The sequence below is a fragment of the Macaca nemestrina genome, chromosome 9 (assembly GCF_043159975.1).
Source record: "Macaca nemestrina isolate mMacNem1 chromosome 9, mMacNem.hap1, whole genome shotgun sequence".
NCBI lineage: Eukaryota > Metazoa > Chordata > Mammalia > Primates > Cercopithecidae > Macaca > Macaca nemestrina.
The window spans coordinates 96,205,680-96,270,271 of record NC_092133.1 but is presented as its reverse complement, the minus strand read 5'-3'; the positions used below and the strand labels follow the sequence as shown (position 1 = coordinate 96,270,271).

Genomic DNA, 64,592 nt, shown 5'->3' with positions numbered 1-64,592 from the left:
TCTGGGCCTGAAGGCGGTGAAGGTGGCAGATATGTCAGCATCCTGTGTGGTGGGGACAAGGACAACCCCACAGCACCTAGTGGTATGTTATGAGATTTAGGGGGCACACCCAACTCCTCCTCTACTACTCCCCTAAGTCCTAAGTCCTCACTCTCTTATTCTGCCCTAGGAGGCTTCTCCAACCACCCTGCTCTGTGCCCCATTGTGACTCTGGCCAGGGCCTCAGACCCTCCACCCAGTCCAGTCCTCGCAGTGGGCCTCCCAGGCCTGTCCTGCTGTGCCAATGCTGAGGCCGACTTTGGGCTACTGGTCCAGGCCCTGCCCAGTCCTGTGACTACACGTCCCTAACCGCCACCACAGGCTTGGTGGGCCACAAACCTCCTCCTGAACACAGCCCATAGCCCATGGCTTTGCCCACGGTCCCCTCCCAGCTTGCCCGCTCCAGCTCCCCTGAGTTCAAAGCCAGCCCACACCTTCCCATGCGCTGGACACCCTCCCCGGCGCTGGTGCAGGAGGCTGAGTAGGGCAGGCAAGGTCTCCGCCTGCAGCCACACCAACCCAGTGGCTACCCTCCCAGCAGGGCTGGGCAGAGCATCGGGAGGACTGCCCGGATCCGGAAGGGCATATGCTGGATTCCAGGCGAGGAGCTGCTGTGCTAGGCCCCCAGGCGTGCTCAGGTGGGAGTAGCTATGGGCCATGGGCTGCGGGGGCAGCTAACAAAACAATACCATTAAAAATGGGCAAAGGACAGAAATAGAGACATACAAATGGCTAAGATGTATATGAGAAAATGTTCAACATCATTGATCAGGGAAATGCAAATCAAAACCACAGCGAGATATTATCTCACCTCACTTAGAATGGGTATTATTAATAAAACAAAAAATAACAGATGCTGATGAGAATGCAGAGAAATGGAAACTCTGCTACACTGTCAGTAGGAATGCAAATCAGTACAAGCATGATGGAAACAAGTATAGAGAATTCTAAAAACACCGAGAGCTATTGTATGGTCCAGCAATCTCACTGGGCGGGGGGTGGGGGTATGTGGGGGAGGGGTATTCTTCCAAAGGAAAAAGTTCAGTGTAACAAAGGGTAACTTGCATGCTTGTGTTTATCACAGCATTATTCACAATAGCAAAGATACTGAGTCAATGCAAGTATTCAACTGATGAATGGATAAGTAAGATGTACTAAATATACACAGTAGAATACTATTTGGCATAACAAATAATGAAATCATGTCATTTTCAGAAATAAGGGTAGATCTGGAAGTCATTGAGTAAAATAAGCCAGGCACAGAAGGACAAATACCGCAGGTTCTCACTCACATGTAGGAGCCAAAAAAAGCTTGATCTCATGGACCCAGAGAATGCGATGGCAGTACCAGAGGCCGGGAAGACGGGGTGTGGAAGGGAAAATGAAGAGAAGTTGGCTATTGGGTACAGACCTGCAGTTAGAAGAAATAAGCTGTAATGTTTGACAGCAGACTATGGTGACTAAATAACAATATTATGTGTAAATATTCGAAGTAACCAGAATACACATTTTATGCATGTAACAAGCATTTGTATTAAGGAAGGAGACCACTACTACTCCTGCTGCCCTCCTCCCCCCACCTTGCCTAGTTCAAAGACAGGAGAAAAGAGAGAGAGAAACAAAAGTAAGATAAATAGCCAGACAACCTTGGCACCACCACCCAGTCCTAGGAGTTAAACAAAGTAATAATAATAACATCAACCCCTGGCCTAAACTACTTGTGTTATCTGTAAATTCCAGACACTGTATGAAAAAAGCATTGTAAAACTTTTTGTTCTGTTAGCTGATGCATGTAGCCCCCAGTCACATTTCCCATGCTTGCTCGATTTATCACGACCCTTTCACGTGGACCCCTTAGAGTTGTAAGCCCTAAAAAGGGCTAGGAATTTCTTTTTTGGGGAGCTCGGCTCTTAAGACGCGAGTCTGCCGATGCTCCTGGCCGAATAAAAAACCTCTTCCTTCTTTAATCCGGTGTCTGAGGAATTTTGTCTGCGGCTCGTCCTGCTACAGTATGTACCCTACAAAGAGGTAAAATATTATGCGTCAATAAGATGGAGAGGTTATGCCCCAGCCTCGAGAGAGGGGCTCCTTGGATCCGCACAGCACATCCTGCCCACCTGCATCCTCTGCCCCACTGTGCTGGTCATATCTGGGCCTTCATGCCCCGGTCCCCAAGGCAGGTGGTGCTGACTCAGGTAACCACACTGTGGATCTGGCTGTTGGTGGCCCAGAGGGTGGGTGCTAGAAGCTTCCTGCTCTTCTTGTTCCACTGGGACCAGGTGGAGCCAGGCAGTGACAGGGTACCATCCTCTTGACCAGATCCTGGAACACAGGAGTGTCACCTGGCCCCTCCTCATCCCAACTTAGTGCCCAAAGTACCCCTGGGCCCGGCATGGCTGGGCTGGAACTCGGGGATGCAGCTCAAGCCTTGTGGCATCTCTGGGTTCTCTGTCCACTGAGGGTGCCCTGGGACCCAAAGCTGCCGGGAAGAGATTGGCTTATCCTCATGCCTGGCACCCCAGACTGTCCTTCCTGGTCCATTGCCCTGGTCACATTCCCCAGGGCAGCTTAGGGCTTTGTTTAGGGATTTACCGTAGTCAAGTGCCTAATAAGTGCTGAGACCTGCAAGGCCATGTGGGCAGATGGGAGGTGCTCTTCGGTGAGCACCCCCAGCAGCCAGCAGGGCAGTCCCCCACCCAGGCGTCTCGTGCTCCGCTTGTTTGACTGTTACAGCACTTCATGTCAGGGACAGCACCTCCCGTCCCTCCTGTCAGGAAGGACACAGACAGCAGGTGCCTGGGGGCAAGGCATTTGCCAGGTAACTCAGGCTGCGAGTGCTGGAGCCGGGATTTGAACCCGGATCATGGCACTCTGTATGGGGCAATGGAAGATATGGGGATGTCCATGCAGGAAGGAAGGGCAGCGCGGTCCCACTGAGCCCAACTGGAGGAAACTGCTCAGCCTGCAGCTGGGGGGAGAGACCAGGAGGTCAGGCTTCCCCTTGCTTCCTGGTTCGGGATCACAGAGGGACAAGGAAATTTAGTGTGTGTGTCTTTTTTCTTTTTGTTTCATTCAAAATTTAGTTTATTATCAAGCAAGAGGAGCTTATGCAGCAGGAGGGTTGAGGTGCCACTGCCCTGGTCCAGCTCAGACGCCAGCACCAGGGAGGCGGGAACAGTGTCGTGTTCCCAGGATCTGCACAGGGGGGTGACTTTCTGCATCTCCCCATCCGTGGGAGGTGCTCCTCCAAGCCTCCTCTTGCCAGCCTGGACACAGCAGCCTGCACCTTGACCCTATTGCATGCCAGTGGAGCAGAGCCCCCCAGGCCAGAAGCCCCACAGCTGTTGGCTCTGGCTTGGACACCAGGCAGGGGGCACCGGGGCAGGAGGTGGCCGCGATCCGTGACCGCAAGTGCCCCCTCGCTGATGGCCTCGTGTTCTGTGTGCCGACCAAAGAGGAGCAAGTGTGGAAGGCACCTCAGGCAGGCACTGGGCTCGGTGGGCGTCTTGTGCTCCGCGATTTTGAGGCCATTTGCAGCCAGCTCCCTCAGCCCGAGTTCCGAGCTGCAGCCGCTGCCACGCACAACAGCACCGCCAGGAGTGTCTTGGGGGCTTTCTTCATAGGAGGCTGTCAGCATCCTCAGGTTCCAGGCGCTCAGGCCCAGTCCTGCTTCAAGAGGCTTTTTTCCCCCACCAGAGGCTTCTCAATGGCCTGAAAGCTCCGCTGACTCGGCGAAGTTTGCTGGGAACACAAGGCTGTCAGTGACATTCGTGGCGCCAAGACTTAACCATGTGGGTTGCACGGATCCGCCACTGTCTGTGCCACGTGCACTGGCGCCACCTGAGATGCACGCGCACGCCGCACGCGCACGCCGCACGCGCACGCCGCACGCGCACGCCGCACGCGCACGCCGCACGCGCACGCCGCACGCGCACGCCGCACGCGCACGCCGCACGCGCGAAACGGTTTGGCTGGCCTGTAACGGTTTGGCTGGCCTGTAACGGCTTGCACGCGTACGCCACACGCGCTTAACAGCTTGGCTGGTTTGTAACGGCTTGCACACGCACGCCGCACGCACGTAACTGGCTGACCTGTAGCGGTTTGCACGCGCACGCCACACGCCTAACGGCTTGGCTGGTTTGTAACGGCTTGTACACGCACGCCACACGCGCGTAACTGGTAACTGGCTGGCCTGTAACGGCTTGCACGCGCACGGCACACGCGCGTAGCGGCTTGGCTTGGCTTTGCGTTCTTTGCTTGGCTTGGCGTCGGTCGCTTGGCCTTCTGTTCCTCCTGGGACCTCCTTGGATTGACGTTTTCTCCTTTGGGTTGACCTTTCCTCCCTAGTTCCTTTGCTGGGCTTGACCTTTTCTCTGCTGGGTTTGGCATTCCCTTGGGTGGGCTGGGTGTTTTATTGTGGGGGGGGGGGTGGCCCTTCCTGGGGTGGGCGTGGGTTTTCCCTGGGTGGGGTGGGCTGGGCTCCCCTGCTGGGGTTGGCAGGTTTTGGCTGGGATTGATCTTTCTCTTCAAACAGATCGGAAACCCGGAGTTACCTGCTAGTTGGTGAAACTGGTTGGTAGACGGGATCTGCTGTTAAAAGCAGATGGTGGCTGAAGTCGGTTCCATGCCGGCTGGGTCCTCTGTGAAGAAGCCATTTGGTTTCAGGAGGAAGATGGGCAAGTGGGGCTGCCACTGCCTCCCCTGCTGCAGGGGGAGCGGAAAGAGCAACCTGGGCGCTTCTGCAGACCAGGACGACTCCGCTAGGAAGACACGCAAGAGCAAGATGGCCAAGTGGTGCTGCCACTGCCTCCCCTGCTGCAGGGGGAGCAGGAAGAGCAACGTGGGCGCTTCTGGAGACCAGGATGACTCTGCTATGAAGACACTCAGGAGCAAGATGGCCAAGTGGTGCTGCCACTGCCTCCCCTGCCGCAGGGGGAGCAGCAAGAGCAACCTGGGCGCTTCTGGAGACCAGGATGACTCCGCTGTGAAGACAGTCAGGAGCAGCAAGAGCAACATAGGCGCTTGGGAAGAATACGACGATAGCGCCTTCATGGAGCCGAGGTACCACGTCCGTCGAGAAGATCTGGACAAGCTCCACAGAGCTGCCTGGTGGGGTAAAGTCCCCAGAAAGGATCTCATCGTCATGCTCAGGGACACTGACGTGAACAAGACGGACAAGCAAAAGAGGTAACCAGGCCTGGGCTGGGAGGAGGAGGGACGTGGGGGGATGATGGGGACATACCCTCCTGGTGGGGGAGGAGGGGGACCTGGCTTTCTTGTCTCCGCAGGCCCCATACCACCCTGGGTGTGGAAACCTCAGCGAGGTCAGAGGTCAGGGCACAGGTCCCTTCGTGAGCCGCAACACAAAACAAAACTTGAGCTGATTTCCAATCCAATTATAATTTCCCTCACAGAACACTAATAAATGGTTTTAAAGTGATTTAACTCGAAAAATTAAGTTGATGCAGCGGATTATTTTTAATGTACACATTTTAAAGCAATGTTCTATGTATTATAGAAAAGTGTATATTGAGAACTAAGAACGAAGCCCCATAACATATCAACTTCAAGGCTAAATATTCTTCAAATAAAATCCAGTATGGATTTTTTATCAATGTACCCTATGTAAATATGTTCTTTACTGAGGAACCTTAGAAGGAAACTGAAATGGCAAGAAGGTTTGTGTGCTTGAAAAGGAAGATTGAATTTTCTGAAGATGTGAGCTTTTTCTGTTTATCACTTTTACCTAAGCCAAATAAAAATAGGAAAGTTTTAGAGTTTTTACACATGCTGTCTTTTATTATTGTGATAAATTATTTTTTTTGTAACAGAATGGAAAAAGACTTGCTTTTCCAGATATCAAAATGTGCATGTGCTATTTCCACAAATTGTTTACTAACAGCCGAAAAGATCAATGAGTAGAACAGAATAGGAAATCCAGAAATACCCAAATATATGTAAGAATTTAGCACTTGATAATGGTGATATTTTGTATTATTTAAAAAAGGTGGATTGTTCATAATTCATTTTTGGAGAAAACTAGCTAGATTTTTATGTCACAAAAATAAGAGTATAGATTAAAAATTTTAAATATACAAAAGGAGAAACATACCAGAAGAAAACACAAATGCCTATTTATATATGCAGATATATATATATATCTGTGTATATATATATATATATTTTTTTTTTTTTTTGACAGAGTCTCACTCTGTTGGCCAGGCTGGAGTGTAGTGGTGTGATCTTGGCTCACTGCAATCTCTGCCTGTTAAGTTCAAGCAATTCTCTGCTTCAGCCTACTAAGTAGCTGGGATTAAAGGTGCCTGCCACCATGCCTGGCTAATTTTTTTTTTATTTTTAGTAGAGATGGGGTTTCACCATCTTGGCCAGGCTGGTCTTGAATTTCTGTCCTTGTGATCCATGCACCTTGGCCTCCCAAAGTGCTGGGATTACAGGCGTGAGTCACTGTGCCCGGCCTATATATGCAGATGTAATAATAAAATAAGCATTCTAAAATTGGGCATAGTACTTTTTAGCGTATCTACCAGTGACCTACGTACGTAGGAAAACAGTGTTCCTGGTAGGAGAAGGAATTTAAGTTAGAGGAATGAAATACTGTTTTCTACTTAAGTTAGAAGAGGAGTGAAAGGCCGGGTGCAGTGGTTCACGCCTGTTATCCCAGCACTTTAGGAGGCTGAGGCAGGCGGATCACAAAGTCAGGAGTTTGAGACCAGCTTGGCCGGTGTGGTGAAACCCCATCTCTACTAAAAATACAGAAAATTAGCTGGGCATGGTGGCATGCACCTGTAATCCCAGCTACTCAGGAGGCTGAGGCAAGAGAATTGCTTGAACCAGGGAGGTGGAGGTTGCAGTGAGTCGAGATCACACCACTATACTCCAGCCTGGGCGATGGAGTGAGAGTCCATCTCAAAAAAAAAAAAAAAAAAAAAAAAAGGAATGAAATACTGTTTTTTATCCACTAAGTTTGTGAGGATGAAGAACAGTGGTACATATATAGTTGTTCAAAGTTTAAGTTGCTGCAGCTTTTCAAACACACACTTTAGTGGTAAGAACCACATTTTTTAAATGTATATGCTTTTTACTGATCAATTCCATTATACTGAAATATCTTTACGAAACAGATAGGATCACGAGGTCAGGAGATCGAGACCATCCTGGCTAACACGGTGAAACCCCGTCTCTACTAAAAAATACAAAAAACTAGCCGGGCGAGGTGGCGGGTGCCTGTAGTCCCAGCTACTCAGGAGGCTGAGACAGGATAATGGCCCGAACCCGGGAGGCGGAGCTTGCAGTGAGCTGAGATCCGGCCACTGCACTCCAGCCTGGGCGACAGAGCGAGACTCCGTCTCAAAAAAAAAAACCAAAAAAAACCAGCAGTGTATTTAGAAGAATTCATAGATTTTATGAACAAATTTCGGTGCATCCATAGGATGGAATAATAAGTAACTATTGAGGGCGTCAGTAGATACAGAGATATGTTGACATGCAAAGATGTACTTTGCTATATCAAGTGAGAAAAAAATCAGTTTGTTACACATATACACAAATATAATCTGCTCTTGTGTTAGCTGAAAATATGTAGAAAATATAATCAAACTTATTTCTGGGGATTTGTAAGTGAATTTTTTTCCTTTCTCTTATCTGTGATTTCTGCAATGAACATCTGAAGTTTAGTTAAGATTCATTAGTAATGAAATAATCCTTGGGAAGAGAAGGAATATGCTGCTTGCATAGATACAACTAATTTCTCACATTCTATTATTTATTTTTATTTCTGTGGATGGCTGTCTTCTGTGAACTTTTATCCTCTTCAGAAGTAGAGAGATTCTGTTTACCTGTTCCTGTAGATTTTATTGTATATACATTTTATTATATAGTTATCTTTTCATTATATATAGGTTAACATGTGTAAAAAGTGTGATTCATTTTAGTTGAGTTATGTACTTATGAAAATTAAAATAGCAAATATAAATGATTATTACTGTTGCAGATGTATTCTCCTACTCTACAGCAGTTTCCTTTAAAAATATTGAACTCCCAAGCTGCGTTTATCCATTCTTTCAGTCCATTTAGTCATCAGACATAAGCCAGACACCTATTATGTGGCAGGCGTATTCTACTATCTCTCAGGAACCTTCCATCTTTGAAAACTTCACGTTTACCTGCTGGGCATGAGCAAGCTGAGAGATTTAAAGTTGGAGCATTAGGACTTAATCTCAATTGAAGCTTTTCCTCCCTCCTTTCAAACAAAAACATTTCTGAAGGTAGAAAATAGTAAAAGATAACCTTTAATTGCCTTTTTGAACATTTATAAGTCTTGGATAAAGACTGTTTTAGTTGTTTTAAGAACTAAAATGTGGTAGATAAACAGCAGGGACTACTATGCAGTCATAAAAGAAAGAACGAGAGCATGTTCTTTGCAGGGACATGATGGTGTTGAAAGCCATTATTCTCAGCAAACTAACATAGGAAGAGAAAACCAAATACTGCGTGTTCTTACTTATAGGTGGGAGCTAAATGATAACACACAGATACCTAGAGGGAAGGAACACGCACTGGGGCCTATCGGAGGTGGAGGGTGGGAGGAGGGAAAGAAGCAGGAAATAGAGTGAACGGGTACTGGGCTTAACGCCTGGGTAATGAAATCATCTGTCCAACCAACCCCCTTGGCGCACGTTTACCTGTGTAACAAACCGGCACATCTGCACCTGTACCCCTGAATGTAAACGTTGAAAAAAGCTCCACAAATAGTTTCATAAATCCATTTTAAAAAGAGGAAATTTATAACAGTCTTAAATCCTAATAGGAAAGATTGGAAATATCTGATGTACATACATTGTATAAATCTAAGTATTGAAACAAATGAGCCCATGGTGTTTATTTGAATTTCCAGGTTTTCTTTGGCTTAAAGTTTTTTGAAAACCAAAGTAAGAATTAGTTTATTTTAGAAATTTGTTTTTGTTTTCACCTCAGCCCTCTTATTCCATAGTTTTTTTAAGAACTAAAATTTATCTAAATGCTGGTCATCTGACTGGAACTGCCCCAGGCCTGTTATAACATATTCTACTTAATGTAAGGCACCAGGGGTTATATGATGCCCCATTATTTTATGTCTCAATAAGAGAATTATTTAAATGCCGCCAATTATAGTAAATCATGAATTATAAGTGGTATTTCAGTGGAGACAACATGGAGACGATGATCATCTTAGAATCACTGAAATACAACGTTACCTGTAGTCTTTAAAACATACCTGAAAATGTAGGTATAATTGTATCATCTCACTTAATTCAAATGTCTTTAGGGTATTAGTAAAAATTATAATATCTAACAATTATTGAGCTGTTCTTTGTGTTAGGAACTATTCTATATCTTTTGCGTAGAGTCTCATTTAAGCATTACAGTGGTTTCCTGTGAGAAAGCTACTATTTTCATTCCCATTTTATTGATGAGGAAACTGAGACACCAAAAGGCTAAGCAACAGCTGGGAAGCGACAGAGCTTCAAGTAGGGTTCCAGTCCCAGCTGAATGTCATCCAAGGGCTGTGCTGTTTCTATTCAAATAGGCTGCTCTTTCATTAATACAGCGAGTAATGAGAGGTAATAAATAGTGTGCTTTCTTCATGGGAAAAGTAAATGTTTGTTTTGAAGGCAGAGTAACAGCAGGCTATTCAGTGTTTGTAATTACACGAATCATTGATGTGCCTGTAGCTAGTGCACTAACAATTTCCTAAAAAGTCTTCTCACTCTCCTAGGACTGCTCTACATCTGGCCTCTGCCAATGGGAATTCAGAAGTAGTAAAACTCCTGCTGGACAGACAATGTCAACTTAATGTCCTTGACAACAAAAACAGGACAGCTCTGACAAAGGTATGTGGTAGCCGACTATATCAGTGTGAGATGGGTTTGATTTCAATACATAGCACAAAAATGAGTTTTCTCCTTTAAATGTAACTAGTTGGTGAAAGCTGTGGAATGTTACTTTGAATTCCTAGCATTTATAATTTGTTTTTGGTCTAACACTGACAGGCCGTACAATGCCAAGAAGATGAATGTGCATTAATGTTGCTAGAACATGGCACTGATCCAAATATTCCAGATGAGTATGGAAATACTGCTCTACACTATGCTATCTACAATGAAGATAAATTAATGGCCAAAGCACTGCTTTTACATGGTGCTGCTATTGAATCAAAAAACAAGGTATTAGATCTACCAGTTTTCTTTTCAAAATACTGAAATGCATTCATTTTAACAGTGACCTGTGTAAGGGCCAGTTTTCCATATTTGGAAGCTCAAGCATAACCTGAATGAAAATATTTTGAAATGACTTAATTATCTAAGATTTTATTTTAAATATTGTTACTTTCAAAGAAGCATTTGAGGGTACAGTTTTTTTTAATGCACTTGTGGTAAATACTTTTTTGAAAACACTGAATTGGTAAAAGGTAATACTTATTATTTTTCATTTTTTCCCTCCTAGGTTTTTTTTTTTCCCTAATGAATGTAAAATTGCAAAATTTTCCCTGAAATAGGTTTTACATGAAAACTCCAAGAACACTTAAACATGTTTCAGTGAATAGAAATCCTGCTGCTTTGGCAAGTTCCTAAAAAACAGTAATAGATATGAGGTGATGTACCTCTCAGTGGCAAGGCTTAAGATATTTCTGATTGCTCATGAGGCAGAAGTGGAAAGGGAAAAAGAGCAATCAGAAATATCAAGGCCAGTCTGGAAATTAGGTAATAGAGGGAAAAGACCATGAAGAGGTTGTGTGCATATGCGTGTATGTGTCTGTGTGTGTGTGTGTGTGTCTGTGTATTGTTCATTTATTTGTTTCCTTTGTATGGTGAGACAAGGTTCAATTTTAGAGAATGACAGTTTTCATTTTGGGAGAGGGAGTTAGTGAGTTGTGAACTGCCTAGAGATCAATTTTAGGAGGCCTCTGAAGAACCAGATTGGCAGTAAATAGGTGGTCATGTAATGGGAAACCCTTGAGCAGAGGGAATAACAAGTAATTAACTGACTTAGTACCCTATTCTGGTAGAAATGGCCAGTTAGAGTCTCAACTCTGCTTTCAAATCTAGCATGTCTGGATGGGAAGGTGGGAGATAAGGAGCTTTAAGTAACAAGATCAAGTTGGATTTTGAGTTTACTAGACCTTGTTCTTCTCTTACCAGGGAAAATTATGTGGTGTTTTCAGCAAATGAGTCTGTCTCCTACTCTTTCCTCTTTTTGGCCAAATCTTCAAATGAGAAAGAGAATTGGTCACGTGGGTGAGAAATGAGACTGAATTAACTGTCTGTTGTACTAGCTTCCAGCTAGAAATTTGCATCCCAGTAACCTCAGGAAAATTTTTAAATAATCAATAAGTCTAGGCTTTTTCCTGAAGATTTTGATAGAGTAAGTCCAGTAAAGCCTAGATATGTATGTTTAAAAATGTTTCCTTGAAGCCAGGCATGGTGGTGCATGGCTGTAGTCCCAGCTGCTAGGGAGGCTGAGGGGGGAGGATTGCTTGAGCTCAGGAGTTCGAGTCTAGCCTGGTTAACATAATGAGACCCTGTCTCTAACATCAACAATAACAACAACAACAATTTTCTCAAAATCTGGATACACACCTGCTTAAGAACCACTGAATACATAAATGTAATATGTAAATTCTTATATCTCAGAAACTTAAGATATCTGTAGAAGAGTTGGAGTTGGATATGTGCTGATTTCTTTAAATCTTTCCTATCCAATTACATTAATCTGACTTTTTTTTTTTTTTTTTTTTTTTTTTTTTTTTTTTGGAGATGTGGTCTCACTCTGTTTCCCAGTCTGGAGTGCAGTGGTGCAATCACAGCTCACTGCAGCCCTGACCTTCCTAAGCTCAGATGGTCCTCCAACCTCAGTTTTTGTATTTCTCTTCTTTTTTTAGTAGAGATGAGGTTTTTGCCATGTTTCTCAGGCTGGTCTTAAACTCCTGGGTTCAAGTGATTCACCTGCCTCAGCCTCCCAAAATGCTAGGATTACGGGTGTGAGCCACCATTCCTGGCCTAGTCTGACTTTTATCTCTGTGGTGAGACATTAAAATGAATATTATTGGCTTAATATTCATCAGCTTACAGAGTAATACCCTTTCCTTCCTACCGTCAGTTATTCGCTGCCATTCAGAAGGTCTTTAGAAATGTGCAGTGAGTAGTCTTGGAGTCAGTAGAGGATGATCCTCTCGGGATTTTGTGTCTCTTTGTTGTCATTCAAGTACTTAGGTCAGTCAGTCGTTGTTAAGAGCAGAGTTTTCTCAATTAGAATTGTAGCAAATTGTAAACTTTTTTTTTGTCAATTGAAGCTGTATTATGGACTATCCAGTGTGTCTCATAAGTATGTAGAGCTTTGGCATAATCAACATGGCAGTTTTAAACACTAGAAACCATGGAGTTATTAAGAATACAGATAGGAATTCTGTTAATTTAGTTTCAGTAGTCCTATGAACTGATTATCTATTAACAATCTGGAAAAATTAAATACAGATAGATTTTAAATAAATAAATGTTGGGAAATTTTTTCAAATGGGCAGTATGAGTATTAATAGCAATTTTTATTGCATGTTGGAGCTTGAACTTTTGGTAAAACATGTGAAATGAAAGAAATATTTTACATGCAAATTATTGCTTTATACACAACAATTTTTCTTAGGGTGGAGGATATAGAGATAAAAGATACAGCCCCTGCCCTCAAGAAGCTCTTTGTTTAGATGGGAAAAATATTATCATCCAATAATGGCTTGCCAAATGCTGGGTTAGAAGCAAAGAGTCTTGGAAGCAGTGAATGTTGAAAGTGAGTTTTTGAGATGATCAGAGTTAATGTGGTGAGGCAGAGAGGGGTGTTCCCAAGGGAGGGAGCAGCACGTGGGAAAGCACAGAAGATTGAGAAGGAAGCAGCTACATTTTACTTACTTTGTATGCGTGTAAGTCCGTAGGATCTTATATAAAGTTTCTGCTTCAGTTGAGGAATGTGTACTTTTTTGAATTACATTCTTTTTTGCTTTATATTGTTTTACAGCATGACCTCACACCGCTGTTACTTGGCGTACATGAACAAAAACAGCAAGTGGTGAAATTTTTAATCAAGAAAAAAGCTAATTTAAATGCATTTGATAGATATGGAAGGTATAGTTATTTCTTTCAATCTGTGTGTTGTTAACTAGATGGATAGCAGTCACTCAAGTCATAAATGTTAAATTAATAAGATTAATGTATACTTATTGGGACAGTGATCAGTATCAACACAAATCAGTCAGGTAGAAAAACAATTATTTGGACTGGGCAACATAAAGAACAGTTTTTGTAGGATTCATCTTCTCTTATTGTATTGACTGATGTTCTTTGTTGTATGATGTTTTGGTTACATGATCTTATGTTAGCTAGAGGGATTTCGTATTAATTTTATGAAGTGTGAACTTTAACTTTCAGTTTACTTTATGACTCAGTATTGAACTTCTTAACTCTTTCTACCAGTTTTTAACCTCTGTGTCTTACATGCTTTTCCACTAAATATGCTATATTAAACATAAGTAGGGGTTGAAAATTCTTTTGTCTTTTCAATGACTCTGCTTTAAGTTGCTTTCTTTGAAGAATATTAATGTTAGCTTATCCCTACATGACAATTAATTGCTATTCCCACATACTGTGGGTTCAACAGCTTTCTTCCTTTTTTATTTCCAGTGTATTTTGATGTTTTTATTTTTAATTGGTATGGAAAGAGGGAGTGAAGATAGTTTTAAGTGGATACACTTTTCCTTTCATGAAGGCAAGCTGTAGGTGGGTGATAAAGAGAAAAGAGCTAGGCTTTGGATTCACACAAGACGGAATTTAATTCCTAGCTTTCTTACCTGCTAGGTGTGTGACCTTGGGAATGTTACTTACCACCAAATGTATTGTCATATATGAAAAGCAGGAGAATATATGCTTCAAAGTTGACTGTGCATAAGTAAGAGAGATATATATGGCACTTAATTCAGTGCCTAGTACATGCTTATTGGCATCATTAACTGACACTCCTGTGACTACTATTCTTACTATTATTATTATTACTGCTTTCAGCATGCAGAGAGCTCTTGTTTATGTTACCCTCTAGCTAATTTTCTATTACAGCGTATCAGTCTAGGGAAGCTGTGATGAAATCTTCACTTAAATCTTTGTCCACTTCAGATAAGTGGCCCTAACATTGTTTCTTGCCCATCAAAGGACTTTAAATTAGTAGCTTCTACTATGCAATGCCCCAGTGAGATAAGAGGTTTCCTTTTTGTCCCTTTCTTTTAACCTTGGTGTTATTTTACAAAGATGAACACTTGAGCACCCAAGATGCTATGTCTTTTGGTGCATGTAAATGTTTGATTCTGCACGGAGAGACAAGATGTTAAATTGGTAAAATATATCAAATTAGCTTTAAAAATAACTTTATTGCAGTTCCTAAGGGAGAAATTATCTCTGTCATTTTAGAACCGCTCTCATACTTGCTGTATGTTGTGGATCAGCAAGTCTAGTCAGCCTTCTACTTGAGCAAAATATTGATGTATCTTCTCAAGATCTATCTGGACAGACGGCCAGAGAGTATGCTGTTTCTAGTCATCATAATGTGTAAGTGTTTACATTAAAAGGGGAGTTAATGCTAAATTGAGGTTTAAAATAATTATAACAATTGCGTTTTACGTATCAGGTGAGATGTCATAGTTCGGTTCAGGTAGTTTTAGAATGGCAGTGAGTTAGTACCCTGCATCAGCCAGAAATCAGAAAAAAAGCAAGACAAGTTAGAAGCACCAGTGGGTGGAGGATTCTTTATCTCAGGACTTTTAAGACCTTTATCCTTAGAGATCCTAACATTGTTCATTTCATCCAAGTATAACACCTATGCATGGGATAAAAAATGGTGTCACATCTTTGATTTTTCTGATTAGTTATTTGGGTCTTGAAATGTCCAGTTTAGCAGAAAGTCTTGTACTGTCCTCTGGGGACTATCTCCTACATACTCCATGAATTTTTCAGGAACCGAAGGGGTTCACTAAATCCAAGGAAGACAGTCCCTTTTATCAAGTCAGAAGGAGGAGGCAAAAAAGGACATTCCAGTCATTCTGTTGTTTCCATTGTGTCTGTGGCTGCATTGTTGCCACTCAAACTGGTCCTGCTGCCTGGTAATGGTTGACCTTTGACACCAAGATACCGTTACTGATTCAGATCCCTCAAGCCTTCCTGACAATTCATGTGGTGACTTTGAAGTTACAGCGTATTTTAGTTCCCATACCTATGCTTATATTCTCAGCCATTGTTCCCAAAGCACCAGCACCCTGCTCTGGCTGCTGGGCATCCTGACTTTATCCGCAGACAAAGTGAGCAGATTGACCCTTCCCCCCATATTCAGAACCTAATGTGGAACTCACATCTTAGCCAAGAATTAGCTGAGACCTTCATGGTCAGAGATCCTTTGAGGCAGTTGTTGGTCTTTTCTCTAGCAGATATCAGGTGGGCTTGTTCTGAAGGGTCAGAGGGGTTCAAATAACGTGGCAGAAAGAGATCAGTGTTTGTTTCTTCTTCTTTGCTACCAGATCTGTGCTGTGAGGCACCTTTATATCCTGTATAGAACCTTAGGCAGGAGAAAGTCCTACATGAACCTTCCCCTAGCAGGGACTCCCAGTTGTGGTTGGCCCCTTGAGTGATCTGTTTTACATGATAATGAAAATCGTCCAAGCTACTCCTATCTCTAGCTCAAGATTTTAAAATGTTTTGAAATTCTACCTCACAGGAAGCCATTGAAGAGAATTCTCAGAATCTCTTCAATGGTTAGTTGGACTTAACAGAGCCAAGCCTCGTCCATGACTCATCAGTAATCATGTGTAAAAGTAGGGCTTTGTGCTTGCTTCGGCGGCACATATCCTAAAATTAGAACAATACAGAGAAAATTAGCATGGCTTCTGCATAAGGAGGCAGCACAAATTTTTGAAGCATTCCATATTCTGTGCAGTCACTGGAAGGTCATTTGACTATTTGCTGACTAGCTGTAAGGAAACACTGTGAAGCAAAGCAAAAGATGGGTGCCACCAAAATACTGAAATTGTGATTTGCGCTGCAAAAATAGTCATGTAAGATGGTCTATGAGATGACTTAGAGCTGAATAACATGTTCGGTGCAAAATTATATTGTTAGCATGTATGTCGAAAACTAGAAAATGTCAACTTGCAACTTCTTCATAGAAACTAAAAAAAATAAAAGAGTTTTGGTCTCCCCTGCCAGCTGGCATTGAACATCAATATAAAGCGTTATCCTAACAAACATCTGGCTCAGAGTTGGAGTCTGTAGAGAAGGATCATTGGTCCAAGCCAAGTCTTAACATCCATTAGTTTTTCTGCCCTTGGTGTGATTGGCCAACTCCATAATAGTGGACAATCACATTAGCTACTTTAATGAGATATTTATGAATAAATTTAGTTGCAAACTATGACATAGTTGAGATGCCCTGAATTATAAGCCATAAGGAATAGGACAACTGAAAAGCAAAATTAGGACTTAATAACATTTTCTGAAAACTACATTTGCGTATTAGAACCTACGAACAAAATACACATTGGGTTTTATTTGGGATTCCAAGATAATTTTAGTCATAAAGTTTAGGAACAGATTATTCCATAGCTTTACTATTTCTCTGAGCATTTAAAAAATATCTTGTTAAATCTTTATAACAACCTAGTGAAATATGAAATAAGGCAGCAAAGTCCTCACTTTGTTGAAGAAGGCATTGAGCCTAAGAGAAGCAAATTGTCCAAGAACAAATAGCTGTTCATTATGGAGCTAGGACTTACGCAGAGCTGAGATGCTTTCTATTATGTCATGATAATGTAAGCTAATTTACTGGGTCACAATGCCCTTGATTTCTGAGCATTTCACCTTACATTGTTTTCTTCTTTAATTAGAAGCTTAAAGAGAAGTTTGTAGAATGTACTCACAAGTGAATGGGATAATACTGTTAAGTTCTGATATTATGATATTAGAAATACTCTAAGAATTTTACATTTGGTAAGTATTTTTTATATCAGTATTAAAATAGTAATTTGGTTTATTGCATTTTATACATAGAATTTGCCAGTTATTTTCTGACTACAAAGAAAAACGGATGCTAAAAATCTCTTCTGAAAATAGCAATCCAGGTAAGACTTGTGATAGTGAATTACTTTAGGTCAGTTGTCCCCAACCTTTTTGGCACCAGGGATTGGTTTTGTGGAAGACAATCTTTCCATGGGCTGAGGGAAGGTGGGAGTGGTTTCAGGATTATTCAATCATGTGACTTTATTGTGCTACTTTATATTATTATTACATTGTAATATACAATGAAATAATTATACAACTTAGCATCATGTAGAATCCGTGGAAGCTCTGAGCTTATTTTTCTGCAACTAGATGGTCTCATCTGGGGGCAAAGTGAGACAGTGACAGATCATCAGGCATTAGATTTTCATACGAAGCACACAGCGTAGATCCCTCATACGGGCAGTTCACAACAGGGTTCATGCTCCAATGAGTATCTAATTCTCTGACTGGTCTGACTGGAGGCAGAGTTCAGGCGTTAATATGAGCCTTGGGATGTGGCTGTAAACACAGGCGAAGCTTCCCTGGCTTGCCTGCTGCTCACCTCCTCCTGTGTGGTGTGGCTCATAATAGTCCATGGACTGGTCCCAGTCTGTGGCCTGGGAGTTGTGGACTCCTGCTCTGGGTGGTCCTACCATAGATAAAAAAGTAAAGTAAGGAATTTTTGATCACAAGAATGCTAAGCACAAGTCATGTTACACATGCTTGTCCCAACAAGGTTTCACTATTACTGACTTCATTCCTCCTCATTTGAAGTTGGAAAGAGATACATTTACTTTGTTGGAACAAGATGTGTTCTACCTGCTAGTTAATTGTCATGGTAACAGTAATTTTGTTAGAACAAGATGCTCTGCTATCATTTGCCAAAAGATTGCCATAATAAATATACAAATTGCCCCACTCTAGGCTCAGTAGATTATAATAAAAGTAGAAAAATGTTTCACAATAACAAAAATGCTAGTATGCTACTGGGTTGTGGACACCTGATACATTGTATAATCCAAACTGTAGGAGGACACCTTTAGCTATCTATTTATCACAGAGCTTCTGTAAGGTAGGTTTCATAAGTTGCGGGAGACAAAGGTGGAACAGATGTAGTTTTGATCTTTAAGGTGCTCATGATAGAGCTGTCTCCATTTCTGTGCTTTTTCAACAGAATTTTCAAAGAACACATTTCTATCTATGTTTTCACTTGTCCACTTAACAAATAACTATCAAATATCTTTTAGATACTAACCATTTTTGTAATGCTACAGAACACAAACAAAAATACAGACAGGATCTTGTTATTATCATTGTCGTTTTTATTATTTTACTACTTTGTTCGGTGCTTGCTGTGTGCTAGATGCCCACTGGAAGCTTATAATTATGATTTATTATATATTGATTATGTGCCAGACATATGTGATGAGGAATAAAAGTTTTGGAAAAAAAACAGGTGTGATTTAAGGTAAACATACAGAGTGAGAAGAATTTTTCTAGGTAAAGAAGCAGAAGAATAATGTTTGGCAGAAGGAACATGGAACGAGTTGGTGTGTTTGCCAGAAGGAACGTCTAATGAGATTGCCTGTTTGGCAGAAAGAGCAGCAAGTGCAAAAGACAAGATGCTTGAGTGAACTTTTCAGGGTTTCTGAGCAGTTCACTTTTGCTAGTACCAAAAGTGTGAGATACCAGAGGTTGGGAATGAGGTGAATACTTAGCTAAGGCAAATTTATGGTAGACGTTTTAATACTGTAGAAATGAGTAGGTCTTATCCTGTGGGCCATAGGAAATTTACCAGATAGAATGGTTTGGACTGCAAATACTGATGAGCAGTGGCTAAAACAGTAGGAACCAGAGTTGTTTTGGTTGTTCGGTGATATATTAGGTATCCCACTTGTTCCTCTTTCAGCTGTGCTGTTGGCAGTGTTTTATTCATGTCTCCTTTCAGGGTTGGCTAATCGCAGCAGCTCCAAACATCTTGTTCTCACAGCACAACATCGCAAGAGCTGCTTTTCTTCACATGTGTCTTTTAAACAGGGAGAAAACTTAGAAGCATGCAAGGGGCTTCCTGTAACATTTCATTGGCTGGGTCACATCACATGCTCATTCCCAAACCAGGCACTGGGAAGGCAAATATGTGATTAGCTTAGAATAAACATTTCTGTTTCTGAGGCTGAGGAGGGGGATTGAGATAATAAATATCCCAATAGACTTGTGTTTCTTCTGCAAGAAAGAATAAGACATGGCTATTGCAAGGGAGACCACAGTGTTTGCTGCAGAGGCTCATTGGAGACATTTGAGCAGGGGAATTGCAATATTAAATTTTAGTACTAAGGCCTTCTGGTCATGGTGTAAAACGAGTTAGCAAGCTTTTTCTGTAAAGGACCAGGTGGGTAATATTTGAGGTTGTGTGGTCTCTATCATATCTACTTACCCTGCTGTTGTTTGCTGTTGTAGTGTGAAAGCCACGATGATTCTATGTAAGCAAAGAGGCATGACTGAGCTCCTATAAAACTTTATTTACAAAGCCATAGGCAGATTAGATTTGGCCTGTGGCCTATAGTTTGCTGGAATTGATGGAAGGGAACCAGGTAAAGAAACCAGGAGACAAAGGAAGCTTTTGCAGTAGTGAACTATAGTTTCCTTGTCACACATCCTTGGACTAGTATCAGTGTATTAGAAGGTTTTCACCCATCCATGGTGAAATAAATAAAGTTCAGAATCTCAGTTACTCATTTTAATATGTTGGCCTTTTTTTGGTGTTATGCTTTTTTCATTTGTTTTGCTTAATTTTTTTCATGTAAAAAACGCATTAATAGTTGGCATTTTCTTTTAAATAAAAACCATTTTGTAAATGTTTATGTTCCCAGTGGTAGTGGGAGTATAAAGCAGAGGCAGAAAAGAGGTATAGTCAATATGATTTAGTGATAATTGAGTGAGAAAGGTTTGGGGCACAGAGAGAAATGTCAGATAATTTCCAGCTTTCCCGGTTGTACACTAGTATTTAACCTGAATGTGAGGCTTTCATAATCTGCCTTCTGCCCCACTCTCCATCTTTAGCCCTTTTCCCTGTGTGCCCTTTCTCTGGCATTGATGACCTGCTGGTAATGCTCTGCTCACTCATCCTTCTATTGCAGGCAAATCCTTTCCCTCTTTTAGGCCTCGCTCCTGCCCTTGCTGCTGCATGGCATGCTGTCATCTTTTCCTGCCTCTACCCTTTTAATCTGGCTAGCCTCAATATTTCAGTCTCTGCTTAGGCATGTGTTCTAGAAAAGCCATCCCTGACATGCCTTATTTTCATTCTTTGTAAACCCTAATGCCTAGCATGTATGTAGCAGGACTCAGTAAGAAATTTCTGAGTAAAATGTGAGTAAGACGATGTGCAGGATTGTCCTCTGCAGTCTTGGAGCAGAGGGGACAGACACGTGGAGGAATAATGCACAGCTCAGGTGGTAAAGATGCAGTAGAAAAATCATTGAAGTACTAAGGCAGCCTCAGGGAGGGAGGTACCTGTTTATTTGGGGAAAGACATGCAGAATCAAGGAAGACTTGACACAGCATTGTTTTAAGAGATGAAAAGAAGGCTGAGTGTGGTGGCTCATGCCTGTAATCCCAGCATTTTGGGGGGCTGGAGCGGGTAGATCACAAGGTCAGAAGATCAGGACCATCCTGGCCAATGGTGAAACCCCATCTCTACTACAAATACGAAAATTAGCTAGGTATGGTGGTGCATGCCTGTAATCCTGGCTTGACAGGAGAATCACTTGTACCAGGGAGTCGGAGGTTGCAGTGAGCTGAGAATGCACCATTGCACTCCAGCCTGGTGACAGAGTAAAACCCCAGCTAAAAAAAAAAAAAAGAAAGAAAGAAATTTGTCAGAATCCTGGAGGGAAACATTTTAGATGTTAGGAAGACATTGTACACTAATAAAGGTGTCAGTCAGTAGTAATTTTGGAAATCATTTATAAGGTACTATTGTTACAAAAAACAGGAGGCAGGAGAGACCCTGTGGGTGAAACAGGAGGATTTCATTTAGGTACACATCAGCTCAGCAGATTTGCATCCAAAAGCTGAGCCCTGAACAAAGGGAGGGCTTGGCTTATATAGGCAAGCTTCCAGAAGCAGAATAAAGGCAATTAATCATATAGTGACAGTTTTGCAACCTCAGCATAGCCTGTGACCTTGCAGCTGCTTTGAAGGAAAACAGAAAGTTGCAAAATATATGCATTTATAAAAATAGCTATGAGTAAATGCTAAGGGGAAGGGGAGACGGGAAAGGAATTTGTTTTCTTAACCTTGCTCTGGGATGTCTGGAGCCCATACCTGTGGGCTCTGGCTTCTCAGACAGGGTCACCCCGACCTTTCCTGGGTCCTGCCTGTTGCTATCCTTAGAGTCAGAGTAGCTAAGTGCAGGAAAACTAAATTTTCTTTTCATTACATTTACTGCTTCACTGTTAGGAAGTGGAGAACAACATACCATGTCACCTTATACGTTTCTACTGTATTTTAAAGTTGTGTTTCTGGTGGTTTTGTTCATTTCTGTTGGGTGGATGAATTTGTGAGTGAATCACATCAGGTGTCTCCCCAAGTGGTTTGTTGAAGTTTTGGATAATTATTTCCTAAGTAACTATTTCATGAAAGACTAAACCCTGAATTTATGAAATTGTCTTAAATCTATTTTTATAAAGACAATAGTTTTTAACTGTTCTAAGTGGTTCATTTTAACTGAATACATGGATTTCTCAACAGAACAAGACTTAAAGCTGACGTCAGAGGAAGAGTCACAAAGGCTTAAAGGCAGTGAAAATAGCCAGCCAGAGGCATGGAAACTTTTAAATTTAAATTTTTGATTTAATGTTGTTTTCTTTGCTTTAATAATATTAGATAGTCCAAATGAAATTACCTTTCGGGCTAGGTTTTGAGAATCAATAGATTCTTTTTTTAAGAATTTAAAAATAGATTCTTAAAATTTATTTTAATAAATTCAGCAATCTCATTAACAGAAGAATCAATGGATTCTAATTGACATTTGATATTTAACTTCAAAAACATAACCACTGTGAAATTTAAAATACTCTAATTTTGCAGTATTCTTATTTAAAATATTCTTATCTGCCTTTTTGATTAGCTTATAGCTAATCTTTCCTTTTGGAATAGAGGCAAAAACAAATTCCAGAACTTTGTTCTTTTATTTTTAAAACACCCTAACATGATAAAGTAACATCAATTATTGGATTATATTATTAAGCAGTAGAATTATGAACAATGTAATCCTGATGGTCCCTGAGCTGGATTCATGGTTAAGGAGCAATCATGGCCAGTGATTGAAAATCTGCAGTTTTCTATTGTCAGTCACTGATACCAAGGTTAAAGATATATTCTGCCTTGTGGTCTCTCATTGACCTCAGCGTTTCTGTTCAGGGAGGGAATCAGGTTCATAAAAGCAACCCAACTGCCTATTCCAAGAATCACATCTTGCAGAATGGGAGCTTTGGTGTTGCTGCACAAACACAGTAACATTCGAACTTACTTCAGTTGCAGAAAATCAGTACAGATTATCAAACAATTTTATCCACTGTCATTAGTACACATTATAGAACTGGACTTAAGCACATAATCTATATTCATAACACTCTCATATTACAGCATATAATTTCAATTAAAATTTAAGAATTTGCATTTCTTTCTGTTTGGTGTTTATTTCAACTCCTAATAATTTAAAGCGTGCATACAGTTCAGTTAGGAATCTTTTAAAAAAAGGACTTCAGTGCAATGTAGGGGCTAGTGATAGTTAGGGTTTCGTGAGGTAAACCCTTTTCAAGTGAGGAAGCCTTTGAAACACTACAAATCATCTGCTAATTCATTTTTGGTAGATCTAACACGTAACAAATTAAGTTTAGTCCAAACAAATGGTGAAAAGTTAAGTTTGCTGGTTCATGTTTTTCTTCTCCCTTTATCTAAGGTGAATTATTTTTCACATGTTAGAAGCCAGTGATGTGGCAGTAGCTACATGTAGATTAAAAAGTTAATTCTTAATTTTAATTATTTAATTATTTTAACAGTTAAATTTTAAGTTTAATTATTTTCTTATTTTTCATTGTCCATACTTGATTACTGAAGAATAAAATTACTTTAAAAACATAAATTCCGAAAGAGGAGACATCACGGAAATACAGCAAGCAGATTAACCTTCTGTTTTTGCATTTGCAGAAAATGTCTGAAGAACCAGAAATAAATAAGGATTGTGATAGAGAGGTATACCTTTATATTCAGATGTTTCTGTTGAATTAGATTTTTATGTTACGTTGTTTAACAAAGTGTAGTAAGTTTAGGCATACATGATCCTATCGTGTAAGTAGCATAAATCACCAGTGAAAAATTTAATATTTAACTCAGAAAGAATTCTGTATACTGAGTTTTAAAGAGATGCAAACCCTAGAGATGTTCTTTCATTATTATGGAATAATCCTGAATGGTGCCTTAAAATGCTAAGTAATGCCACTTTAGGAGCTTTGGATCAGTCATTTTATCTTTCTTGGTTTTAGTCTGATTATCAATAGATAATGTGGCTAAAGAGGACAGTTTCTTATTCTGTGTATTTTCCAGCTGGAAAATTGTATGGCTATTGAATGTGAAATCTGGGGAGCATCTCATTTTCTGGAATTCCACGCTTGTGCCTCAGCAGCTTCACTCTGCTCCTTGTGTTGTGGTGAACTTTGGTTCCCATGTTTCAGTGAGCACCATCATGTTTTCGATATCCCAGGAACCAAATGAAAAAGGAATGATCAAAGGCAGTGGGAGAAGAATATCTTAGTGCAGAAAAGAGCAATCTTCCTTTCTACTCCTGAAGCCCCACAGTGTTTCATCCTCTAAATCTGACCGTTGAATGTAAAATCTAGGTGGTAAAGACAGGAGACACAATTTGTGTCTTTGTCTTTTTATGTGTGTGTTCCCACGAGTCAAATGGGGTAAATACATATATAAGATTCTGAAGAGTGGTTGGGAATAAAAGCATAAAATGAGGGAGGGCCCTTTTTGAATTTTGGAAAATTCTGTTTTATTCAGTAAAACAGAAATCAAGCAAACGTTTCAAAAATTTTACTGAGATACTAATGATAATTACATCATAAAATTATATGCTACTAGTTCTGTATATATGATTAAATTTAAATGTGAAATATTTTTAATGACTAAAATAATGATAAACTGTTCAAGTGATAAAATCAATTGAAAAGATCCTTTCTATTCAATAAAGCGATAACCATCCTTAATATCAAACTTCCACTCAAGGTTGAAGAAGAAGTGAAGAAGCACAGAAGTAATCATGTGGGATTACCAGAAAACCTGACTGATGGTGCTGCTGCTGGCAATGGTGATGATGGATTAATTCCACAAAGAAAGAGCAGAACACCTGAAAGTCAGCAATTTCCTGACACTGAGAATGAAGAGTGTCACAGGTAAGCCTCTGGCAACATTTAACAGGAGACAACCATGTGCTGTCAAACTAATCTTAATTTGGGCTAATATTCATGATGAACACATTTTATACTTTTACTATGATATTCAGCCTTGCCTGGTAATCAGAAAAATGAAAATCAGCAAACAATGAGTTACCATTTTTTCCGGTCATTAATTTATTTGAAAAATAACCAGTATTGGCAAATGTGAGGGAAAAGGCATTTTCTTTTCTTTTTAGTGAACTTTTATTTTAGCTTCTTGGGTACATGTGCAGGTTCGTTATATGGGTAAACTGTATCATGGAGGTTTCAGCTACATAAGAAGCAAAATACCCAAAAGGTAGTTTTTTGGTCCTCTCCCTCCTGCCATGCTCCATCCTCAAGTAGGCCCCAGTGTCTGTTATTCTCCTGTTTGTGTCCATGAGTTCTCATTGTTTAGTTCCCACTAATGAGTAAGAATATATGGCATTTGATTTTGTGTTCCTACATTAGTTTGCTTAGGATAGTGGCCTCCAGCTCCATCCGTGTTGCTGCAAAGGAAATGGTTTTGTTGAAAAAGACATTTCATACACTGTTAGTATACATTTTGAGCATTAATTTAGTGGCATATTCACACACACATATATAACATAGTAAGGATATATAATACATGTAAAGGATGTTTGTATAGATATGTTACATATATACTTACCTATATATTTATTACAGCATTATTATATCAAAAAGTTGGAGCTAGTCTAATTCCTTATCAATAGGAAATAGCTCAGTTTCCATACCCCCAAAATAAGGTAGTATAAACCATTTTTTTTAAGATGAGGTTAGATCTAGAGAGTACTGATTATTTCACAATTAAAATGTATTTAAAGCATTTAGTTTGATGACACATCTTAAGAATTCTTGTTAGAATTCTTGTAATATCTGCTGTGTTGCAAATGGAAGCTACATGCTACATTGACACTGTACTTTGTTAGCCACAAGATTGCTAGTGACTAAATTTGTGTTGTCAGTGGCCTGAGTGCTGAAATATTGGACCCTCAATCTGAATATTGCCAAGGGATTATACGTGGGGATCTAGATTTAATATAAACATTTCAGTGTATTGGGTAAAAATTTTATTAAAATACATCAAAGGATCTTTTATCTACTGAACCAGGAGTTGTCCAGCTTTTTCTGCAAATAGCCAGTTAGTAAATATTTTAGGCTTTGTGGACTATATATATTTATTTTCTTGAGACAGGGTCTTGCTCTGTTGCCCAGGCTGGAGTGCAGTTGTGTGATCACGGCTCACTGCAGCCTTGACTTTCTGGGCTCTAGCGATCTTCCCCTCTCAGCCTCTCTACTAGCTGGGGCCACGGGTGTGCAACGTCACACCCAGCTAATTGACTCCATGGACTGTAGAGTCAGTAAGCCTGGCTGCGTTGCAAGATACTTGACTTATAAAAACCGGCAGTGGGCTGGATTTGGCCCACAGGTGCTTATTTTCCAACCCTTGTGCTAAAAGGAAGGTGCTGCTAATGCAGTGACTCTTATTTGTAAAAGTCCCCTGCGTGTGACATTATCCTCCCTTTGAGAAAAGGATATATTTCAGTATTCACCTCACCGTATTTTTCAACAGTGGCTTCATAAAATTTTTAAAATAAAAATAAGATTATTTTCTGCATTTCTCCCACTTTATTCCTGTTAGTAGAACTCAGTATTTTACCGTGATCAATGAGTTTGTATATTTGATGAGTATCAACTCTCCTAGAATTGGCTGAATTTTTTTTTTTTTTTTTTTTTTTTTGAGACGGTGTCTCGCTCTGTCACCCAGGCTGGAGTGCTGTGGCCGGATCTCAGCTCACTGCAAGCTCCGCCTCCCGGGTTCACGCCATTCTCCTGCCTCAGCCTCCTGAGTAGCTGGGACTACAGGCGCCCGCCACCTCACCCGGCTAGTTTTTTTGTATTTTTTAGTAGAGACAGGATTTCACCGTGTTAGCCAGGATGGTCTCGATCTCCTGACCTTGTGATCCGCCCGTCTCGGCCTCCCAAAGTGCTGGGATTACAGGCTTGAGCCACCGCGCCCGGCCGAATTGGCTGATTTTTATCAAGCAAGAAATACTCTCCCTGAAACCTTCAGTATTTCTTGGTCTTTATGTATCAGCATGAACAAAATGATAATCAGCTTATGTAATCTAGAAATGTTCAAGGGACCTTTAATATCTCAGTCTGGCATTTTTTAATGCCATATGTATATAATTTTTATAAACTTTAAAATACATAATTGTTATATAAAATTTGAAAACTCCACCTGCTATATACAATTTGAAAACTGCTATTGCTTGTCTATCACTTTTTCATGACTGTGGAAGAAAATTACATCATTCTCAGTCATGACTGTGTTAAGTATGATGTCCTTAAAAGAACTGTCTACACTCACGAATTCAGGTTTTCTTTCTGTTCACTCTTGATCTCAATGCCAGTAAGTCTTCGGTGTCAGCACTCCTCCAAAGTTGTTTTTCTCAAGGTTATCACTACTTTTTTCTGTAACTAAATCTAGGCATTTTTTCTTACACCTCATTTAATCTGTCAGCAATATTTGAGCCAGTGAAGGACATCTCCTCCCTAACGGCGTCTTCACTAGGCTTTCAGGACCTCACCCCCTCAGGTTTTTCCTCCTGCCTTTCTAGTCCATTCATCGTGGTCTGTTTTGCTTGCTCTTCCTCATCTTTCTCCTTTTGGACATTGTTGTTTCCCAGAGCTCAGTCCTCAATCTTCTTTCTCATAACTTTTTTATTTTTTTAAGACAGAGTTTCGCTCTGTCACCCAGGCTGGAGTTCAGTGGCATGATCTTGGCTCACTGCAACCTTTGCCTCCTGGGTTCCAGTGCTTCTCCTGCCTCAGCCTCCTGAGTAGCTGGGATTACAAGTGCACGCCACCATGCCCGGCTAATTTTTGTATTTTTAGTAGAGACAGGGTTTCCCCATGTTGGCCAGGCTGGTCTTAAACTCCTGACCTCAGGTGATCTGTCTGTCTGTGTTGGGATTACAGGTGTGAGCCACCATGCCTTGCCCCTCATGACTTTTTCTACTGTGTATATGCTAGTGATTCCAAATGTATGTCTCCAGCTCAGGTCTCTCTCCTTAATTCCAGATCTCTATATCAGCCCGCCTACTTGACATCTCTATTTGATTAGCTGTTGGGTATCATACACTTGTGAGATGCAAAACTGGGCTCCTGATGCCTTCCAGAAATCTACAGCTCATGTAGTCTTTCCTCCTCTGGTTAAGGGCAACTCTTCCAGTCGCTCTGCCAAAAACCTTGGTGTCATTCTTGACTCATCTTTCTCTCTCTCTGACACCTCACATCTAATCTCTCAGTAAATGCCAGGCCTACCTGAAGAATGTATCCCGAAGCCAGTCATATCTTGCACATCTGAGCCACCATCATCTGCAGTCTAGATGAGTGTCGTAGACTGGGAATTGATAGTCCTGGTTTTTAAAAACTTCCCCTTTCATCAATTCTTAACTTAGTGGATGGATTTAAAACATAAGTCAAATTGTGTCATTCCTCTGCCCCAGCCCTTCTGATTGCCTCCCATTTCACTCTTCGAGTATGTGACAGAGTTCCTCCTAATAACCAAAAGGCAGTAAACCATCTGGCATGTTACCTCTCCTGCTTGAACTTCTGTTCCTTACCTCTTTGCTCTGCTTCAGCCACACTGAGCTTCTTGCTATTCCTTACCTATCCCTACTGCTTAGACTCTAGGCACACCTCTGTCTGCCCTTAGAAGTTCCCTGTGTCTGGATATTCGTCTAGCTTTCCATCTCTTCAGTTCTTTACTTAAAATCCCCTTTCTAAGAAGAAAAGGGGTAAAAGAAACACATTAAGGAATAACCACTTTCTGAGGAAGAACCGTGTACCAGCACAATTCCTAGTCCAGAGAAAAATGAAGGAAAAGGAAAAAAAGAGAGAGAACGATGACTAGCAGAAAGGAATTACAATTGTATCACCAGGACACATCATGCTTAAGATTCAGCTGGGAGCCTACCAGGGATGCTGTCTAACATAATCAAGGGAAGGTTCAGTGCAACAGTGGTTTATCATCTCTAACTTTAAACCTGTTTGTATCTTGACATCAACTCTGTTAACATCATCACTTTCTAGAGTCTTTGATATACAAATACAATATTCTTTGTATTAAAGAAAAATCCTCTTTCTCAGCAGGGGCTTTTCTGGCCTCCCAACTTTCCCACCGCCCTCCTCGTCAAACACATAAACATTTCATTTTCCTGCTTTAGTTTTTCTCCTCTAACGTACTGTGTATTTTGCCTTACCTGTCTGTTGTATTGTGTGTTTATCTCACTCTCATGAATAGGGGTTTTATTGTTCATTACCATATCCTCACTTCCTAGAAAAAGGCCTAACATATGAGACGTAGCTACCTAATAAATAGTTATTGGACAAACGAGTGGAGTTTATCCTGGATATGTTGCTTGAGTCTCACTTAAAAAGTGTTCGACAAGGTTCATTTTAACAATTTTGCCAGGTGATTATATGCATTTTTAAAATTCTTTTGGCACTTTATAATACGCTACATTGTTTATATTAATATTTTTTCGCTTAGGGAGAAAAGCCCAATATTGTGGTTATTCACTATTCTTTTACTGTTAATCATGATAATTGCAATTATGGTAAAATGAGTGAGAGGAATTGCAAACTTTACTGGTATTTTATTTATTTAGAGACAGAGTCTTGCTCTGTCACCCAGGCTGCAGTGCAGTGGCGTGACCTCGGCTCGCTGCAACCTCCGCCTCCTGGGCTCAAGCAATTCTCCTGCCTCAGCCAACTGAGGAGCTGGGATTACAGGTGCGCGCAACTATGCCCGACTAATTTTCGTATTTTTAGTGGAGAGGGAGTTTCACCCTGTTTGTCAGGCTGGTCTTGAACTCCTGACCTCAGGCAATCCACCCGCCTCGGCCTCCCAAGGTGCTGGGATTACAGGCGTGAGCCACCACGCCCGACCACTAGTATTTTATATTAAAAACTATTAGAGTGGTAAATTTAATGGACCACAAATTCTTTCCAAGGGATTATGGACCTTTGGTATTTGAAATAAAAAGTCAGAGTTGGAATTTTTTGCTTCCTCTAGTAAGACGTATACTGGTCAGGCACTGTCTATTCTGATGGAGCAGCTCTTGCTGCTGGGCTGTCTTTCAGAAGCAAGCTGCTCACATGGATATGGGTTGGTGAGCAAGGCCAGTGGTCATTGGTGGATTGACTAGATTTTGAACTGGCTCTGGGTGGCTTCTTGTTACCATGGCTACAGGTCAATTCTTTCCTAAGTTGAGTCAACTTTAACCAGAAATTTTCTGTTCAAAAGTTGCCTTCCATTAACTATGTTCAAAATGAAACTTTTTAATATTCCAGAATTGTAGACTTAGAGTTTTGGTTATGATGGATTGGTTAATAGTAGCTCTCAGGATGATTTTTTTTGATACATCATCTTAACCAGAAGAATTCTGTGTATAATTTATTTCTTGAAAATAATTGTTTTGTTTTTGTTTTTGGTATTTTTAGAAGCTTTTGCTCAAGTCCTAACATAATCTCTAGTAGGAGATTTTAGTCTCCTTGTCAGTTCATGTATGTATATGGTAGTGATATTCTCTCTTTTTAAATTCCTTTTCTTTTCTTGTTCACTTTCTTCTCTGTACAGTAATCATGATATTGTTATACATTTTTATCTCATTAAAAAGTAGTTACAATTTTCTGCTGGCAAATCCAGCTTTTTATATATTTTGACTGAATAAGTTAAAAGTGAAGAAAATTTACTAGATCATTTTATTTTCAAATAAAATCATAACTAATAAAAATTACCATTTTTGAATTATAAATAATGACATTTAGATATTTTAAAAGTAAGGATACACCCCCCAGTAGTTTAGCTTTGTGTTTCCATGCAAATCTCATGTCAAATTGTAATTCCCAGGTGTTGAGAGAAAAGAGCAGGTGGGAGGTGATTGGATCATGGGGTCAGTTGCTTCCATGCTGTTCTTGTGATAGTGAGTGAGTTCTCAGAAGAGCTGATGGTTTCTTAAGGGGCTCTTTCCCCTTCACTTCTCTCTCTCCTGCGGCCTTATGAAGAAGGTGCCTGCTTCCCCTTCATCTTCTGCTATGGTTAAGTTTCCTGAGGCCCCCCCAGCCATGCCTAACTGTGAATCAATTAAACCTATTTCCTTTATGAATGACCCAGTCTCAGGTATGTATGTGTATGAATTACCCAGTCTTGGGTATGTATGTATGTATACGGTGTGTGTATATACACACAGACATATATATGATATATATATGTGATGTGAGATATATATATATATCCATTTTCTTTATTCCACTTATCAGTTGACGAACACTGGTTGATTCCGTATCTTTGCATATTGTGGATTGTGCTGCAGTAAACATATGTATGCGGGTATCTTTTTGAGAGTACGATTTCTTTTGTGTAGATATCCAGAAATGAGAATTCTGGATAAAATGGTAGGATCTACTTTTAGTTCTTTGAGAACTCTCCATACTGTTTTCCATAGATTTGTACGAATTTGTATTCCCACCAGCAGTGTATAACTGTTCTCTTTTCACCACATCCACACCAACATCTGTTGTTTTATGATTTCTAAAAGTGGCCATTGTGGCTGCAGTGAGGTGATATCTCAGTGTTGTTTTATTGTACATTTCCCTGATGATTAGAGATATTTAGCATGTTTTTATATGCTTGTTTACCATTTGTACATCTTCTTTTGAGAAATGTCTATTCATGTAATTTGGCCACTTTTTAATGGAATTCTTTGTATTTTTCCTGTTGATTTGTTTGAGTTTCTTGTAGGTTGTAGATATTAGTCCTTGGTTAGATTCATAATTTTCACATATTTTTTCCCATTGTATAGGTTGTTGGTTTACTCTGATGATTATTTCTTTTGCTGTGATGAAGCTTTTTAGTTTAATTAGGTCTTATTTATTTTCATTTTTGTTGCTTTTGCTTTTTGGGTCTTCATCATAAATTCTTTGCCTAGGCCAATATTTTCGGGTCTTAGGTTTAGGCCCTTAATCCATCTTGAATTTATTCTTGTACATGGTGAGAGATAGAGATCCAGTTTCATTCTTCAACATGTGGCTATCTTTTTTCCCCAGCTCCATTTGTTGAATAACGTGTACTTTCTCCAGTGTATGTTTTTGTATCCTTGCTCAGAGATCATTTGGTTGTAGTGACTTTATTTCTGAGTTGTCTATTCTGTTCCATTGATCTAGGTATATACTTTTATACTAGTGCCACGCTGTTTTTGTTACTGTGGCCTTAGAGTATAATTTGAAGTCAGGTCATGTGATGCCAACATATTTGTTCCTTTTGCTTGGTATGTCTGTTGCTATTCAGGCTCTTTTGTGGTCCTTCATAAATGTCAGCATTTTAAAATAACTTTGTGAAGAATGACGTTGGTACTTTGCTAGAAATTGTATGGAATGTGTAGACGGCTTTGGGCACTATGGTCATTTTCACGATATCAGTTCTTTGAGTCCATTAACATAGGATGGATCTTCATTTGTTTGCATCATCTATTATTTTCTTCAGTGGTGTTTTCCAGTTATCTTTATAGAGATCACTCACCTTTTTCATTAAGTATATTCCTAGGTATTTCACACTTTTTTGCAGCCTTTGTAAAAGGGATTGGATTCTTGATAAGGACTCTCAGCTTGGTCGTAGTTGGTGTATAGTGGTGCTACTGATTGGTATTCATTTAATTTGTAACTTCTGAGACTTTACTGATTCATTTATCAAATCTCCCATTACCGCCCAAGCTCCTACTCCTGTTGGATCAGCGGTGGCATTAGATTGTCATAGGAGTGTGACTCGAACCCTGTTGTAAGCTGCTCATGCAGGGGATTCAGGTTGTTCACTTCTTATGAGAATCTAATGCCTTATGATCTGTCACCGTCTCCTGTCACCCCCAGATGGGACCATGTAGTTGCAGGAAAACAAGCTGAGGCTCCCACTCATTCTGCATTTTGGTGAGTTATATAATTATTTCATTATGTATGAATAATAATAGAAATAAAGTGCACAATGAATGTAATGTGCTTGAATCATCCTGGAACCATCCCCCACCTCAGGTTCCTGGAAACATTATCTTCCACAAAACCAGTCCCTGGTGCCAACATGGTTGGGGCAGCTGGGTTAACAGATGTGAGACCCCTTTGCCTTGTCTAGGATTCATGTGCAGATATACATCGTGTGAATGACGTCTGATGGCGCCATCGTGCCCTGTAGATCATTTTAGGGACACCTCCAGTATTTCATGAAAATTAAAATTTCTTCTAGTGATGAACAAAATGATACTCAGAAGCAAGTTTCTGAAGAACGGAACACTGGAATATCACAAGATGAGATTCTGATTAATAAACAAGAGCAGATAGAAGTGACTGAAAAGAAAATGAATTCTGAGGTATTTTCTTTAGTTATTTTCAAATTTTTCATATGTGTATATATTTAAAACATGATATATTTTGGAAATATAAAGGATTTTTAAGTCATATATATGTGTGTATATATTCTATATATCCTTTGTCATATATCTACATATGTACATATAGGATAAAGCTATGTTCTGAATTCAACTCCATTTGCCTGCAGCAGTCGAGCAATGGCCTCAATCCAAAGGAGAAGCTTTTGATATTTTTCATCAGAATTGATGATCTTTCCAATATCAAAAATAAGTTTCGCTAGTAAAAAGAAATTGTCTAGTTTTTGGACATTGGTTTATTTTTTGAAAATATTAATAGAGAAGTGAATTGATTATTTTCACTGATAGGAAAGTTGGAAATGTATAGCTGGGTCAGAGGCCACATTGTGGATGTCATTATCCTTGCTTTTGCAGAGAGGAACAGTTTGCTCCAAGAAGTTTCTCATTTCAATGCAAAGAGCTTTGAAAACAATGACATGCCATGATACACATTTAGTGATAATTTATTGATAAGTATTTTGTTCCTAGAGAAATAGTTCAGTGTATTTCCCCTATTTCACACTTACTGCTGTTTCAAACATTGTAAAGAGGAAAGAAAAGTTATTGCAATGGCAAATAATCTCGTGATTTCTAAGAAAATCTCTCTAAGTTCTATCTTATTTACCATTCGTATTTTGAAATAAAAGGCTTCTTTTGTATTTATGTATTTACACCATAGAAGTAACTGTGATTTTGTGGAGGATCACTAGAAGTAGCATCAGGAGACCTGGGGAAAATCCTGCATCTTGTATATATTTTTTGACCTCTCCTTTTAAGAATCGTGATCTTAAATGAGTTCAGTGTTGCATGTAGAAGTCCAATGCTTAGATGCAGACGTGTACAGGGTAGAAGGGTACAGTGCTTAGATGCAGATGTGTACATTGTGGAAGGGTACAATGCTTAGATTTAACCGTTATGAATAAATGTCACTCTTATAACTGAGTATAAAAATATTAGAAATGTAGAATATCAGTAAAATGTTCTTCAGTAAAAGGAACTTAAAGAATTTAACCTCTGGGTTTTTTTGTAACTCAGAGAAAGGCTTTATAAATTCTGAGATTCTTTAAAATCCTCTAGTGATTTATTTTTCATAGTCTTTAAATAAATACTTAAACTTTTGGGAATTTACACTCTATCAGGTTTGAAATTTTGTCCAATTTTTTTTTTTCCAGTTAAATGTCCACTGTGGGGATTCTTTCATTATACAAATACACATGTTATTTTTTAATTTCAGAAGAAATCATGATATGTCATTCTATTGAGTGCTAATTAAAAGTTCCCTTTGTTTATTTAGCTTTCTCCTTGTCTTAAGAAAGAAAAAGATCTCTTGCATGAAAATAGTACGTTGCAGGAAGAAATTGCCATGCTAAGACTGGAGCTAGACATGATGAAACATCAGAGCCAGCTAAGAGAAGAGAAATATTTGGAGGAAATTGAAAGCGTGAAAAAAGAGAATGATGATCTTTTAAAGGCTATGCAGTTGAATGAGCTCACCATGGATGATGATACCGCCGTGCTTGTCATTGACAACGGTTCCGGCATGTGCAAGGCTGGATTTGCGGGCAACGATGCCCCCCGGGCTGTCTTCCCTTCCATCGTGGGGCGCCCCAGGCACCAGGGCATAATGGGGGGCATGGGTCAGAAGGAGTCCTATGTGGGCAACGAAGCCCAGAGCAAGAGAGGCATCCTGACCCTGAAGTACCCCATGGAGCACGGCATCATCACCAACTGGGGCGACATGGAGAAGATCTGGCACCACACCTTCTACAACGAGCTGCGTGTGGCTCCCGAGGAGCACCCCATCCTGCTGACCGAGGCCCCCCTCAACCCCAAGGCCAACCGCGAGAAGATGACCCAGATCATGTTTGAGACCTTCAACACCCCAGCCATGTACGTGGCCATCCAGGCAGCGCTGTCCCTGTACACCTCTGGCCGTACCACTGGCATCGTGATGGACTCCGGTGACGGGGTCACCCACAGTGTTCCCATCTATGAGGGGAATGCCCTCCCCCATGCCACCCTGCGGGTAGACCTGGCTGGCCGGAACCTGACTGACCACCTCATGAAGATCCTCATGGAGCGTGGCTACAGCTTCACCACCACCGCTGAGCGGGAAATCGTGCGTGACATCAAGGAGAAGCTGTGCTATGTCGCCCTGGACTTTGAGCAGGAGATGGCCACAGCGGCCTCCAGCTCCTCCCTAGAGAAGAGCTACGAGCTGCCCGATGGCCAGGTCATCACCATCGGCAATGAGCGGTTCCGCTGCCCCGAGGCGCTCTTCCAGCCTTCCTTCCTGGGCATGGAATCCTGTGGCATCCACGAAACTACCTTCAACTCCATCATGAAGTCTGACGTGGACATCCGCAAAGACCTGTACAGCAACACAGTGCTGTCTGGCGGCACCACCATGTACCCTGGCATGGCCGACCGGATGCAGAAGGAGATCACCGCCCTGGCGCCCAGCACAATAAAGATCAAGATCATTGCTCCACCAGAGCGCAAGTACTCCGTGTGGGTCGGTGGCTCCATCCTGGCCTCGCTGTCCACCTTCCGGCAGATGTGGATCACCAAGCAGGAGTATGATGAGTCAGGCCCCTCCATTGTCCACCGCAAATGCTTCTAGGTGGACTGTGACTTAGTTGCGTTACACCCTTTCTTGACAAAACCAAACTTCGCAGAAAACAAGATGAGATTGGCATGACTTTATTTGTTTTATTGTTTCAATTTTTTTTTTTTTTATTATTGACTTGACTTAGGATTTAAAAACTGGAATGCTGAAGGTGACAGCAGTTGGTTGGAGTGAGCATCCCCCAAAGTTCTACAATGTGGCTGAGGACTCTGATTGTACATTGTTCTTCTTTTCAATAGTCATTCCAAATTTTGTGAGATGCGTTGTTTCAGGAAGCCCCTTGCCCTCCTAAAAGCCACCCCACTTCTCTCTAAGGAGAATGCCCCAGTCCTCTCCCGAGTTCACACAGGGGAGATGATAGCATTGCTTTCATGTAAATTATGTAATGCAAAATTTTTAAAATCTTCGCCTGAGTACTTTTTGATTTTGTTTCATTTTGAACAGTTTTCATGGCCCCCTTTTTTGTACCCCAACTCGGGGTGTATGAAGGCTTTTGGTCTCCCTGAGAGTGGCTGGAGGCAGCCAGGGCTTACCTGTACTCTGACTTGAGAAGAATTGGATGAAAGTGCACACCTTAAAAAAATTGAATGAGGAAGCACAGTATTTCAATACAGTGAACAGCTTAGCATTTTGACAACTGAGAATAAAATGCTCAGTTCTGGACAATGTAAGACACACCAAGGAAACACTGGAAATGGAAATTCAGTTATGTCATTGTGGACTGGCTACTGCTCTACATGACTGTGACCAAAGTCAGATGGCTAAAAGAGACTTCTTTCCAGAGAACAAGACATGAACAGGTTTATTTACAGAAAACAGTGAATTCTCATATATCTAACCTAAAATATAACAGATTCTTTCTGAACAAGTCTAATGTAGAAAGTAAAATCAACAGGCTGAAAATTAAGCTCCATCAAACAAGGTAAACTCTGAGAGAAAAGATAGAGCAGGCCACCATCTTTCCTGTTCAGGCAACTTAGTCGTTCCAGCCTGCCCCGACCAGGGACAGAAGAGATCCCGCAGCACAGAGCAGCTGCTTTACCAGACCACGGCCAGACTGATTCTGTAAGCAGGGCCCTGATCCTGTTCCACCTCACTGGACAGGACCTCCCACCTGGGGCCTCCAGCTACCCCCGCCAGCATTCCTTGGCCAGTGGAAATTTGAAATGTTCCTGGGACAGAGCTCCCAGAGAGAGGGACAGGCCACCTCCTTTGCTTTTTGGATGACTAGCTGTTCTGGCCTGCAGGCTTTGGAGAGCCCAAGCTGACAAGGGATGGAAGAGGTACCACAGCACAGCCATGCTACGAAAATGTGGCCAGCCTCTTGTTTACGTCAGTCACTGACCCCATTTCTGGTCAGCGGGTGAAGTCTTTCAACCAGGGTCTCCAGCTACCTTGACTGCTGTTCTCTGGCCGACAGAGGTCTCAGGCCTCCCTGAGTCAGAGCTCCCAGGGGGAGAACCAGACTGTTTACTGTTTGGGCGACTCAGCCATTTTAGCCTTAGGGCTTCAGAGTGTCTGAGGCAACCAGGGGCTGAAGTGAACCCCCAGCACAGCACAGCTGCTCTACAAAAATGTGGCCAGATGTTTTTTTAAAGCAAGTCCCTGTTCTTCTTTCTCCTGACTAGGTAAGACTTCTCCACTTGCCTCCAGACATGTCTCACAGGTGTGTTCAGATTGGCAACAAGTTCGCACCTCAGTGGTACAGAGCTCCCAGAGGAAGGGGCAGGCTATCATCTTCCCTGGAAAATACGAGGCAATTAGGGATGGGAGAGGACCCCCAGCATACCACAGCAGCCCTACAGAAAAGTGGCCAGACTGTCTGCTTGATGGGCAGGTCCTCCTGGCCTGGGTCTCTAGCCAGCCCACACCAGAGCTGTCAAGCGAGCAGCAACTGCCAGTTCCCTGGACAGAGCTTCCAGGAGCCAATGAAATCCTTTCTGCCACGGTCTCTGCAGTGGAACTGCCCTTGCTACCCTCAGAATATCAAGGGAGCAAAGACCCTAAGTGCCTTGACAACACCTCCAATAAGCTGCAGTTTATTGGAGCAAGCCAGTCCATCTCCCATGTGCATGACATGCCCTCCACTGCTCATCACCAGACAAGCAACCCTGGCTTGGGCCCACAGCACAGACCCTCCATCCTGGGCTGATTACACTAGTGATTGCTAACTCACATGTCTCTGGGATGGAGCACCCAGGAGAGGAGCAAAGTGGTGGAGCAGCAAGTCAGGTGATGTGGAGCCCAGAAGGCAGGGACAGCTCTCTCTCTAGGGTCCACTTGCTCTCGTGAGACACTTTATCCCAGCACTTTAGGAATGCTGAGGTTAGACCAGCCACATCTCATGTACAAGATTGCCCAGCAGAGATCAGGTCTGAGAATTCCCCTCTTTAAAAAGGGGACTTGCTTAAAAAAGAAGTCTGGCCACGTTTGTGTAGAGCAGCTGTGCTGTGGTGGGGGTTCACTTTTGAAAGAGTTCTCCTCTGAGACCTGATTTTGCTGTACTTGCCCTGACAGCACAGGGGAGTGCAGCACCCACCCCAGCCTACACCAACTGCTATTGACGAAAAGAATTTTCAGCCTAGAATTTCATGTTCAGCAAAATTAAGCATCATAAGTGAAGGAGAAATGAGATCCTTTTCATACAAGCAAATGCTGAGGGAATTCAGTATCACCAGATCTACCTTATGAGAGCTCCTGAAGGAAGCACTAAATAGGGAAAGAAAAGATCACCACCAGCCACTACAAAAACTCACTAAAGTACACAGACCAGTGATGCTAAAAACCAACCACATACACAAGTCTGCAAAATAACCATCTGACAGCATAATGATAGGATCAAATCCACATGTACCATTACTAACCTTAAATGTAAATGGGCTAAACGCTCCAATTGAAAGACATGGGGGCAAGCTGGATAAAGAACCGTACCCATTGGAGTACGCCATCTTCAAAGAACCCATCTCACATGCAGTGCCATACGTAGGCTCAAAATAAAGGAATGGAAAAAAATCTTTCAAGCAAATGGAAAACAGAGAAAAGCAGGTGTTGCACTCCTAGTTTCTGACAAAACAGACTACCATTAAAGATAAAAAGAGGACATTACAAAGGTGATTCTGACCTTTGAGAAATCTCATTATTGCTTGATACCAACCTGGGCTATCTTTATTGCCCAAACCAAGACGATAATTTGCTGAGGTTGGGGAGCTTAACAGAGAGCCTCTGATCTCCCAAAATTTGGTTGAGATCTATGGTTGATTTTGTTGTATATCTCTTTTCTGAAGTTTTACTCATTTCCAACAAGGATGGCAAGTTTTCCTGCTTCCATGATGATGGAGAGCAGGCACCTCCTTTCCTGAGTTTCAGCTTCTTAAGGGAAGGTGAGTGTAAGTTTTTTCCAGCTTCTAAGAGGGCAGAGAACGATGACTAGCCTGAACCTTATTTCCAGGTAAGTAGCTGAATTAGAGTTTTGTCTTTTAATTTCTCCTTACCATTAGAACACTCAGTAATCATATGGATTGTGCATTTGTTAGTTTTGCTGAACTCTGTTTGTGTTTAGGGTTTTATTGTTGTTGTTTCATTTTTCTCCCATCTCTTCCTGACTTGGTCAAATCCAAAGGAATGTTCCAAATTGTGGGTAGCAAGCATCTGAATTGGCTGAATCTCCTGTGGCTGCAAAAACAACAACAATGCAACAACAATGCAAAACAAAACAAAAACAAAAAAACCCCAAGAAAACAAAAAACAAAACAAAACAAAAAAACAAGTCGGGATGGTCAAGTTCCCGCAGCCCGAGTGGGTGCCACCTGACGGCTGATGGAGGTGAGACCTGAGGAAAAGCAGATGGCACTGGGACCGTACCGCTAGGGTTGAAAAACTGAGGTACCCTGAATGACAGCGAATGAGGTTGGCATCTCTGCCACCTGCTCCTGGCACACCCTTGCAGAGGTGGCTGATTGCTCTTCGAGCCGACTTGCCCTTGCCTGGCATGCACAAGCCTCAGTGCAACTACCGTGCTACAAATGGAACCATATAGAGGAAATGAGCAGCAGGCTCAGGAGCAGGGTGTGCACTGCTTTTGGGGCCCATGTCTCAGGTCTGCTATGGAACTGCAGGGTTGTTGGTTACCAAGAGGTAGACCACAGACCGTCTTGAGAAGGGCTTTATGTTCAAGTGCAGAAAGCAGGCAGGATTACCACCCAGGGGACTTGGCCTTCTGAGGCCCTGGCCAGACTTAGAATTTGGGGCGAGCTGACTCGGAGTATCTGTGTGTAGGTAGCTGGAGCCTGTGAATGCCAGGCAAGGCCAAGCTGGCTCAAAGAGCAACCAGCCACGTTTGCAAGGGTACGCCTGGAGCAGGTGGGCCATCAAGCAACCTCACCCAGTCAAGGAATCAGGGATGGCCAGGTTCCTACAGCCTGAGGTGCTGCCTCCTGATGGCTGATGGAGCAGAGTCCTCAGAAAAAGCAGATAGTACTGGGGCCCTACCTGTAGGGTAGAAGAGCTGATGTACCCTGACCGACAGCGAGTGAGGTTGGTGACTCATCCAGCGACTCTTGGGGCACCCTTGTAGAAGTGGCTGGTTGCTTTTTGAGCCAACTTGGCCTTTCCCGGCATGCAGAAGCCTCAGTGGAACATCTGTGCTACAAATGGAGCCATGTAGAGGAAACAAGCAGCAGGCTCAGGAGGAGGGTATGTGCTGCCTTTGGGGCTCCAGTCAGTGCCTCAGGGGTCGTGAGGTACTGCATGCTTGTTGGTTGCCAAGAGGCGGACCACAGGCCTTCTTGAGGAGGACTTCATGTTCAAGTGTAAAAAGCAGGCAGGATTACCACCCCAGGGACTCGGTCTTCTGTGGCCATGGTCAGACTTAGAATTTAGCACCAAGACAGGACAAGCTGATTTGGAGGAGCGAGTGGGTAGCTGGTATCTGTGGATACTAGGCAAGACCAAGCTGGCTCAAGATGAACCAGCCATCTCTGGAAGGGTGCGCATGGAGCAGGTGGACCAGTCAGCAACCTAGGCTACTCAAGGAAGCTGAGATGGCCAGGTTCCCACAGCCTGAGTGGCTTCCACCTGACAGCTGATGGAGCTGAGACCTGAGGAAAAGCAGATGGCACTGGGACCCTACCTCTATAGTAGAAAAACTGAGGTACCCTGAACGGCAGCAAATGAGGTTGGCATCTGTTCCACCTGCTCCTGGCACACCCGTGCAGAGGTGGCTGGTTGCTCTTTGAACCGGCTTGGCCTTACCTCGCATGCAAGAGCCACAGTGCAACAACTGTGCTACAAATGGAACCATATAGAGGAAATGAGCAGCAGGTTGAGGAGCAGGGTATGTGCTGCGTTTGGGGTTCCAGCCATGTCTCAGAGCTCCTATGGAACTGCAGGTTTGTTGGTTGCCAAGAGGCAGACCACAGGCTGTCTTGAGGAGGACTTTATGTTCAAGTGCAGAAAGCAGGCAGGATTACCACCCAGGGGACTCGGCCTTCTGTAGCCCTGGCCAGACTTAGACCTTGGGACAAGCTGATTAAGAGCAGCGTGTAAGTGGCTGGAGCCTGTGTATGCCAGGCGAAGGCCAAGCTGGGTCAAAGAGCAACCAGCCACCTCTGCAAGGGTGCACCTGGAGCTAGTGCACCATCCAGTAGCCTCAGCTACTCAAGGACGCAGGAATGGTCTGGTTCCCACAACCTGAGTGGATGCCACCTGATGGAGCAGAGGCCTGAGAAAAAGCAGATGGCATGTTGAACTGTTTAATCCATCTTAATTTTTGTATAAGGCAGATGGCACCAGTTCGTGCCTCAGGTCTCGTGGGCACTGCAGTCACAGAAGGCCGAGTCCCCTGGGTGGTAATCCTGCCTGCTTTCTGCGCTTGAATATAAAGTTCTCCTCAAGACAGCCCGTGGTCTACCTCTCGGCCCTACCTTTAGGGTAGAAGAACTGATGTACCATGTCCATCAGCGAGTGAGGGTGGTGGCTGTTCCACCTGCTCCTGGCACACCCTTGCAGAGGTGACTGGTTGCTCTTTGAGCTTGCTTGGCCTTGCCTGACACGCACAAGCCTCAGTGCAACAACCGTGCTACAAATGGAACCATACAGAGGAAACGAGCAGCAGGCTGAGGAGCAGGGTATGTGCTGCCTTTGTGGTTCCAGTCCACGTCTCAGGGCTCCTATGGAAGCGCAGACTTCGTGGTTGCCAAGAGGCAGAGCACAGGCTGTCTTGAGGAGGACTTTATGTTCAAGTGCAGGAAGCAGGCAGTATTACCACCCAGGGGACTCGGCCTTCTGTGGCCCTGGCCAGACGTAGAATTTGGGCCAAGGCAGGGCGAGCTGACTGAGCAGCGTGTAGGTAGCTGGAGCCTGTGCATGCCAGGCAAGGCCAAGCTGGCTCAAAGAGCAACCAGCGACCTCTGGAAGAGTGTACCTGGAGCAGATGGAGCAGCCAGCAACCTCAGCGACTCAAGGAAGCCGGGATGGCCAGGTTCCCACAGCCTGAGTGGCTGCCACCTGATGGCTGATGGAGGTGAGACCTAAGGAAAAGCAGATGGCACTAGGACCCTACCTCTACGGTAGAAAAACTGAGGTACCCTGAACGGCAGCAAATGAGGTTGGCATCTGTTCCACCTGCTCCTGACACACCCTTGCAGAGGTGGTTGGTTGCTCTTTGAGCCAGCTTGGCCTTGCCTGGCATGCACAAGCCTCAGTGCAACTACCGTGCTACAAATGGAACGATATATAGGAAACAAGCTTCAGGCTCAGAAGCGAGGTATGCATTGCCTTTGGGGTTACAGTCCATGTCTCAGGGCTCCTATGGAACTGCAGCCTTGTTGGTTGCCAAGAGGCAGAGCACAGGCCGTCTTGAGGAGAACTTCATGTTCAAGTGCAGAAAGCAGGCAGGATTACCACCCATGGGACTCGGCCTTCTGTGATCCTGGCCAGACTCGTACTTTGGGACAAGCTAATTCATAGTAGCATGTAAGTAGCTGGGGCCTGTGCATGCCAGGCAAGGCCAAGCTGGCTCAAAGAGCAATCAGCCACCTCTGCAAGGGTGCATCTGGAGCAGGTGCACCATCCAGCAACCTCAGCTACTCAAGGAAGCAGGTTCCCACAGGCTGAGTGGCTTCTCCTAATGACTGATGGAGAAGAGGCCAGAGGAAACGCAGATGGCACGTTGAACTGTTTAATCCATCTTAAGTTAATTTTTGTATAAAGGAGATGGCACCAGTCCATGCTTCAGGGCTCGTATGGCACTGTAGGCCACAGAAGGCCACGTCCACTGGGTGGTAATTCTGCCTGCTTTCTGCACTTGAACATAAAGTCCTCCTCAAGATGGCCTGTGGTCTGCCTCTCGGCCCTACCTTTAGGGTGGAAGAACTGATGTACCATGTCCATCAGCGAGTGAGGTTGGTGGCTGGTCCACCTGCTCCTGGCACACCCTTGCAGAGGTGGCTGGTTGCTCTTTGAGCCAGCTTGGCCTTGCCTGGCATGCACAAGCCTCAGTGCAACAACCGTGCTTCAAACGGAACCATATAGAGGAAACGAGCAGCAGGCTCAGGAGCAGGGTGTGTGCTGCCTTTGGGGTTCCAGTCCATGTCTCAGGGCTCCTATGGAACTGCAGGCTTGTTGGTTGCCAAGAGGCAGAGCACAGGCCATCTTGAGGAGGACTTTATGTTCAAGTGCAGAAAGCGGGCGGGATTACCACCCAGGGGACTCGGCCTTCTGTGGCCCTTGCCAGACTTAGACTCTGGAAAAGCTGATTTGGAGCAGTGTGTAAGTAGCTGTGGCCTGTGCATGCCAGGCAAGGCCAAGCTGGCTCAAAGAGCAACCAGCCACCTCTGCAAGGGTGCACCTGCAGCAGGTGCACCATGCAGCAGCCTCAGCTACTCGAGGACGCAGGAATGGCCTGATTCCCACGACCTGAGTGGACGCCACCTGATGGAACAGAGGCCTGAGGAAAATCAGATGGCATGTTGAACTGTTTAATCCATCTTAAGTTAATTTTTGTATAAAGGAGATGGCACCAGTTCATGCCTCAGGGCTCGTGTGGCACTGTAGCCACAGAAGGCCGAGTCCCCTGGGTGGTAATGCTGCCTGATTTCTGCACTTGAACATAAAGTCCTCCTCAAGACAGCCCGTGGTCTGCCTCTCGGCCCTACCTTTAGGGTAGAAGAACTGATGTACCATGTCCATCAGCGAGTGAGGTTGGTGGCTGGTCCACCTGCTCCTGGCACACCCTTGCAGAGGTGGCTGGTTGCTCTTTGAGCCAGCTTGGCCTTGCCTGGCATGCACAAGCCTCAGTGCAACAACCGTGCTTCAAATGGAACCATATAGAGGAAACGAGCAGCAGGCTCAGGAGCAGGGTGTGTGCTGCCTTTGGGGTTCCAGTCCATGTCTCAGGGCTCCTATGGAACTGCAGGCTTGTTGGTTGCCAAGAGGCAGAGCACAGGCCATCTTGAGGAGGACTTAATGTTCAAGTGCAGAAAGCGGGCGGGATTACCACCCAGGGGACTCGGCCTTCTGTGGCCCTTGCCAGACTTAGACTCTGGAAAAGCTGATTTGGAGCAGTGTGTAAGTAGCTGTGGCCTGTGCATGCCAGGCAAGGCCAAGCTGGCTCAAAGAGCAACCAGCCACCTCTGCAAGGGTGCACCTGCAGCAGGTGCACCATGCAGCAGCCTCAGCTACTCGAGGACGCAGGAATGGCCTGATTCCCACGACCTGAGTGGACGCCACCTGATGGAGCAGAGGCCTGAGGAAAATCAGATGACATGTTGAACTGTTTAATCCATCTTAAGTTAATTTTTGTATAATGGAGATGGCACCAGTTCATGCTTCAGGGCTCATGTGGCACTGTAGCCACAGAAGACTGAGTCCCCTGGGTGGTAATCCTGCCTGCTTTCTGCACTTGAACATAAAGTCCTCCTCAAGACAGCCCGTGGTCTGCCTCTCGGCCCTACCTTTAGGGTAGAAGAACTGATGTACCATGTCCATCAGCGAGTGAGGTTGGTGGCTGGTCCACCTGCTCCTGGCACACCCGTGCAGAGGTGGCTGGTTGCTCTTTGAGCCAACTTGGCCTTGCCCGGCATGCGGAAGCCTCAGTGCAACAAACGTGCTACACATGGAGCCACGTAAAGGAAACGAGCAGCAGGCTCAGGAGCAGACTGTGCGCTGCCTTTGGGGCTCCAGTCAGTGCCTCAGGCCTCATATGGCAATGCGTGCTTGTTGGTTGCCAAGAGGCGGACCACAGGCCATCTTGAGGAGCACTTCATATTCAAGCGTAGGAAGCAGGCAGTATTACCACCCAGGGGACTCGGCCTTCTGTGGCCCTGGCCAGACGTAGAATTTGGGCCAAGGCAGGGCGAGCTGACTGAGCAGCGTGTAGGTAGCTGGAGCCTGTGCATGCCAGGCAAGGCCAAGCTGGCTCAAAGAGCAACCAGCGAGCTCTGGAAGAGTGTACCTGGAGCAGGTGGAGCAGCCAGCAACCTCAGCGACTCAAGGAAGCCGGGATGGCCAGGTTCCCACAACCTGAGTGGCTGCCACCTGACGGCTGATGGAGGTGAGACCTAAGGAAAAGCAGATGGCACTAGGACCCTACCTCTACGGTAGAAAAACTGAGGTACCCTGAACGGCAGCAAATGAGGTTGGCATCTGTTCCACCTGCTCCTGACACACCCTTGCAGAGGTGGCTGGTTGCTCTTTGAGCCAGCTTGGCCTTGCCTGGCATGCACAAGCCTCAGTGCAACTACCGTGCTACAAATGGAACTATATATAGGAAACAAGCTTCAGGCTCAGAAGCAAGGTATGCGTTGCCTTTAGGGTTACAGTCCATGTCTCAGGGCTCCTATGGAACCCAGCCTTGTTGGTTGCCAAGAGGCAGAGCACAGGCCGTCTTGAGGAGGACTTTATGTTCAAGTGCAGAGAGCGGGCAGGATTACCACCAGGGGACTCGGCCTTCTGTGGCCCTGGCCAGACATAGACTTGGGGAGAAGCTGATTTGGAGCAGCATGTAAGTAGCTGGAGCCTGTGCATGCCAGGCAAGGCCAAGCTGGCTCAAAGAGCAACCAGCCACCTCTGCAAGGGTGCACCTGCAGCAGGTGCACCATCCAGCAACTTCGGCTACTCAAGGATGCAGGAATGGCCAGGTTCCCACAACCTGAGTAGCTGCCACCTAACGACTGATGGAGCAGAGGCCTGAGGAAAAGCAGATGATATTTTGACCCTACCTCTAGGGTAGAAAAACTAACGTACCCTGACTAGTAGCGATTGATGTTGGTCACTCTTCCACTGGTTCCTGGCACACCCTTGCAGAGGTGGCTGGTTGCTCTTTGAGCCAGCTTGGCCTTGCCTGGCATGCACAAGCCTCAGTGCAACAACCGTGCTACAAACGGAACCATATAGAGGAAACAAGCAACAGGCTCAGGAGAAGGGTGAGTGCCACCTTTGGGGTTCCAGTCCATGTCTCAGGACTCCTATGGAACTGCAGGCTTGTTGGTTGCCAAGAGGCAGAGCACAAGCCATCTTGAGGAGAACTTTATGTTCAAGTGCAGAAAGCGGGCAGGATTACCACCCTGGGGACTCGGCCTTCTGTGGCCCTTGCCAGACTTAGACTCTGGAAAAGCTGATTTGGAGCAGTGTGTAAGTAGCTGTGGCCTGTGCATGCCAGGCAAGGCCAAGGAGGCTCAAAGAGCAACCAGCCACCTCTGCAAGGGTGCACCTGCAGCAGGTGCACCATGCAGCAACCTCAGCTACTCGAGGACGCAGGAATGGCCTGATTCCCACGACCTGAGTGGACGCCACCTGATGGAACAGAGGCCTGAGGAAAATCAGATGGCATGTTGAACTGTTTAATCCATCTTAAGTTAATTTTTGTATAAAGGAGATGGCACCAGTTCATGCCTCAGGGCTCGTGTGGCACTGTAGCCACAGAAGGCCGAGTCCCCTGGGTGTTAATACTACCTGCTTTCTGCACTTGAACATAAAGTCCTCCTCAAGACAGCCCGTGGTCTGCCTCTCGGCCCTACCTTTAGGGTAGAAGAACTGATGTACCATGTCCATCAGCGAGTGAGGTTGGTGGCTGGTCCACCTGCTCCTGGCACACCCTTGCAGAGGTGGCTGGTTGCTCTTTGAGCCAGCTTGGCCTTGCCTGGCATGCACAAGCCTCAGTGCAACAACGTGCTTCAAATGGAACCATATAGAGGAAACGAGCAGCAGGCTCAGGAGCAGACTGTGCGCTGCCTTTGGGGCTCCAGTCAGTGCCTCAGGCCTCGTAAGGCAATGCGTGCTTGTTGGTTGCCAAGAGGCGGACCACAGGCCATCTTGAGGAGCCCTTCATATTCAAGCGTAGGAAGCAGGCAGTATTACCACCCAGGGGACTGGGCCTTCTGTGGCCCTGGCCAGACGTAGAATTTGGGCCAAGGCAGGGCGAGCTGACTGAGCAGCGTGTAGGTAGCTGGAGCCTGTGCATGCCAGGCAAGGCCAAGCTGGCTCAAAGAGCAACCAGCCACCTCTGCAAGGGTGCACCTGCAGCAGGTGCACCATCCAGCAACCTCAGCTACTCAAGGATGCAGGAATGGCCAGGTTCCCACAACCTGAGTGGCTGCCACCTAACGACTGATGGAGCAGAGGCCTGAGGAAAAGCAGATGATATTTTGACCCTACCTCTAGGGTAGAAAAACTAACGTACCCTGACTAGTAGCGATTGATGTTGGTCACTCTTCCACTGGTTCCTGGCACACCCTTGCAGAGGTGGCTGGTTGCTCTTTGAGCCAGCTTGGCCTTGCCTGGCATGCACAAGCCTCAGTGCAACAACCGTGCTACAAACGGAACCATATAGAGGAAACGAGCAACAGGCTCAGGAGAAGGGTGAGTGCCACCTTTGGGGTTCCAGTCCATGTCTCAGGGCTCCTATGGAACTGCAGGCTTGTTGGTTGCCAAGAGGCAGAGCACAGGCCATCTTGAGGAGGACTTTATGTTCAAGTGCAGAAAGCGGGCAGGATTACCACCCTGGGGACTCGGCCTTCTGTGGCCCTTGCCAGACTTAGACTCTGGAAAAGCTGATTTGGAGCAGTGTGTAAGTAGCTGTGGCCTGTGCATGCCAGGCAAGGCCAAGCTGGCTCAAAGAGCAACCAGCCACCTCTGCAAGGGTGCACCTGCAGCAGGTGCACCATGCAGCAGCCTCAGCTACTCGAGGACGCAGGAATGGCCTGATTACCACGACCTGAGTGGACGCCACCTGATGGAACAGAGGCCTGAGGAAAATCAGATGGCATGTTGAACTGTTTAATCCATCTTAAGTTAATTTTTGTATAAAGGAGATGGCACCAGTTCATGCCTCAGGGCTCGTGTGGCACTGTAGCCACAGAAGGCCGAGTCCCCTGGGTGGTAATGCTGCCTGCTTTCTGCACTTGAACATAAAGTCCTCCTCAAGACAGCCCGTGGTCTGCCTCTCGGCCCTACCTTTAGGGTAGAAGAACTGATGTACCATGTCCATCAGCGAGTGAGGTTGGTGGCTGGTCCACCTGCTCCTGGCACACCCTTGCAGAGGTGGCTGGTTGCTCTTTGAGCCAGCTTGGCCTTGCCTGGCATGCACAAGCCTCAGTGCAACAACCGTGCTTCAAATGGAACCATATAGAGGAAACGAGCAGCAGGCTCAGGAGCAGGGTGTGTGCTGCCTTTGGGGTTCCAGTCCATGTCTCAGGGCTCCTATGGAACTGCAGGCTTGTTGGTTGCCAAGAGGCAGAGCACAGGCCATCTTGAGGAGGACTTAATGTTCAAGTGCAGAAAGCGGGCGGGATTACCACCCAGGGGACTCGGCCTTCTGTGGCCCTTGCCAGACTTAGACTCTGGAAAAGCTGATTTGGAGCAGTGTGTAAGTAGCTGTGGCCTGTGCATGCCAGGCAAGGCCAAGCTGGCTCAAAGAGCAACCAGCCACCTCTGCAAGGGTGCACCTGCAGCAGGTGCACCATGCAGCAGCCTCAGCTACTCGAGGACGCAGGAATGGCCTGATTCCCACGACCTGAGTGGACGCCACCTGATGGAGCAGAGGCCTGAGGAAAATCAGATGACATGTTGAACTGTTTAATCCATCTTAAGTTAATTTTTGTATAATGGAGATGGCACCAGTTCATGCTTCAGGGCTCGTGTGGCACTGTAGCCACAGAAGACTGAGTCCCCTGGGTGGTAATCCTGCCTGCTTTCTGCACTTGAACATAAAGTCCTCCTCAAGACAGCCCGTGGTCTGCCTCTCGGCCCTACCTTTAGGGTAGAAGAACTGATGTACCATGTCCATCAGCGAGTGAGGTTGGTGGCTGGTCCACCTGCTCCTGGCACACCCGTGCAGAGGTGGCTGGTTGCTCTTTGAGCCAACTTGGCCTTGCCCGGCATGCGGAAGCCTCAGTGCAACAAACGTGCTACACATGGAGCCACGTAAAGGAAACGAGCAGCAGGCTCAGGAGCAGACTGTGCGCTGCCTTTGGGGCTCCAGTCAGTGCCTCAGGCCTCGTATGGCAATGCGTGCTTGTTGGTTGCCAAGAGGCGGACCACAGGCCATCTTGAGGAGCACTTCATATTCAAGCGTAGGAAGCAGGCAGTATTACCACCCAGGGGACTCGGCCTTCTGTGGCCCTGGCCAGACGTAGAATTTGGGCCAAGGCAGGGCGAGCTGACTGAGCAGCGTGTAGGTAGCTGGAGCCTGTGCATGCCAGGCAAGGCCAAGCTGGCTCAAAGAGCAACCAGCGACCTCTGGAAGAGTGTACCTGGAGCAGGTGGAGCAGCCAGCAACCTCAGCGACTCAAGGAAGCCGGGATGGCCAGGTTCCCACAGCCTGAGTGGCTGCCACCTGACGGCTGATGGAGGTGAGACCTAAGGAAAAGCAGATGGCACTAGGACCCTACCTCTACGGTAGAAAAACTGAGGTACCCTGAACGGCAGCAAATGAGGTTGGCATCTGTTCCACCTGCTCCTGACACACCCTTGCAGAGGTGGCTGGTTGCTCTTTGAGCCAGCTTGGCCTTGCCTGGCATGCACAAGCCTCAGTGCAACTACCGTGCTACAAATGGAACTATATATAGGAAACAAGCTTCAGGCTCAGAAGCAAGGTATGCGTTGCCTTTAGGGTTACAGTCCATGTCTCAGGGCTCCTATGGAACCCAGCCTTGTTGGTTGCCAAGAGGCAGAGCACAGGCCGTCTTGAGGAGGACTTTATGTTCAAGTGCAGAGAGCGGGCAGGATTACCACCAGGGGACTCGGCCTTCTGTGGCCCTGGCCAGACATAGACTTGGGGAGAAGCTGATTTGGAGCAGCATGTAAGTAGCTGGAGCCTGTGCATGCCAGGCAAGGCCAAGCTGGCTCAAAGAGCAACCAGCCACCTCTGCAAGGGTGCACCTGCAGCAGGTGCACCATCCAGCAACTTCGGCTACTCAAGGATGCAGGAATGGCCAGGTTCCCACAACCTGAGTAGCTGCCACCTAACGACTGATGGAGCAGAGGCCTGAGGAAAAGCAGATGATATTTTGACCCTACCTCTAGGGTAGAAAAACTAACGTACCCTGACTAGTAGCGATTGATGTTGGTCACTCTTCCACTGGTTCCTGGCACACCCTTGCAGAGGTGGCTGGTTGCTCTTTGAGCCAGCTTGGCCTTGCCTGGCATGCACAAGCCTCAGTGCAACAACCGTGCTACAAACGGAACCATATAGAGGAAACAAGCAACAGGCTCAGCAGAAGGGTGAGTGCCACCTTTGGGGTTCCAGTCCATGTCTCAGGACTCCTATGGAACTGCAGGCTTGTTGGTTGCCAAGAGGCAGAGCACAAGCCATCTTGAGGAGAACTTTATGTTCAAGTGCAGAAAGCGGGCAGGATTACCACCCTGGGGACTCGGCCTTCTGTGGCCCTTGCCAGACTTAGACTCTGGAAAAGCTGATTTGGAGCAGTGTGTAAGTAGCTGTGGCCTGTGCATGCCAGGCAAGGCCAAGGAGGCTCAAAGAGCAACCAGCCACCTCTGCAAGGGTGCACCTGCAGCAGGTGCACCATGCAGCAGCCTCAGCTACTCGAGGACGCAGGAATGGCCTGATTCCCACGACCTGAGTGGACGCCACCTGATGGAACAGAGGCCTGAGGAAAATCAGATGGCATGTTGAACTGTTTAATCCATCTTAAGTTAATTTTTGTATAAAGGAGATGGCACCAGTTCATGCCTCAGGGCTCGTGTGGCACTGTAGCCACAGAAGGCCGAGTCCCCTGGGTGTTAATACTACCTGCTTTCTGCACTTGAACATAAAGTCCTCCTCAAGACAGCCCGTGGTCTGCCTCTCGGCCCTACCTTTAGGGTAGAAGAACTGATGTACCATGTCCATCAGCGAGTGAGGTTGGTGGCTGGTCCACCTGCTCCTGGCACACCCTTGCAGAGGTGGCTGGTTGCTCTTTGAGCCAGCTTGGCCTTGCCTGGCATGCACAAGCCTCAGTGCAACAACGTGCTTCAAATGGAACCATATAGAGGAAACGAGCAGCAGGCTCAGGAGCAGACTGTGCGCTGCCTTTGGGGCTCCAGTCAGTGCCTCAGGCCTCGTAAGGCAATGCGTGCTTGTTGGTTGCCAAGAGGCGGACCACAGGCCATCTTGAGGAGCACTTCATATTCAAGCGTAGGAAGCAGGCAGTATTACCACCCAGGGGACTCGGCCTTCTGTGGCCCTGGCCAGACGTAGAATTTGGGCCAAGGCAGGGCGAGCTGACTGAGCAGCGTGTAGGTAGCTGGAGCCTGTGCATGCCAGGCAAGGCCAAGCTGGCTCAAAGAGCAACCAGCCACCTCTGCAAGGGTGCACCTGCAGCAGGTGCACCATCCAGCAACCTCAGCTACTCAAGGATGCAGGAATGGCCAGGTTCCCACAACCTGAGTGGCTGCCACCTAACGACTGATGGAGCAGAGGCCTGAGGAAAAGCAGATGATATTTTGACCCTACCTCTAGGGTAGAAAAACTAACGTACCCTGACTAGTAGCGATTGATGTTGGTCACTCTTCCACTGGTTCCTGGCACACCCTTGCAGAGGTGGCTGGTTGCTCTTTGAGCCAGCTTGGCCTTGCCTGGCATGCACAAGCCTCAGTGCAACAACCGTGCTACAAACGGAACCATATAGAGGAAACGAGCAACAGGCTCAGGAGAAGGGTGAGTGCCACCTTTGGGGTTCCAGTCCATGTCTCAGGGCTCCTATGGAACTGCAGGCTTGTTGGTTGCCAAGAGGCAGAGCACAAGCCATCTTGAGGAGGACTTTATGTTCAAGTGCAGAAAGCGGGCAGGATTACCACCCTGGGGACTCGGCCTTCTGTGGCCCTTGCCAGACTTAGACTCTGGAAAAGCTGATTTGGAGCAGTGTGTAAGTAGCTGTGGCCTGTGCATGCCAGGCAAGGCCAAGCTGGCTCAAAGAGCAACCAGCCACCTCTGCAAGGGTGCACCTGCAGCAGGTGCACCATGCAGCAGCCTCAGCTACTCGAGGACGCAGGAATGGCCTGATTCCCACGACCTGAGTGGACGCCACCTGATGGAACAGAGGCCTGAGGAAAATCAGATGGCATGTTGAACTGTTTAATCCATCTTAAGTTAATTTTTGTATAAAGGAGATGGCACCAGTTCATGCCTCAGGGCTCGTGTGGCACTGTAGCCACAGAAGGCCGAGTCCCCTTGGTGGTAATGCTGCCTGATTTCTGCACTTGAACATAAAGTCCTCCTCAAGACAGCCCGTGGTCTGCCTCTCGGCCCTACCTTTAGGGTAGAAGAACTGATGTACCATGTCCATCAGCGAGTGAGGTTGGTGGCTGGTCCACCTGCTCCTGGCACACCCTTGCAGAGGTGGCTGGTTGCTCTTTGAGCCAACTTGGCCTTGCCCGGCATGCGGAAGCCTCAGTGCAACAACCGTGCTTCAAATGGAACCATATAGAGGAAACGAGCAGCAGGCTCAGGAGCAGGGTGTGTGCTGCCTTTGGGGTTCCAGTCCATGTCTCAGGGCTCCTATGGAACTGCAGGCTTGTTGGTTGCCAAGAGGCAGAGCACAGTCCATCTTGAGGAGGACTTAATGTTCAAGTGCAGGAAGCGGGCGGGATTACCACCCTGGGGACTCGGCCTTCTGTGGCCCTTGCCAGACTTAGACTCTGGAAAAGCTGATTTGGAGCAGTGTGTAAGTAGCTGTGGCCTGTGCATGCCAGGCAAGGCCAAGCTGGCTCAAAGAGCAACCAGCCACCTCTGCAAGGGTGCACCTGCAGCAGGTGCACCATGCAGCAGCCTCAGCTACTCGAGGACGCAGGAATGGCCTGATTCCCACGACCTGAGTGGACGCCACCTGATGGAACAGAGGCCTGAGGAAAATCAGATGGCATGTTGAACTGTTTAATCCATCTTAAGTTAATTTTTGTATAAAGGAGATGGCACCAGTTCATGCCTCAGGGCTCGTGTGGCACTGTAGCCACAGAAGGCCGAGTCCCCTTGGTGGTAATGCTGCCTGATTTCTGCACTTGAACATAAAGTCCTCCTCAAGACAGCCCGTGGTCTGCCTCTCGGCCCTACCTTTAGGGTAGAAGAACTGATGTACCATGTCCATCAGCGAGTGAGGTTGGTGGCTGGTCCACCTGCTCCTGGCACACCCTTGCAGAGGTGGCTGGTTGCTCTTTGAGCCAGCTTGGCCTTGCCTGGCATGCACAAGCCTCAGTGCAACAACCGTGCTTCAAATGGAACCATATAGAGGAAACGAGCAGCAGGCTCAGGAGCAGGGTGTGTGCTGCCTTTGGGGTTCCAGTCCATGTCTCAGGGCTCCTATGGAACTGCAGGCTTGTTGGTTGCCAAGAGGCAGAGCACAGTCCATCTTGAGGAGGACTTAATGTTCAAGTGCAGAAAGCGGGCGGGATTACCACCCAGGGGACTCGGCCTTCTGTGGCCCTTGCCAGACTTAGACTCTGGAAAAGCTGATTTGGAGCAGTGTGTAAGTAGCTGTGGCCTGTGCATGCCAGGCAAGGCCAAGCTGGCTCAAAGAGCAACCCGCCACCTCTGCAAGGGTGCACCTGCAGCAGGTGCACCATGCAGCAGCCTCAGCTACTCGAGGACGCAGGAATGGCCTGATTACCACGACCTGAGTGGACGCCACCTGATGGAGCAGAGGCCTGAGGAAAATCAGATGACATGTTGAACTGTTTAATCCATCTTAAGTTAATTTTTGTATAATGGAGATGGCACCAGTTCATGCTTCAGGGCTCGTGTGGCACTGTAGCCACAGAAGACTGAGTCCCCTGGGTGGTAATCCTGCCTGCTTTCTGCACTTGAACATAAAGTCCTCCTCAAGACAGCCCGTGGTCTGCCTCTCGGCCCTACCTTTAGGGTAGAAGAACTGATGTACCATGTCCATCAGCGAGTGAGGTTGGTGGCTGGTCCACCTGCTCCTGGCACACCCGTGCAGAGGTGGCTGGTTGCTCTTTGAGCCAACTTGGCCTTGCCCGGCATGCGGAAGCCTCAGTGCAACAAACGTGCTACACATGGAGCCACGTAAAGGAAACGAGCAGCAGGCTCAGGAGCAGACTGTGCGCTGCCTTTGGGGCTCCAGTCAGTGCCTCAGGCCTCGTATGGCAATGCGTGCTTGTTGGTTGCCAAGAGGCGGACCACAGGCCATCTTGAGGAGCACTTCATATTCAAGCGTAGGAAGCAGGCAGTATTACCACCCAGGGGACTCGGCCTTCTGTGGCCCTGGCCAGACGTAGAATTTGGGCCAAGGCAGGGCGAGCTGACTGAGCAGCGTGTAGGTAGCTGGAGCCTGTGCATGCCAGGCAAGGCCAAGCTGGCTCAAAGAGCAACCAGCGACCTCTGGAAGAGTGTACCTGGAGCAGGTGGAGCAGCCAGCAACCTCAGCGACTCAAGGAAGCCGGGATGGCCAGGTTCCCACAGCCTGAGTGGCTGCCACCTGACGGCTGATGGAGGTGAGACCTAAGGAAAAGCAGATGGCACTAGGACCCTACCTCTACGGTAGAAAAACTGAGGTACCCTGAACGGCAGCAAATGAGGTTGGCATCTGTTCCACCTGCTCCTGACACACCCTTGCAGAGGTGGCTGGTTGCTCTTTGAGCCAGCTTGGCCTTGCCTGGCATGCACAAGCCTCAGTGCAACTACCGTGCTACAAATGGAACTATATATAGGAAACAAGCTTCAGGCTCAGAAGCAAGGTATGCGTTGCCTTTAGGGTTACAGTCCATGTCTCAGGGCTCCTATGGAACCCAGCCTTGTTGGTTGCCAAGAGGCAGAGCACAGGCCGTCTTGAGGAGGACTTTATGTTCAAGTGCAGAGAGCGGGCAGGATTACCACCAGGGGACTCGGCCTTCTGTGGCCCTGGCCAGACATAGACTTGGGGAGAAGCTGATTTGGAGCAGCATGTAAGTAGCTGGAGCCTGTGCATGCCAGGCAAGGCCAAGCTGGCTCAAAGAGCAACCAGCCACCTCTGCAAGGGTGCACCTGCAGCAGGTGCACCATCCAGCAACTTCGGCTACTCAAGGATGCAGGAATGGCCAGGTTCCCACAACCTGAGTGGCTGCCACCTAACGACTGATGGAGCAGAGGCCTGAGGAAAAGCAGATGATATTTTGACCCTACCTCTAGGGTAGAAAAACTAACGTACCCTGACTAGTAGCGATTGATGTTGGTCACTCTTCCACTGGTTCCTGGCACACCCTTGCAGAGGTGGCTGGTTGCTCTTTGAGCCAGCTTGGCCTTGCCTGGCATGCACAAGCCTCAGTGCAACAACCGTGCTACAAACGGAACCATATAGAGGAAACAAGCAACAGGCTCAGCAGAAGGGTGAGTGCCACCTTTGGGGTTCCAGTCCATGTCTCAGGACTCCTATGGAACTGCAGGCTTGTTGGTTGCCAAGAGGCAGAGCACAAGCCATTTTGAGGAGGACTTTATGTTCAAGTGCAGAAAGCGGGCAGGATTACCACCCTGGGGACTCGGCCTTCTGTGGCCCTTGCCAGACTTAGACTCTGGAAAAGCTGATTTGGAGCAGTGTGTAAGTAGCTGTGGCCTGTGCATGCCAGGCAAGGCCAAGGAGGCTCAAAGAGCAACCAGCCACCTCTGCAAGGGTGCACCTGCAGCAGGTGCACCATGCAGCAGCCTCAGCTACTCGAGGACGCAGGAATGGCCTGATTCCCACGACCTGAGTGGACGCCACCTGATGGAACAGAGGCCTGAGGAAAATCAGATGGCATGTTGAACTGTTTAATCCATCTTAAGTTAATTTTTGTATAAAGGAGATGGCACCAGTTCATGCCTCAGGGCTCGTGTGGCACTGTAGCCACAGAAGGCCGAGTCCCCTGGGTGTTAATACTACCTGCTTTCTGCACTTGAACATAAAGTCCTCCTCAAGACAGCCCGTGGTCTGCCTCTCGGCCCTACCTTTAGGGTAGAAGAACTGATGTACCATGTCCATCAGCGAGTGAGGTTGGTGGCTGGTCCACCTGCTCCTGGCACACCCTTGCAGAGGTGGCTGGTTGCTCTTTGAGCCAGCTTGGCCTTGCCTGGCATGCACAAGCCTCAGTGCAACAACGTGCTTCAAATGGAACCATATAGAGGAAACGAGCAGCAGGCTCAGGAGCAGACTGTGCGCTGCCTTTGGGGCTCCAGTCAGTGCCTCAGGCCTCGTAAGGCAATGCGTGCTTGTTGGTTGCCAAGAGGCGGACCACAGGCCATCTTGAGGAGCACTTCATATTCAAGCGTAGGAAGCAGGCAGTATTACCACCCAGGGGACTCGGCCTTCTGTGGCCCTGGCCAGACGTAGAATTTGGGCCAAGGCAGGGCGAGCTGACTGAGCAGCGTGTAGGTAGCTGGAGCCTGTGCATGCCAGGCAAGGCCAAGCTGGCTCAAAGAGCAACCAGCCACCTCTGCAAGGGTGCACCTGCAGCAGGTGCACCATCCAGCAACCTCAGCTACTCAAGGATGCAGGAATGGCCAGGTTCCCACAACCTGAGTGGCTGCCACCTAACGACTGATGGAGCAGAGGCCTGAGGAAAAGCAGATGATATTTTGACCCTACCTCTAGGGTAGAAAAACTAACGTACCCTGACTAGTAGCGATTGATGTTGGTCACTCTTCCACTGGTTCCTGGCACACCCTTGCAGAGGTGGCTGGTTGCTCTTTGAGCCAGCTTGGCCTTGCCTGGCATGCACAAGCCTCAGTGCAACAACCGTGCTACAAATGGAACCATATAGAGGAAACGAGCAACAGGCTCAGGAGCAGGGTGAGTGCCGCCTTTGGGGTTCCAGTCCATGTCTCAGGACTCCTATGGAACTGCAGGCTTGTTGGTTGCCAAGAGGCAGAGCACAGTCCATCTTGAGGAGGACTTTATGTTCAAGTGCAGAAAGCGGGCAGGATTACCACCCTGGGGACTCGGCCTTCTGTGGCCCTTGCCAGACTTAGACTCTGGAAAAGCTGATTTGGAGCAGTGTGTAAGTAGCTGTGGCCTGTGCATGCCAGGCAAGGCCAAGGAGGCTCAAAGAGCAACCAGCCACCTCTGCAAGGGTGCACCTGCAGCAGGTGCACCATGCAGCAGCCTCAGCTACTCGAGGACGCAGGAATGGCCTGATTCCCACGACCTGAGTGGACGCCACCTGATGGAACAGAGGCCTGAGGAAAATCAGATGGCATGTTGAACTGTTTAATCCATCTTAAGTTAATTTTTGTATAAAGGAGATGGCACCAGTTCATGCATCAGGGCTCGTGTGGCACTGTAGCCACAGAAGGCCGAGTCCCCTGGGTGGTAATGCTGCCTGCTTTCTGCACTTGAACATAAAGTCCTCCTCAAGACAGCCCGTGGTCTGCCTCTCGGCCCTACCTTTAGGGTGGTAGAACTGATGTACCATGTTCCTCAGCGAGTGAGGTTGGTGGCTGGTCCACCTGCTCCTGGCACACCCTTGCAGAGGTGGCTGGTTGCTCTTTGAGCTTGCTTGGCCTTGCCTGACACGCACAAGCCTCAGTGCAACAACCGTGCTACAAATGGAACCATATAGAGGAAACGAGCAGCAGGCTGAGGAGCAGAGTATGTGCTGCCTTTGGTTTCCAGTCCATGTCTCGAGACTCCTATGGAAATGCAGGCTTCTTTTTTGCCAAGAGGCAGGCCACAGGCCGTCTTTAGTTGGTCTTTATGTTCAAGTGCATAAAGCAGACAGGATTACCACCCAGGCGCTCGGCCTTCTGTGGCCCTGGCCAGACTTAGACTCTGGGAAAAGCTGATTTGGAGCAGCATGTAAGTAGCTGGGGCCTGTGCATGTCAGGCAAGGCCAAGCTGGCTCTAGGAGCAACCAGTCACCTCTTCAAGGGGGCACCTGGAGCAGGTGCACCATCCAGCAACCTCAGCTACACAAGGAAGCAGGGATGGCCAGGTTCCCACAACCTGAGTGTCTGCCACCTAATGGCTGATGGAACAGAGGCCTGAGGAAAAGCAGATTGCATGTTGAACCGTTTATTCCATCTTAAGTTAGTTTTTGTGTAAAGGAGATGGCACCAGTCCATGCCTCCGGGCTCGTGTGGCACTGTAGGCCACAGAAGGCCGAGTCCGCTGGTTGGTAATCCTGCCTGATTTCTACACTTGAACATAAAGTCCTCCTCAAAATGGCCTGTGGTCTGCCTTTCGGCCCTACTTTTAGGGTGGAAGAACTGATGTACCATGTCCATCAGCGAGTGAGGTTAGTGGCTGTTCTACCTGCTCCTGGCAGACCCTTGCAGAGGTGGCTGGTTGCTCTTTGAGCTTGCTTGGCCTTGCCTGACACTCACAAGCCTCAGTGCAACTACCTTGCTACAAATGGAACCATATAGAGGAAACAAGCAGCAGGCTGAGGAGCAGGGTATGCGCTGCCTTTGGGGCTCCAGTCAGTGCCTCAGGCCTTGTATGGTAATGCGTGCTTGTTGGTTGCCAAGAGGTGGACCACAGACCGTCTTGAGGAGGGCTTTATGTTCAAGTGCAGAAAGCAGGTGGGATTACCACCCAGGGACTCGGCCTTCTGTGGTCCTGGCCAGACTCAGACTTTGGGACAAGCTAATTCAGAATAGCATGTAAGTAGGTGGGGACTGTGCATGTCAGGCAAGGCCAAGCTGGCTCAAAGAGCAACCAGCCACCTCTGCAAGCGTGCACCTGGAGCATGTGCACCATCCAGCAGCCTCAGCTACTCAAGGACGCAGGAATGGCCTGGTTCCCACAACCTGAGTGGCTGCCACCTAATGTCTGATGGAACAGAGACCTGAGGAAAAGCAGATTGCATGTTGAACTGTTTAATCCATCTTAAGTTAATTTTTGTATAAAGGAGATGGCACCAGTCCATGCCTCAGGGCTCGTGTGGCACTGTAGGCTACAGAAGGCCTAGTCCACTGGGTGGAAATCCTGCCTGCTTTCTGCACTTGAACATAAAGTCCTCCTCAAATGGCCTGAGGTCTGCCTCTCGGCCCTACCTTTAGGGTGGAAGAACTGATGTACCATGTCCATCAGCGAGTGAGGTTGGTGGCTGGTCCACCTGCTCCTGGCACACCCTTGCAGAGGTGGCTGGTTGCTCTTTGAGCCAGCTTGGCTTTGCCTGGCATGCACAAGCCTTAGTGCAACAACCGTGCTTCAAATGGAACCATATAGAGGAAACGAGCAGCAGGCTCAGGAGCAGGGTGAGTGCTGCCTTTCGTGCTCCAGTCCATGCCTCAGGGCTCCTATGGCACTGCGGCCTCAGGGCTCCTATGGCACTGAGGTCTTGTTGGTTGCCAAAAGGCAAACCACAGGCCGTCTTGAGGAGGACTTTATGTTCAAGTGCAGAAAGCAGGCAGGATTACCACCCATTGGCCTCGGCCTTTTGTGGCCCTGGACTGACTTAGAATTTGGTTCAAGGCAGGACAAGCTCACTCGGAGCAGTGTGTCGGTGGCTGGGGCCTGTGCATTGCAGGCAAAGCCATTTTGGCTCAAGGAGCAACCAGCCACTTCTGCTAGGGTGGGCCTGGGGTCCGGAGGGTGGTGGACCTCTGTGGGGCCTGCAAGCCTGTATTTTCCTTCTGCAGTGCCTGAGCAGAGGTTTCCCGAAAGGCTCTGCCTCTGCAGCATGCTTCTTCCTGGAAACAGTGGGAAGTGGTTTTCCAGGGCGGAAGCCTCACCAGTGGTTAAGCACTGTCTTCTTGATGCTGACCTCGTGATAGTGAGTTCTCATGAGATCTGGTTTTATAGCAGGGTGTGGCACCTTCTTCCTCTGAGTCTGCTCCTTCTCCTGCCACGTGAAACATCTCCTTGCCCCTTGGCCTTCTGGTGTGATCAGGAGGCACCTGAGTCCTCCCAGAAGCAGAAGCCACTGTGTTTCCTTTGCAGCCTGCAGAACCGTGAGCCAATTAAACTTTCTTTATGGTCATACAGACAGTACTGTGAACTCAAGCCATGAAATGCCTTCAAGGCCTTTTCCCCATTGTCTTGGCAATCAGTGCTCAGCTTCTTTTCATGCAAATATCTGAAGCCTGCGTGAATTTTTTCCCTGAAATTGGACTTTTCTTTTACCACATTGCCAGGCTGTGACAAACATAGCTGACAGTGTAGAAGCAGGTTCAGAAGTGGATAAAAGACAAAGGTCGGGAGAGTTGGGAGAGCTTAGAAGACAGCAAGGTGAGGAAAAGTTTGGAGCACTGTAGAGAATTGTGAAATGCTTGTGATAAGAAGGCTGGCAGAAGGATGGACAGTGAAGGCCAGACTTAAAAGGTCTCAGATGAAAATGAGGAATTTCCTGTGAACAAGAGCCAAGGTTCCATTTGATTGGCCTAACAGAGAACGTGGCTGCACAGTGACCCTGCCCTGGAGATCTGTGAAACTATGAACTTGGGGGTGATGATTTAGGATGTATCTTGTGGAATGAACATCTAGGCAGCATAGCTCAAGAGGTGTCCTGTCTGCGATGAGCAGCCTGTATTATGTGTGAGCCTAAGGAATGACCTTAAGTTGGAACTTCTATTTAAACGAGAAGCAGAGCTCAACAGTTTGAAACATTTGCATCCTGGCCAAGTGGTCAAAAAGAAATCCTATTTTCTTTTTGAAAATAGGATAGCTAACAGCTAATAGCTAATAAAATAGAAAATAGCTAATGGGGAAAATTCAAGAAGGCTCAGGGTATTTGCATAAAAAGGAGCTTAGTGCAAGCAGCCAAGACAAAGGGTAAAAGGCCTTGAAGGCATTTCAGAGACCTTTGCAGTGTCCCTTGCTGTCACAGGTCCTGGGGCCTAGCAGAGATGAATGGTTTCCTGGGCCAGCTGCATGGCCCCGCTTCTGTGTGCATCCTCAGAACACTGCTGCCTTCATCCCTGCAGCTCGAGCTCCAGCCATGACTGAAGGATGCACAGATAGAGCTTGGGTCACTGCTTCAGAGGTGGCTCCAAGCCTTGATGGCTTCCACATAGTGTTAAGCCATTAGGTGCACAGAGCAAGAGACCAGAGGCTCGGGAGCCTCCGTTTAGACTCCAGAGGATGTACAGAAAAACCTGGGTGTGCAGGCAGGAGCCTTTCCAAGAGCCAGAGCCTCATGGAAAACCTCTACTAGGGCAGCAAAGAAGGGACATAGAGGGTTGAAGCCCCCACACAGGGAGGCTGCATTCTCCAAACCCCAGATTCATAGACCCACCGACAGCTTGCACCCTGAGTGTGGAAAAGCCACAGGCACTCAACATCAGCCCTGTCCATGAGAGGCAGCCTTGGGTGCTGAACGCTGCAAAGCCACAGGCGCAGATCTGCCCAAGGCCTTGGGAGCCCAGCCCCCACGCCCCTGTGCCCCAGATGTGGAACAAAGATTCAAAAAGGATGATTTTGGAGCTGTCGGATTGAGTGACTGGCCTCCTGGGTAATGGATGTTCCTGTATCCTGTGAGTCCCATCTGTGTTTTGTTTTTCTTTCTGGCAATTTCTTTTTTCTGTTGCCTGGAATGTTTACCCGTTGGCTGTACAATCATTGTACCTTGGAAGTAGTTAACTTGCTTTATAATTCAGAAACTCAGGGGCAGAAAGGACTGTAGCCTTGTCTCAGATGAGACTTTGGGGTTTGGACATTTGAGTAAATGCTGGAATTATTTAAGATTTGGGGGACTGTAGGGAAGGCATCATTGTATTTTGCAGTGTGAGAAAGATAGGAGATTTGGGAGACCGGGGACAGAATAATATGATTTGGCTCTGTGTCCCTACCAAATCTCCTGTGCAATTGTAACGGGAAAAGTTAAATGTGGGGACTGGTGGATGGTGATTCAATCATGGTGGACAGTGGAGGTTGGAAGGTGGGGGTAGTGAGGAGCATTGCAGGGATTGTGGTGGGGTTCGGGGGAAAGGCAGGGGTGGGAGGCAGATCCTTCACAAATGGTTAAACACCATCTTTTTAATGCTGTCCTTCTGATAGTTTGCTTCATGATTTAGGGGCTTTGAGATTCAATGAATACTGGCCTGCTGGGTTTTGGATGTGCATTGGGCCTGTGGTCCCATTTGTATTATTTTTCTGGGAAATTTCTTCCCTTTGGATTGAGAAAGCTTACACAATGTAAGCTTCTTGTACCTTAAAAGAACTCCATTTGAAATTCAGGGACTCATAGGCAGAAGAGACTGTAACCTTGTATTAGATAAGACTTTGAACTTTTTACATTTGAGTTAATGCTGGAATGAGTTAAGGCTTTTGGAAACATTTGAAGAGGCATGACTGTATTTTACTCCGTGAGAGTGACATGAGATTCAGCGGGAGGGGGTCAAGGGCAGAATAATATGGTTTGGCTATATTTCCCTAGAAAAACTCATGTGGAATTGCAATCCCGAATGTTGGAGGTGGAGCCTGGTGGGAGGTGATTTTATCATGGATGGGAGGGGGGTGGGGTTGGAGGGAAAAGGGGTGGGTAGGGTGGTGAGGAGTAAGCTGGCTGTAGTGTGGTGGGAGGGTGGGGGTAGTAGGAAGGAGGAGTAGCCTGCTGCAGAGGCAGAGGCTGGTGGAAAACCTCTACTAGGACAGTGCACCTGTGGCTTTGCAGGGTGTAGCCCCATGGCTGCTCTCATGGCTGGGCTGATGTTGAGTGCCAGTAGCTTTTCCATACTGAAGGAGCGAGCTGTTGGTGGGGCTATGAACCTGGGGTTTGGAGGATGGTGGCTTCCTGCATAGGGGTTCCAAGCCCATGTTTTTCTTCTGCACTGGCATGGTACAGGTTTTCCAAGAGGCTCTGCCTCTGCCTCAGGCTTCTGCCTGGAAACAGTAGGGGGTGGAGGTGGGTTGGGGGGTGGATCCTTCACCAGTGATTAAGCACCATCTTCTTGATGCTGACCTCGTGATAGTGAGTTGTCATGAACTTCCTCATAGTGTTAAGCCACTGGTTGGATGGAGCATGAGACTAGAGGCTTGGGAGCCTCTGTATAGATTTTGGAGGATGCATGGAAATGTGTGGGTGTCCAGGCAAAAGCCTTCCAAAAAGGCAGCACCTCATAAGAAACCTCTACCAGGGAAGTGCAGAAGGAAAACACGGAGTTGGAGCCCCCACACTGGAGGCCACCATCATGCAGACCCCAGATTCATAGACCCCACAACAGCTTGTACTGTCAGTGGGGAAAAGCTACACGCACTCAACACCAGCCCAGCCCATGAAGGCAGCCCTGGGGCATAAACCCTGCAAAGCCACAGGTGCAGAGCTGCCCAAGGCCTTGGGAGCCCAGCCCTTACATCCGTGTGCCCTGGATGTGGGACAAGGTTTCAAAAAGGGTAATTTTGGAGTTGTAGGATTGAATGACTGGCCTTCCGGGTTTGGAGTTTCATGGGGCCTGTAAGTCCTTTCTGTGTTTTGTTCTTACTGGCAAAATTACTCCTTTTGGCTGGGAATGCTTACCTATTGCCTGTATAAGCATTGTACCTTGGAAGTAGTTAACTTGCTTTATATTTCAGAGGTTCATGAGTCTAAGGGTCTGCAGCCTTGTGTTGGATGAGACTTTAAGCTTTGAACATTTGTATAAATGATGAAATGATGTAAGACTTTGGGGTATTGTAGGGAAGGTATCATTGTCGTTGGCAATGTGAGAAGGACATGAGATTTGGGCCAAGGACAGAATAATAAAATTTAGCTCTGTGTCCCTACCAAAACTCATGTGGAATTGTAATGGGGAATGTTAAAGGTGGGGCCTGGTGGAAGATGATTTAATCATGGTGGAGAGTGGGGGTTGGAAGGTGGGAGATAGGGAGAATGGGGCGATTATGTTGGGGGTGAGGGGTGAAAAATGATGGTGGCATGTGGATCCTTCACAAATGATTAAACATAATCTCCTTATTTCTGTCCTGACAGCAGTCCCCCAGGGAGTGACCACATCACACATGCAGGGTCCGGGGAGCCTGGCCTGAGACATGCCCAGTGCACTGAAGGTGCACCTGAAGCCCACTCCACCTGATGCCTCCACAGCCCTCACAGGGTCTGACCTCCCAGCATGTTCTTGCCTCTTCCTGCACCCCAGCTGCCCACCTTGCCTGTTCCCTGAGTTCCTCCATCCTGTCCAGCAGGATGGGATGGACAGGGGGACAGCCTGTGTGCACATTTCTTGGCAAGTGGGAGTGGCACACCATCTCTGGGAGGCACCATGGTTCCTGCCAAATCTGACCCCAGGACTCTGTCCTTGAGGTGGTTTTACCAAACCCCAAACCCAGAACTGCGGTTGTGGCTCAGGGGTCAGTACCTGCTAGTGCCAGGACACTACTGGGAGGCTGGGACCTGACCAAAGCCCATGGTGTCTCTGACCTGAGGACAGGGTGTCTTGGGACTATAAGGCCAGGCAACCAATGGCCATTGGGTCATAGGGGTTCAGCCCCAA

At 46.1% G+C, this 64,592-nt stretch overlaps 1 protein-coding gene and 1 non-coding gene across 3 annotated transcripts; both read left to right on the top strand.

Annotated features, from left to right (window-relative positions):
* The first annotated feature begins 4,294 nt into the window (after positions 1-4,294).
* LOC139356360 (actin, cytoplasmic 1-like) lies at positions 4,295-39,333 on the top strand. Of its 2 annotated transcripts, none has more exons than XM_071070166.1 (11): positions 4,295-5,226; positions 9,815-9,929; positions 10,089-10,262; positions 13,102-13,208; positions 14,541-14,678; positions 17,166-17,236; positions 21,906-21,976; positions 23,367-23,411; positions 24,447-24,613; positions 32,958-33,081; positions 34,433-39,333. In XM_071070166.1, exons 1-11 carry the CDS (start codon positions 4,643-4,645, stop codon positions 35,759-35,761), a joined length of 2,925 nt encoding a protein of 974 aa, XP_070926267.1. In that variant the 5' UTR covers positions 4,295-4,642; the 3' UTR covers positions 35,762-39,333. The 2 variants fall into 2 exon arrangements, with proteins under 2 accessions (XP_070926267.1, XP_070926268.1); XM_071070167.1 differs by lacking the exon at positions 4,295-5,226 and adding an exon at positions 8,128-8,324.
* LOC139356445 (U6 spliceosomal RNA) lies at positions 15,945-16,051 on the top strand. The gene has a single exon (XR_011608415.1). It is a non-coding gene; the product is annotated as a U6 spliceosomal RNA (small nuclear RNA).
* Positions 39,334-64,592: the final 25,259 nt, after the last annotated feature.

Excerpts from the sequence above, each read along its gene's own strand:
- LOC139356360 (XM_071070166.1), top strand. The coding sequence starts at position 4,643 with ATGGTGGCTGAAGTCGGTTCCATGCCGGCTGGGTCCTCTGTGAAGAAG. Across the intron at positions 21,977-23,366 it reads GTGAAAATAGCCAGCCAGAG|AAAATGTCTGAAGAACCAGA; the intron begins GCATGGAAACTT and ends TTGCATTTGCAG. Across the intron at positions 23,412-24,446 it reads ATAAGGATTGTGATAGAGAG|GTTGAAGAAGAAGTGAAGAA; the intron begins GTATACCTTTAT and ends CTTCCACTCAAG.